This window comes from Homarus americanus, unplaced genomic scaffold (assembly GCF_018991925.1).
Source record: "Homarus americanus isolate GMGI-L3 unplaced genomic scaffold, GMGI_Hamer_2.0 scaffold48354, whole genome shotgun sequence".
NCBI lineage: Eukaryota > Metazoa > Arthropoda > Malacostraca > Decapoda > Nephropidae > Homarus > Homarus americanus.
The window spans coordinates 5,544,007-5,616,095 of NW_024723833.1; the positions used below are offsets into that span (position 1 = coordinate 5,544,007).

Here is a 72,089-nt window from a genome sequence, read left to right on the forward strand (position 1 = left end):
TGTATGGTCATATACCAGCTGCAAATATTTTCAGGTTCTGTCCACTGTGTAAGAATGATGACAGTGAGATTGTTAAGGCTGGTGAGAAGTTGAAGGAGAGTAAGAAGAAAGCAAAAATGGCGTCTTCTAAGAGCAACACGTCACGTGACTGGGGAAAAGGTTTTGCGTGTGCAGGAAGGCAGAAAGTGTGCACCCTCGTTCCACAAAATCATTTTGGCCCTGTGCCTGGTGTTGAAGTGGGTACTTTGTGGAAATTTAGACTACAGGTAATGGCTCTTTAGATTTTCTGTGTCTACTTATAAGAACTTTTATTTTGGCACACACACACACACAGTATCTACAAAACAGTTGGTGGAAAGAGAGTATTATGGGGATTGAGAAATGTATGATGAGAGAGGACCATGTCAAGGAAGAAATGAGCAAATTAGAATGGCAGAGGTAATAAGGCTAAGAGTGTTATGTAGGTTAAATAGGATGCAGAGAAGAAATACAGACTAATTTACTGGTGGATGGTAATTTATACAAGGACAAATATTTGTTACCTATTCAGTGGGAAAGCTTTTTGTACCTGCATGTAGCTGGTAGGCACTTATGAGTGGTAGCAGTATTGAGACAATATTTAGTTACTGTATACTTTGCCTTACTGTGTGCAAACAAGTAGCAGTTTTTATTCCAGCAAAATAAATTTAGGTTTCAGAAGCTGGTATACATCGCCCACATGTTGCTGGCATCCACGGACGTGAACATGAAGGTGCATACAGCATAGTGCTATCTGGTGGCTACGAGGATGATGAAGATAATGGGGACTCCTTCACATACACTGGCTCAGGGGGTAGGGACCTCTCTGGCAACAAGAGAACAGCTGAACAGTCATGTGACCAGCAACTGACTAGGATGAACAGGTAAATTGGGTTCTTATTAAAAGTTTAGATTTAATTTCTCAGAAAAATGCATGGCAGGTTCACTTTTGATGGTCATAGCTTTTACAATTTTACGGTCACGTCTCAGAGACTTACAAAAACAACACTACTTCTAATTGGTCAGTTTGGTATGTTCAATTATATTATCTTTTTACATGTTGTAGTTTTGTATTTCTTTATTTTTATTCCAGAGCTCTTGCATTAAACTGCAATACTCCAGTAAATAAGAATGGAGCAGAAGCTACAGACTGGAAGGGGGGCAAACCTGTGCGTGTGGTCAGAAATGCCAAGGGCCGAAAACATTCAAAATATGCACCAGAGGAAGGGAACAGGTAAGATATGCAGTGATGTGGGTAGCCACTGTTTGAGTTTAAATGTGAGTAGTGCTTTAGGTCATGAAAATTTTATCCATTAGATTATTTACATCTTGGACTCATTGCATAACCAAAAAAATTAGATCTTGGTACAGTATAGTATTCTTTAAGGTTAATTACCATATACAAGTCCTAAATTTAATGACTTGCAAGATTATGTTGAAATGTGATAATTTAAACATTTTAAGTTTTCCTAATTTTGCAGAATAGGTGTCTCTATTCTTCAGCCCCATATGTGAGCACTGCATACAGATGCACTTAATGCTTATTCATAACTAGTTTTGTCATACTTGGGGAAAGCAGTTGTAACTGATGGAAATTAAGAATGAACCTTTTTTCTTTCCTCTTAGGTATGATGGCATTTACAAAATAGTTAAGTATTGGCAAGACACTGGCAAGAGTGGCTTCAAAGTGTGGAGGTACCTATTACGTCGTGATGACCCCATGCCTGCTCCATGGACAAAGGAAGGCACAAAGAGAATACATGAACTAGAATTAGAAATGCAGGTTAGTTGCTTTCTTTTTAATTATGTTCTCTAGTCATTGTTTAATTTATTCACTTTGTTCTGACTTGGCTCAACTCTATAAAAGATGTACAGTTCTTCCTTACATCAATCCATCTCTCATTCTTGGTGTGGCACAGCTAGGGGTCCTAAGACAAACTCTCCTTATTATTCCTTTCTCCCTCCCTCAAAAGAGAGCTGATTAATTTGAGTTTGCAACGTTGTGCCCTTTGTTCGGATGAAACATTGTGAGTTAGATTTACTTAAGTTTCAGATTTTGAACCTTGTAGCTCATTGGTGTTCTCAACACTTACATATTTAATACTGTATTAATTTCACTGAGATTGACATAAGTCGACATTTTGCTAAATCACAAAAATAACATTAAAATTACATTTTGAGACTCCCATAAATAAGATACAGTGCTTTAAATTAATACCAGATAAAGGGATAAAAAATCTTTCCAATGATAAACCAGGAAAATGTATGACAATGATAATTATGACTAAGCTGTAGATTTGAGTGAAAATCAATAACAGTATTGATTTACAGGCTTATAAGACGCTATACTACAGGAAGTGTTTCTACATTACAGTACCCTGATGGTTACCTAGAAGCACAGAAGGAGAAAGAAGAAAAAGCCAATAAGGAAGACAGTGGGTCAGATGATGAAGGTGATGGTAAAAAAAAGAAAAATAAAACCAACAAGAGGAAAAATAGCCTTGATTTACACACACAGGTAAATATGACCGCCTTTTTCTACACACAAACAGTGATAATGTTGAAGCAAACTGGAAATGAAATATTCTACATACGGTAATACATTTTTTTGGTTTACATATAAATATTTAGGAAGTGTAATTATCTTTGAACTAGGTGAAAGGTACAGTATATTGAACACAGGGTATGAAGTAACCAAAGACACACATCCTATAGTACTGAGATAATCTAATAATTGCAGGAAAATGGCCATTCTGAATCCAAGAAAAGGAAAAGTACTGGTTATGTTCTTGAAAGGGATATTAAACTCTTGATAGGAGAGGATAAAGGGAACACAAAACTCTGGGAAGAATGTAAACCCCTGCTAGAAAAAGGACGATCTGTAAGTAACTGGCCATACTTTTATTTTTTCCTTTAATATACAATGTCTGTCAAATACGTCCATCCAAGTTTCAGGTTGCAATATTTTGTGTAATATATATATATATATAAATAATTCTTTAACACTAAAACTCACCTTTAATCCATACAGCAATTCCTGAGTGGTGTAGAAGGGAGGTTCTTGTGTGTTTGCTGTCAGGAGCTGGTGATAAAGCCAGTCACCACAATGTGTAACCACAATGTATGCCAGACTTGCTTACAACGTTCCTTTAAGGCTGAAGTGTTCACCTGTCCAGCCTGTAGGTATGACTTGGGGAAAGGTTACAAGATGGACATAAATAAGTCCCTGAGTAATTGCCTTATAAAACTTTTCCCAGGGTACGATGTAGCACGCTAAGGCCCCTTCCAGCCCCTAGGTTTAGTGAAGTAATAATGGTGTGATCCTACAGATGTTTATCCCCTCTGTAGTGACTGATTGTCCCACCCATGACAAATGTTCATTATTTGGTAACTGAAAATTTAAAGTTAAATATCTTCATTGCTTTGTACACATACTCTCTCTCTTCAGTTTAGTACCAAAAGCTGTTTAGTTATGCAAAATAAGGATGTACCATTCTCTATATGCAATCATTATTGATTCACGGAATTTATATTTTTAGAAAATTTGAAGATTTTTTATTTATTTTTTATTTTTCCCAGGTTATATGAGTTGTGTTATAGTTGTTGAAAGCCTTATTTTTTATTTTTAACTCCAATGAGCTATGTAATGAAACTTACACCTAAGTTTTTCACTTTAATCACACTAGTTTAGCTTTATGTACCTCTAAGCCTGTATATCCCGTGTTTATCTGCATCTTTGATCTTACTCGACACGATAGCCAGCTTGTTGGTGGCTTTACGATATACATGTTCAGAGCTGTTGTAGATATAGGTTAGCTGCTCCATAACAATGTGCTGTAATTGATTAGCTAATCATTGAAAGCTTAGAACATTATCTTTACCTTTTCCTCTTTTTAAAAGATTCGTTTATGTTATTTCCACATTTAAAAATAACACTGGTCAGGTACACAGTTAGGGGAAAGCATATACAGTTTGAAATTTAGCCTTTTGATATTGTCATAAAGGCCAGTGCAGGGGTAATTGGCACTGTAGATGAACCAAGACAAAGACACACACACACATCATAGTTTTATGGCCATTTTTCTAACTTGCAAGGGTTAGCTGTGATTACCTGATGGCAGCTGTTGAGTAAAACCAAAATGGCATATCTACCCCATCCACTCACCAACACAAACTCAGGGCACCAGCCTAGAAAATATTGCAGAGACCAGGGGATGGGCACAAAAGAGGGTCGTATCTGTGAGGTAATCAAAGACTACCCACCTACCCAACACTTCTAATATAATGGGATTAAACATTGAATGTACTGCATATTTTAACGAATTAAATTGTTTTAAGTAGTCAAGAATATTAATTTTACTTGGTTCACAATGCAGTACCGTAAATATAATAAAAAAAGATAGATACATATACCTCGCAAACAAATAGAGCATTTTCCCACAAATTCCTACTTACTCTGAAATAACTTTACATTCCCAACCCCTCTATAGTCTTACATCCCCAGGTGGCCATACCCCTAAACAACCTTTCAACACAAGTGTCATAAACACCACAAGGCACACACTCCAAACCAAACATTACCATACACATTCTCCCTCCCCACACATACACACACTTGCTCCCCCTATACATATCCTTGCACTCTTCCCTTGAGGTGCATAAGGGCCCTATGCTCTCCTGCAATATAACAACTATCATTCCCCAAAACCCATATGCATTCCACCTTTATACATTCACAGACTTCAATAACACTCCAATAACTTTTACGCACCTGAATCCTGGGTTCCTTACACACATTCCTACACCGGGTCATGCCTAAGATCATCTAGTGGGAGCACCGACCCTGACTGTCTTGTGCAGAAGCTTTTATGACACTTAAAGGAAGTCTCATAGAACACTAGCTGCAAGACTGAAAATGTATGCCAAAGATTTTATATATATATTGGACTAGATAAAATAAATGAAAAACTTGCTATTATCCGAGGTAAAAGCAAATGTACTAGAACAGCAAGGTGACCGTGATAAAATAGGAGTAGTAAGTGTCAGGAGAAGGGAGCAAGACCCCTCCCCCCCTATTTTTTAAGTGCAGTAGATGTAAGAATAGTGCCACAATTAGTTAGTAACACATCATAAAACTATAAATATAAAATACAGTAGTTTTAGGCTGTAGGAAAAATTATGGAAATGTTGATGAGGTCCATATAGATTTTTGTTTAAGAAGGAATGAGATATCTCAAACTTGCTGATTTTCTCTTCTGGTAGTACAGTACTGTACAGTAGTATTACCAATGTGCTTGAGACCAGTAAGTCTATTGACAAACAAAACCGCAGTTGTACTTCATTTACACTAACATTTATCCCTTATTTGAACTAATGTAATCAATGAAAATCCAATTTTAGATTCATCACAATTGCCAAGAAGAAATTGTTTTCTAGGGTAATGGATACGTGTTGTGGAAATTAGGCCCAACTTTAAAGAAATTTTTTTAGTTAAGTTTTAATGTCAATTTCCATCTTTTAGTTTGGGTGTCATTTCTGCAGTTATTACTCATGTTATGAGCGATATTTCTAATAACTGTGCTGTAAAGTTTCACATTACAAAGGAGAATTTCAGTGATCCCATTGGCGAGTGTTATGAATATATTTTTAATGTAATTAAAAATATAAATACTGCATTTGATGTCATGCCTCTATGCATGCCATCTTAAACACTCATACACTTACAAGGGTTTCAAATAGTTGGACCTCTCAAGTTCAGAGTGGAGAAAATCCACTTAATTTTGTCAATGCTTTTACACCTTGTTCTTAATCTAAGTGTAACATGTAATCAATGGTGAGGGATTTTTACCAAGACTCAACCCAAGTTTAGTTGAGTTTGATTTGGATGTGATACTCTGCCAACCCCCAACCCCCATCCTGAGATAAGGCCTGTTTTTTGTTTGTGTTTGGAAATGTTAAATGTCTATATTTGTTCATTATTGTATTATCATAGAAATAAAAGTTATTTCCAATGTGCTTTTCTGTTTTCTATTCAAATACAGTGTATTCAATATTTTATAATGCAGCAAATAGAAAACAAATTATTGAATTGTAATTTGACTTTTATATCAGTGTAACTGAACCCATGAACACATAGTGGAATAACTTAGTAAACACTGGGTATCAGTGTCCATGACAATTTTTGTGCATTCCTTCTCTCCTATTTACCATATGAAGTAATTGGTGTACCACAGTTTGGGTGCTGCCATAATTATTGTTAGCTATAGAGGCACTACTGTCTGCTGTGTATTATGTTGCATAAAGTTTATTGGTATACAATGGAAATGTTGATTCCAGCAGTATTGATTCAGCAATATTTTTAATGTTTTATTTATTAAATTTGTTTGGCAAATAGCTTGGGTGCATTAAGTTTGTTATACTCATAGCTTTTCTTTTGCTAATCTTAGGAGAAATATTAAGGTATGAAGGCACGCCTAATGTTAAGAGAAATATAGTCTATCATCACTGGAAAACCATACTATGGTTGAGCACTGTTTACAATACTGTAATGGTATGCCTCAATTAATCATACTATCTCTTATGATACAGTATTTGGATTAAAAAAAATATGCATATTTTGTTATCTGAATCAAACTACCGTACATTCTAAACAGCAACCAAATCAAATTAAACAAACCCAAAGAACAAGAACCTGAATTCAGGTAATACTGGGGCAAATTATTTAAAATAAGTCGTGAAGAAAATCTGAACTTCTGTATAAACACAGAGCGACAATAACAAGAACAGGCATAGCATAACACAACGCAAAATGCTTGCCCAATCACAACTCGCAAAACTACGAAGATTCAGCAAAATGGACACCAACATTCATCTACACCTATTCAAAGCACTTGTCTGTCCCCACCTGAAGTACCCACCAATACCACTCAGTAGAACCAGTCAACTTAAACTTCAATCAGTACAAAACAAAGCTATCCGTAGAGTATCAAAGCAACTCCCTCCATACACCACCAAAATACAAGAACTTCATGAACTATACAATATCGAACCACTGAACACAGCCAAGCTCAGAGTTTGGAGTAAACTTGATGAGTTGGAGGACCAAGAACCTCCATGCTAACATAGAAGAACAAGACCCACTTTATACATATATGTGAACAAATAACACCATTTAAAAAACAAATTAACACACGTCTAGCTAGCTTTACCCCCGCCCTTTTGAGTGGTCAGGCGCTTACTGTGTACGGCCACCACCCCAACAAATCACCTCAACTCAACTATGGTGGACAGACCACTTGCCATCATTACCTATTAACTTTACTTCCCATTTCTATTCTTTCCTTCTCTCTCTCCTCCCCTCTCCCATGGCAAAGTCATTTGCCACTTTTACTTCATTATCATCATCATTAGACTTTAAATTATATTTTGGGAGGAGGGGAGGAATACATGTATAGGTATGAATTCTCGTACAATGAATAGAACATATACCGTAGGAAAAACAGGGTTCGGTATCCCAATGTCAAGAAAACCCTAGTATCCTACCCCAAAAACATGAAATCAGTTTGCAAAAAAAAAAAAAATTATATATATATATATATATATAGAGTATATACAATACTGTTATTTACTACCAAACACTAATAAAATATCTGTACTATCTAGTTCAAAATATACAGTTAAAACTAGTAAGGAAAAGCTAAATGAAAGTAAAACAGCTGGCATTTGCATCAAAGCTGGCTATGTGGCTTCAAGTTTCACCATAGCAACGCAGCCTTTGCCAACCCTTAGCAACGTTCCTCTTTCATTCTCACGCACAAAGAAATGTTTATATCTATTGTTTTTGACCTGATGATAATTTCTTTTCTTTTTTAAATTCTGTATGTAGTAAGATTGTGTGCATGTAACCGAGTAAATAAAGTGAGGACAGTGAAGTTTATCAAGCCGAAGTTACAAGTTGGGGAAAAAAAATATCAGGCTTTCTGGCAACATTAGCATTAGATAATGTATTGCTGTAATTGACAGATGCATGTCTAACACTCAATTAAATCCATACAAATTTTCCATCACTCAGACTTGTTCTGATCACTTCAGCCACCTTCAACTGCATGCTTGCTTCAACCCCTTGGCTTCAGGGTACAGTACTGTTGGAATTGCCATGAAAGCCTGGTTGGATTTTGTGATGTAGGGATCTCGCCCTTGGACCACACCTGTTTCTATCCTCCAACCCCCAAGCACAAGTATTGTGTAGTAGTGGACTCTTGGTTATCAGCAGATTCATGATCAATTACTCGAGGCAGTAAAAATACAGTAATTGTAAATAGTAATGAGTACAAAGTGTCCTACACCTCATACTGCCTACAAATCAATGTTGTTTACCTTGTACTGTACTGCCAACCTCACCTCACTGCCTCTCACACCACTTCATGTGCATTGTCGACTCCTCCATGCCTCTGTGATGCCAACCTGCGGTAAGGATATGTATTCCTTTACTGTTTATATCATGCATGACCAGTTAAAAAGATTAGATTTGTTTTTTATAATAAAATTTCCAAATACATGAGTGTGTGAGTGCAGGGGGCCGTTGGTTCATATGACTACCATAGCCCGGTGTCAGGGAGTTAAATAAAACTATCAAGGAGTTCCAGCAGCAGTCCTGAGAACATATCTAAAGAAAAGCATTTGCTCATACTTTTCAATATTTATAAGCTCATCTCATGCAACGCATCGTATGTTATAAAAGCAAAACGGAAAAAATATTATAATTCAATATAAGAGCCTTATAAAACTTATATGGAGGTCACAAATCATGTTACATGAACTTATTTTGCAGGGGAAAAAAATGTATAACCCCCACACACTGTACAGTACTGTATATGAAGCATAATTCACCAATTTCAGACGAGAGTTTAGGTCTAACCTTTACGAACCATATTAAAGGCTAAGTAAATTTTGTTGTTCTTTTAAACTATGCAGATACAGTATTCAGTATTCTATCTACACTTTGGTTACAATAAAAAAAAAATCCCAAATGTGTATTGTGAAAAGCTCACTTTCATTACTGAATGTACAAGTGTCTGACACACTTACAAGCCACAATACAGTATGCCATCGCCATACATTAACACACTATTTAACCCAAACTCTTTGCTTCTTTACTCATAACTCCATCACAAACTATACATCCTTTCTTGAACTTTACATTTACAAATCTCCAAAATCAATGTCTTGTCGTTGTTCTCACCATTATTCAAATTCTTTTTAACTTTTGCTATTAATTTGAGTGAAAGTGAGAGGTTTCACATATATCAAGCAAAAAGTAATCATAGCCTTCAATCGTGAACATAAAAATTAAAGGTCACTCAGTTAAGTACTTTATGGGGCCTATCAACCTGGAGGAATGAGCGCAAGCGTAATGACTTTCAGGTTTGGAAGTTTTGTATTTGTCATGTGCAGTACAAAAAATGGCTCTTCCTACATGTTGATCATTAGTGTTCTATCTTTTATCATTTTTAATTGATGGACTAGTGTACGGTAATTACTAATCTTGCTGTGCACAGAAGACCTTAGCTGTAAGCAGTTATAACATAGTCAACAGCATAACAATTGGCACAACATCCCCTTCCACACAATTACATCTTTGGTGAATAATGAAGACATTGCCAGCATTCTAGCCTTTACTTAAAGTTTACGTGGTTTACCAATACAATATAGATGGTCACTAAAGACTTTACATCCCCTTTTGAAATGCTTCAACCCAACAAGCAGCAAATACCCATATTGCTACCCTTTATTTACTTCAAGCTCCAAGAAACATTCACCTCCAAAGTTGGACACTTATGAGTGACAAAATGAAATATTAATAACTTACGATATTCCCTAGAGGGATTATGAAAATACAGTACTTTCTACTCTTATAATACAGTACATTAAAACAAACTGAGAAATGAATCCTTTTCCATTGAACCTTACTACCATGCTTAAATCATAGCACTGCTGCAAATGCCACATTAAAAGTTGATGCACAGTATACACATCAGAGCATGGTATTAAGTGTCTTCACCGATAAAGAGAATTTTTAGGCCCCAAACAAGTCATACTTATACAATATCTGGAGACTGGATGATTAGATGTTGGCTGAACATACCATAATTACTGTACTGTACAACATTCTTTAATTCATGAATTTTTTGAAAATTTATGTCAAGTACTAAATGCATGTGCTGTATTGTCTATCTGCCGACTGGATAGATATGTTAACCCAATTTGTATTACAGGCTAAATACAGTTTTACGTCTATAAAATTTGGGAGTTAAGGGGGTCTAGGTCATTTGTACTAATACTATTAATATCGGTTTACACTTCAGTCAAGTTACTGTTCTTATCTCCACTCTGAGCAGATAACAGACGAGACAATGGTTTACCAGTGTCCTCATCTTGTAATTTGGCACTTGGATATCAACTAAACTTGTGCCACAGATGAAACATATTGCACAAGATCTACACCCTCAAGTTTGGAATCTGATGTGAAAGGTATATTAGAAAACTAATAAATACTGTACAGTATAAGTGTAAATCTGAAGACAAGGTGAATGCAAAGTGACCAATCTTTAACCCTAGACATTACATACATAACTCTACACTGGTTAGTTTCTGGAGAGCAGGGCATTACAGATCACATGTTGTGTGTCCTTATATGTTACTAATTGGTTATTTTATTTGCAATCTTTAACATTCAAACTAGATTTTCAGATTTTCGTTTTCACGATTTTAACTGTTTACAGACTTTGACATTCTTCAGCCAACAAGGGCCATTATGTTTCACCAACACGAGTCTTGTAATGTATGGATATTATAATAACAATGACCCGAGCTAACACTGTGATGTGTAAAATATAGACCAGTTGTGTATTCAGCTTCATTATTTATTTAAAGATTTTAACTATCAGATTTATTCATGAGTACTGATGTCCATTGGCTTGAGTACAATTCAAGAACAGCATGGAAAACAGATGGTAGACACTGTATTGGGGTAGCATGGAGAAAGTTGCTGCCAGTAATTGTCTAATTTTATATGCATACTTTGCATATGACCAAACCTGGTAGTTATAATAAATAATGGACGGAAAAAAGTAATGTGGCTATATTATGACAATCATAAAATAAAAAATAAATAAATCATTTCTGAAAGATGTGTCAAGTCACAGTTGTAGGTTTAGTTTTAGCTTTTTTTTTAAACATTTTAATGACAAAAAAGCAAAACAATGGTAACATACTTGTGTGCAACTTTCCCAATAATACCATTCTGTATATTTGTATTTACACCTTACAGTATATGTAACACGATCACAATTAAACTTATTAACAAATGCCTTTGGTAGTGCACTGTACACCTCCCCAAACTTTGTAAATCTCAAAAACTGTATTTCCTTCACTTCTCCATACCCTGATGAGCTATCACATGTTCCAGTTTGTACTATGGTTTTTGTTTAATAAAAGATTGCACAGCTCTAAATGCACATAACCCTAGTACTCAGCTATACTCCAGCTTCACCTAATCTCTCATGGGCACTTTCAGGAACTTTTTTCCAACTAAATGAGAAAAAGGCAGTCGTTTAACCACTTAAAACTTTAAACATATTCCTTTCTTTCAAGTTTAATTAAACAAAACTTGATAATTTCTGTTTTTATTGGTCTATGTGTTAATCAGTATCAAGTACAAAAAGCGTGGCAAGCCTCCGCTAGGGTAGTGACGGCCATAATACAACACACAAAACCAAAGACAGTATGGGCTTCAGACATATGTACACATTATATAACCATCACTACCCCATCAACCACCTTGAAAGTTAATTGATCAATATGTACAACAAAAGCTTTTGGGAGAATTGACACGAAATACTTTATAATGGAAATAATCTTTTGAGCACTACACTCTTCAGAATATCCATTCGGAATATCCACAACAGGAATAACAATAATGAGAAGCTTCAACAGCTTTCGAGACAAAAAATTGAACTGGTCAATTCTTGTACCAAACGTGAATAAAAAGTCCATGAAGAGATCTAGTCATAATGCTCTGCCTTTCCCCAACAGCGTCCTTGTTGGAGAAAGAAAACTTGCCATGTTTAAGAGAATGATGCTTGATGAGATTGGAACAACGGAGAACTCTTACGCATAGGGATCCCTAACCTTTCGAACTCTGCTGTGGCAAGGGTCCCATAATTTACTGGTGCTACTAGACTAGCAAGAGCAAACCTGATTGGAAGCAGGTTTGTTGACTTCAGAAGCAGCACCAGTAGGTGTAACGCTTTCTACCCTAGCCCAAGCTTGGGAAGTCACGTTCATCATCCATTTTGGGTGCCTCTTGGCGGCTTACTCCTCTTCCCCCACGTGAGCCAGGACCACCCCGCCCTCCACGCTCTCCACGTTCACCACGCCCACGATCCATTCCTCCTCCTCCACCACCACCGCTGCTGCTGCTGCCACCACCGCCGCCGCCGCCACCACCACCACTGCCGCTGCCGTCACCACCACCACCGCCCCTGCCGCCACCACCACCGCCACCCCGCCCTCCACGGTCCATGCGGTCACCACCCCGTCCACGTCCAGGACCTCCACGGCCACGACCTCTTCCACGTCCACGCCCGGGTGAATCAGCAAATTGGATATCAATGTCCAGAAGAACTTTCCTGCGACCATGGTGTACTTCCTCTTCTTCCTCCTCTTCCTCTTCATCAGATTCCTCAGCAATCTTCTTCTTAAGAACATAAGTCTTCTTCCATTGTGCCTGATTCTCACCCTCACCAGCTCGGCGTATATTGAAGGCAGGCTTGTTGCGGGCACCTTGCATGGCCTTCCATTCATCTAATGTCATCTCCTTGGCGTTATCTTCCTCCCTGACAGTCTCCTCATTTTCAGCAACAGCACCTGCATCCTCAGGAGGCTGTGGAATTTTTTAGTTGTCGTAAATAAAATAATAAATATATGTAGCTTAATATTGCTTATTATCAACTAACTTCAACATCTAAAACTAAATTCAATAGGTTAAGCTATTTTTCTACAATGTGAGGCTCAAGATATACAAACCTTTTCAACATTTTCTGCCGATGTGTCTAGTTCTACTGTAGTTGTGGGAGCAGCATTCAACTGCTCATCAATTTGGTCCTTGTCTGAGCCCCAGTTAAAGGATCCTGAGCCTTCTCGCTTGTCCACTGATTTCACTCCAGTTGTAGCCATTCCACTCTGCCGATCAAATTCACGTTTGCCTCTGTTGTCTGGACCCCCGGGAAGACCGCCACGACCTCTACCACGTCCACGTCCCATGCCACGTCCACGTCCTCGTCCCATGCCACCCCGTGCTTCACCGTCAAACCTGAAAACAAAAAAAATAATCATACATCAAACTTCTTATTCAATAACCACTGATGACTAAACCATGCATCCACATTACTAATAATACAATAAAAGAAAGCAGACATTCATTGACAGATATGCAGACATCTATACATTCAAACCTAATACTGTAAAAGTCAATTACATTAAGGGCATTGTACTGCTGCGAATGATCCAAAAATTATATTTTCCCCCAAAAATTATCTGAACTCTGAAAACCTCCAGCTACATCACCACCAAGTATGAATGATGTGCAATAACATCACATACCCCCCCCCCCCCAGAAAAAACCCCATACCCTAGTCATTTTTGGCAATTCTCATTTTCTGTTGTATTGAAAGCATTACAAGCAAATAACATTAGGTTTTATTGTATACTGTATAATTAATTTTTTATTGAAACTAAAAAGATTCATCTGGCAACCAAACCCACTTCATGATGCTAATCATGCAGTTTCCTCAGTCTTTTTGGATCACATATTTTTTTTCCTCCTTTGTGTTTGCTACCACCAGTCCTTATTGTGAACTAGAAATTCAAACGATATGGTACCTAAATTAAGGGACACGGTGCTGAAACTTGAATTGCTAGATAATTACTACCTTCTTCCCATTAATTTTTTCTTCAGTACCCTCCTTTGTTATTCTACCATTACTCTGATGGTTACTTCACTGAAGCAATTCAATTCAATTAAACCCATTACCCTTAAAATCAAGGGGGTTTGCATAAGTCATCATTGAACTGCCACAAACGTTTGATATCAATCACTGTCAACATAATATCTTCCTCGCTCATCTTTTATTTTAAAATTTATTTGGCAATAGGTTATGCCCTTTACAAATCCCTTCCCCATAGTTCTTGACAAGTGATCGCGGGCCCTTTGTGCCCGGGGAAAGTTTGAACGCTTGTGCTTGGCTAGCGTACAGCGAATGAGGGTGCGCCAAGTCCGTAGACTTGCATCGTTTTCCAGCGTAAATAAAATGGTTAATTAGTGCCTTCCTAAAGAAACCATCGACATGGGACCAGGTTTGTTCCACTCCATGAATTTTTTGCGATTTTTCCACCAAGTTTGATGAAAAACGATTGTGCCATTTCGGATGCCCAGAACAGACAGACACACACACGGCTATTCCTATAGTATATTAGATAAGTTAAGCATCAACATTTCCTACCTTCAAAAAATTAATTTTCTACACTAGCTGATGTTGCTTATCCAAGTATCTAGAAACAAGAGGCTGAGCCACCTGTCAAAATTTGGCTTTAAAGTAGCAGAAATGAAACAAATGGTTCCAGAAAAATAAAATGTTACAATATAATATTTTTAACACAGTCAGCTGTAGATAAGGCTAAAGTATAACAGAAAACACAAATGATGCCAGGATAGCACACAATATAGTTTAACAGAATTAATTGGAAACAATGGTCCTGTAAATTCATATGCACTGTTGCACATTAATGCCCAAGAAAGTGTTAAGGATTCAAATGCATATCTAAATACAGTAAAATAAACTAATTTCTTCTTCAGCACGGCATTATAAACTAAATAACTTAGGGTGGGCCAAATTACCCCGCCTACAGCATCTTATAATTAGAGATATATAAAAGTAAAAACAGGAAATAAAGGTCTTGTATGGGTGACCTTAAACTAAGTGAGTGGAGGCATTGCTTACACAAGACATTTGACAACATCATCCCAGGTCCCCATAAGCATATTTTGGCCAAGAAGAGTTGTGGAATATACCGGACCACTTAAATAATTCTTGGTCAATGTTACACGGATGTATATTACACAGACATGGGAAATTCTTTTGCGCAAACAGAAGCTTATTCTGCACCAAAAGGGGTTAAAAGTTACTTGGAAGTGTATGACTGATGAATATACCTGAATTCTCTAACAAGAATTTATGAAGTACTAGACTAAACATGCACTGACGAAATATTAAATTTTATATTAATTATTCAACAAGCTACTCTTTTATCACACTGTACACACTAACACCATTCAAATGGATACTGATAAAAGTTTTGAGTTTGGTTTCTGCATCTTGAACAGTATTGTAACCTTACCTAGGAGGAGGTCCATCTCTGAATTCACCCTCAGGTCGGTTGCGTCTGTTATTTCTCTCTTCACGGTCAGAAAACTTAACACGTCCATCGTTAGTGCGGGGTCCTCTTTGTTGGGTTGCTGAAAACAAAGAAAAAACACGGAGAAAATTTTAAAACATTGCATTTTTATTAAACGAGCAATCACTCATGAACCAACTTCCGAGTTTCATGAAAGTTCCCAAGAATGTTATATCCAGTACTGTAGTTATAAAGAGTTTGTGTATTAAATAAGAAACAAAATGACAAATCTCTGGGTAATCTTATTTATAAAAGTGAATAAATCCTGCTTATATTCCAGGATTAGCTAATTAACCCTTTAAGCAGTTAAGTTCCAAATATCCCCAGATGTCCAAAATAATACAAGTTTTGGAATTACATCCTCACCAACATACTTTTGACTAATGCAAAAGAACCTCCATAATACATAATAACAATGTAAAAGTACCTCTAATAATAATAATAGTACAATTTAAAAACCTTACACAGCTTTTTCTTGTATATAAGCCTATCGCATGTTCACTTGGTAAAAAGAAAAAAAGAAAAAGAAAAAGTATCTTTACAATTTTTGTGCGAAACAAAATGACACATGTAATGAAGGTAGGAAATGTCTCGCAATCATACCTACCAACCCCAGCGACACAAGAGGGTTGCTCACTTCCAAATTCATCAGACCTCTTCTGAAAGATATTTTTTACCGAGTGTACACATGATCAGAAGAGTATTGATGCACATTGGGTTCGATGATTTCCTAAATGACCAATTCACCAATGCCACAACCTAACCACGCTACACCTTCGCGAGATTAATCTATTTTCTTCGGAATGTGCATATAACAATACTCAAGGTACTATGGATAAAACAGGATATGTTGCTAGCAATTGATACTATACGGTATTTTGCAATATCTAACATCTGTGGTTTCAGATTGTTTCGTGCCAAATATGCAGATACAGGTACTTTTTGTGATCAAGTGTACAGTATAATCCAACTCCCGATTTTGTGGCAAAAAGGCATTTTTTTTTCATATATTTAATATATAATCTAACCCCAGCCTTTGAGAAATAGAAGGTATAATTCTAGACATACAGTATTTTGTTAAAAAGATTCTCACCAAAGCATCTTCACCTTGATCACCACAACTGCCAACACTATGAAAAGTTTTACCAATTCTTAAAACTAAATTCCCACGAGTTACCAAACTCATTTTTATAAATTCAACTTCATTCACCCCTAAAAGTAGCATTAACTGTACTGTAACATCAAAACTTTTTACTTTACTAAAGTGTGTACACACTGCATCGCAGTCTCAGGAATGCTGGCCGCCTGGCCTCAACGCTCACCTTAGCAATGCAACCCAGCTGCCTCTACCTACCCCTAGTAATGGTGCTCCCCCTCTCCTGCTCTAGGTATTAACTCAAGCAAATAAAGGTTTATTCAGTAAGTTTTTGAACTTTTCAAAATATATATAATATATAATATATATATATATATATATATATATATATATATATATATATATATATATATATATATATATATATATATATATATATATATATATATATATATATATATATATATATATATATATATATATATATATATATATATATATATATATAATGTTACAATGACACTCGGTTAACGAACTCAATCCGTTCCAGAAGGTCGTTAGGTTAACCGAAAAGTTCATTAACGAGCCATTGTTTCAATGGGTTTTGAGTAGTGGTTCCAGCTCACCGAAAATTTCCTAAATTCAACAAAAATGGTAGAAAAGTTCACTTACTTTGAGGTGTGTATGTACAAGGCTCCTGGATGATGATGATGATGATGATGGGAATTACAATGGGGGTGGAGGAGAAGGAAGAAGAGAAGGCATTGGGGTGGAAGAGAAGTCACCCCATGGCACCATTTCACCCATAAAATTTTAGTTCTCTTGGTGTATTTCAAGATTATTTTCTTTAAATCAACACTGTACTGCATTATATATTGTCAATATGTAAAATATATTTCAAAATGACCAATAATTTGCTTGGAAACACAGAAAAAAGCGTTTAGTTAAAGAGTCTCAAGCAAGATGTTACCTCCAGTGAAAACAGAGAGACTAACGCCTGTTTGCTGTGTTAAGAGGCTGGATGCTGCGCTTTAAACTAGTCACTTTACCTTCAATTATGTTCAATAATTGTTAAAATGACTAAAAAATTGAATATTAAACTTAAAATTATTGAATAGTATAAACTTCTTGATATTTACTAAAATAGTTAGGAATTTAAGCCCTAGAACCGATTAATGTATTGGCGGACTGATACTTAAGCTGGTTGCCCAGCCAGTGCAAGCGAAAACATGTTGAGGTCGGTTCGTAAGAAATTCGTTAACCGAATTTTTGTTCGTTAACCGAATTGAAGATCCTTATGGAAGGCAGTTCGTTAACCCGGCGTTAGTTAGCGAGGGTCACTGTATATATATATATGTATATATATATATATTTTCTAACAACAACAACAACTTCTTCTATATATATATATGTATATATATATATATATACTATATATATATATATATATATATATAAATATATATGTAACATGTATATATATGTATAACAACAACCTTAATAGCAACATATATGTATATATATATATATATATACCATATATATATATATATATGAAATATGTATATATATATATATATATATATATATATACTACTTCCTCATATATATGTATATATGTTTTCCAAACCAGTGTTTACCTGGCTGCGCCTAAATCTAAATTTGTCTAATTTAAAACCATTGTTACGAGTTCGCTCCTGGTTGGATAGTTTGAGTACCTTTGTAATGTCCCCTTTGTTTAGCCCTGCCTTCCACTTATACACCTCTATCAGGTCGCCCCTCGCTCTACGTCTCTCAAGGGAGTGCAAATTAAGATGCTTTAACCTGTCTCTATACTCAAGGTTCCTAATGCCCGGGATTAGTCTTGTCATTCTCCTCTGAATTCTTTCCAAGGATTCTATGTCCATTCTGTAATACGGTGACCAGAACTGAACTGCGTAATCCAGGTGTGGTCTCACAAGAGCAAGATACAGTTTTAGGATGACCTCGCTAGTCTTGTAACTAACACTCCTTTGTATGAACCCAAGTACTTTATTAGCCTTGTTACGAGCAAAAACACATTGTTTACTTGGCTTAAGGTTCCTACTTATCATTACTCCTAAATCTCTCTTGCAGTCGGATTTCTCTATGGCATCGTTGTTCATCTGGTATCTGGTTTCCCTGTTTACATCTCCTATACACACACACACACACACATATATACATACATACATACATATATATACAGTGATCCCTCGGTTAACGATTTACCTTCCATAAGATTCTTAACTTCGGTTAACGAGCAATCCCTCGATTAACTAGTTTTTTACGAGCCGACTTCAACATGTTTTCGCTTGCATTTGGCGGTCCACCAGCTGTAGTATTAGTCCGCCAATACAGTAATCGGTTTTAGGGCTTAAATTCCTTACTATTTTAGTAAATATCAATAAGTTTATACTATTCAAAAATTTTAAAAGTTTAATATTAACTTTTTTAGTCATTTTAACAATTATTGAACATAATTGAAGGTAAAGAAACTAGTTTCTGGCGTGTCATCCAGCCTGTTAACACACCAGACAGGCGTTAGTCTCTCTCTGTTTTCAGTGGAGGTAACATCTTGCTTGAGACTCTCTTCAACTAAACGCTCTTTTTCTGTGTTTCCAAGCAAATTATTGGTCATTTTGAAATTTATTTTACATATTGACAATATATAATGCAGTGCAGTGTTGATTTAAAGAAAATAATCTTGAATTACACCAAGAGAACTAAAATTTTATGGATGAAATGGTGCCATGGGGTGACTTCTCTTCCAACCCAATGCCTTCTCTTCTCCCTTCTCCTCCACCCCCATTCTAATTCCCATCATCATCATCATCATCCAGGAGCCTTGTACATACACACCCCAAAGTAAGTGTACTTTTCTACCTTTTTTGTTGAATTTAGGCAATTTTCGGTGAGCTGGAACCAATTACACAAAAACCCATTGAAACAATGGTTTCGGTTAACGAGCAACCTGCTGGAACAGATTGTGCTCATTAACCGAGGGACCACTGTATACACACACACACACACACACATACATACATACATACATACATACACACAGCCACTTACGACCACCCCAGTCATATCCAAAAATTTTCAAATAATGTATTTTCGAGTCCCAATGTTAGTGATTGCGCTGTGTACTGACAAAATTTTCGTATGTAATTTGTTTAAATGGCTGGCAAGCTTAAAAGTGAGAGTTTTGTGGTGCTGAGAAGAAAAAGAGACACCCATTTTAGATTTTCTATGTATTATTTTTGCATTTTTGACTTACGACCTGGATTTGCGTCCCTAAGCCCCATTGTAAGTCAAGGAGTGGAGAAATATATATATATATATATATATATATATATATATATATATATATATATATATATATATATATATATATATATTATATATATATATATATATATATATATATATACCACATTTGTTATGTGAGATTGTGCACACAAAAGTTTAAAATTTCTCAGTGGCCAAAAAAATTTAAATCTTCATTTGTATAAGGTGTTTGTATATTTAAAGCTGCATAATATACTATATACTGTTGTAAATATGCTGTATCTAGGGGTACAGAAGACAAGCCCAAAATCACGAGGTAAATTTTGGCATATGGCCAACTTTACAGAATTCATGCAAATCTGCAAAAATTTACCCCCCCCCCCAAGTTGTATAATGTTGGGTGACAATATACAGCACCACACCTACGGTTTACCCAATGTAAATATTACAGGTGTCTTTTGTGAATTTTCCAAGACTACAAACTAATGAAATGAAGAGTATAGGCCTACGGATCAGCCAGACAACTATCTTCCTGTATTTCTCTACACTCAACATAGTCTAAATATTCTCAATCACTGTAGTGTAAATCTTATTATTTTGTGTACTTGGCAGCCAGTTACATTTCTCTTATCATCCCATGTCTATCAATACATTGAGGCGAATGTCAAAATGGATGTGGAAATTCCGGCCAATTTGGCAGATTCACCACTTTAACCAAGCCAGAGCCCCAAGTCTGTCAAATTCTTAACAATAAGTTTTTAGGTAATAGCTGAATGATATGCACAGAAATATACACAGCAGCCAGGTCAATAGCACTAGATATGTCATGGCCTAGAATTAGATATAGTAAACAAGTACCCTGACCATATTAGTGGCTTCAAATGATAAACAAACTATGCCTGACTTCTTCAGAAAGAAACCAGTGTGTTCAAAAAATTTAGCAAAACTCAAGATTAAACAGAGCAGCACTTTGCTTGTTCTTTCCACTAAAATCTGATATAATTCCACAATAGTCAATTTTCAAAAGCAAAAAACCTCACTTTCAGCACACTTGCTGATGTGGTGGATATAAGCAGTACAGTTACTCCTTGACTTTCGACCTACTCAACATACGACTGCCTCAATCGTACCAAAAAATTTTCAAATTATGTACGTATTTTCCAGTACCGAAACGTTTCCGTCCCGTACGAGAGAGTAGCGTGGGCTGGACCGCCTCGTGGTGTAAAGCGTCCACGCCGTAGCGCGCTCAGTTGGTGTTTGGCCATCATTGTTGTCGGTAGTGATTGCGCTGTGTACTGACAATAATTTCGGCTCTAATTCTCTTTAAATGACTGGCAAGCGTAAAAGTGAGAGTTCTGGTGGTGTTCAGAAGAAACAAATGGCAGAAGCATTTGCTACTTTTAATAAGGGGATGCAAATGTTTGACGAAATGGATCAAAATGTTGAGTGTTTTGCAAAAGTTCACAGTGATCCAAGATGCACTTGCTTGCTACAGGGAGATTTACAATGAAAAGAAAAGGCAAACTGTGCAGTCTAAATTGGACGTATATCTGAAGAAGTACCCCACTGCTGTCTCCTCACACCCCACCAGCTCTGCCTCGTCACTCCCGAATGATGATCCAAATCTTCAACAAGCAACATTGATGACCCACCCAGCCTTGTCTCCTCTGCTTCATCCAATTAATGTAGTCTCCATGTTTAATCAAAAAAATTATTGGGGCCCCGTGTGCATTCAGCTGACTACATTAAAGGTAAGTGCACAGTAACACTTTATTCATTTTTCATTATTGATTACTTTTACTGTACTGTATTTCATTTTAGATTTTCTATGTATTATTTGTTGCATTTTCAACTTCCGACCTGGATTTAGGTCCCTAACTCCGTCGTAAGTAAGGGACTGCCAGTATACAGTACTGTAAGTACCCACACAGCAGAAGAAAACAAACCCCACACTTCAGTCAATCCTTCCCCAAGTTTTTGTACAAATCCCTGATCAAGATCTTTTCCTCTAGAAGATGGAATTCTGATGGATAAAGTAGCAATGACCACCTTGAAAAAAATTTTAATACTGTTTAACTGGGGATCTATCTTGTTCAACCCAGGAAAACACTACATCTCATAATAACATTCTGGTATACAATACTTTTATTTCATAATTCTTTTAGGTCATCATTCCACCAAGTTTCTCTTTCCTGATCCATATCACCATCACTGATAGTTTTGCAGCATTTAAACCCAAAGAAAATTAGTTAATTGTTTGACCTTTCATTTACCCAGCCATGGCTATGTAGTCACCATGCCTGAGTGAAACAAGTTATGTTACGGCAGCTCTCTAATTTCTGACTTGTCCTGAAAATGTTGATGTGACCCAATTATTCACTTCTACTACAGTATTGTATGTGGGGGAAAAAATGGAAGCTAATAATCTACACATCTGGTAAGGATCGATACAGCTCATGTTACTCATCTAAACTGATGGTGTACAGTACTCAACTCAGACCAGCACACTAGCCTTTATATAACAATTGTACTTCTCGCTAATTGCCTTAACCCAATGACCTGAATTAGCTCATAATATTGTCTAAGTATTAATATTTCTTGTAATACCTACTATATTTACAGTACCTGCTTTTATTGTACCATCCAAACCGTTTTATTATAAATTATCATGTAAATAGATAAGAAATTACCATTGCAATAAACATATTTGCCAACTAGACATAATCCTGACAGCTCTGTCCTCTTGTTCAACCTTAATACTGTACAACCAATGTTGTACTGCTTCTCCATCCCACTGTAATTTATGTATAATACTTAAAAAAAAAAATAATAATAATACTGTAATAAATAAAATAAATAAATATTGAAGTGATAACCATGGTAACGTTATGAGATGTTCTTATTACCACCATGCTATTGTACTATTCCAGATGTTACTAAATGTTTCATAATACTTCCTTGAGATAAATGTATATTATATATCATGTGCCTAAGAGAGAGCTCAGGTTCTCAACTGGCTCAGCCATGTTAATATTATCCACTCTGTATCTGTGTTTTTCTGGCTAAATAAACTGTTTCAATTCAATTCAATACTTCTCATTAAGTCACGGGAATACAACAAATCCGAATTAAAAATCGGATGCAATCTTCTAGTATCGGGAGAGGGAGGCAAGTATCAAAATTTATCAATACAATATTTCTAAAAAGATGAAATTTAAGACCAGTATCGCAAAATCTCATACAGAGATTCATTATCAAATTCTAAATCAATGAAGTGATGGCAATCAACTTCCATTAAATCAAACCATATGAAAGTGGACAGGACCTTCAAAAAGGCAAAACACAAGTCTAATTATACCAAGCCTCGCACTTGTGAGATGTACACAACTACGTTGAAGATAAAATATTGTACGTCAAAACACAAGCAAAACATTTAATAATAGTGTAGATCATAACATGCATAAGTGTTTGTGGACAAGCACTCCCCATTTAACGGTCCGAGTGAGAGGATACCCATCTCCAGTCACTATTTTCACTATTTGTGCAAAGTGCTATTCAACCTCATAGATATGGCTTCTGCACCATCACCACAGATGAGTAGGAGGGAATGAAGTTGAAATCTCTAAGTTTCCAAGAAACGATGAAAGTCTTGGAGAGGATAGTGTTGAAGTGAATAATATTAAAAGGAATATATAACCAAGTTAGTCTTCAGTTGGTGCTGTAAGTGCTTACAATACTGTACTGTATACAGTATACTGTAGTGCAGTGAGCCGCTCCACCACCTACCACATGGCATCACATGCTTGAATTATCCTCATCCTTCACCTGCAGTGCTGGTAAGTGACAATTTTGTGAAAGTTTTCAGATCATTGTAGGTTATTTTAGCCAAAAAGTTGAGTATTGGGGTGAAAGGCAACAGGTTGTTATAAAAACTGAAAGAGAGGAAGCGAAACACCAGGAGGAAAGTGCCTTTATACCTCGGGATGGTTAGAGCCCCATATATTCCAAGTTATCGAGGGTTTACCATGTAGAGATGCAAATGAACACATGCATAAAGTAAAATGCAGTGGGCCTGTTAGCCCATATTAGGCACCGCTGACTAGACCAAACCAACATCGCCCATTTAGTCGTCCCATCTATATTTGAAGCTTCCCCCCAAAAGGTCAAAGTTAATGATGGTATTTTGACAAATTGTTCTACTCGTCCACAAATTTATTCCTAACCAATGTATACCTACTTCCATGAAATCTAAACTTCTCACCATTGTTGTGTTCACGCCTGATTTAGTTGTTTAAATACCTCAAATGATCCCCAGGGCCGGATGAAATTTTCCGAGTCTTGAAAGAGTGTAGGGAAAAGATTAGCGGACCCCTCGTAAACTTATTTACAAAATCATTAGACACTGGAGTTGTGCCAGACTTGTGGAAACAGGCAAATGTAGTACCCATATTCAAAAAGGGAGACAGAGCATCAGCGTCAAATTACCGGCCGATCAGTTTGACGTCAGTAGTGAGGAAATTTCTTGAATCAATTATAGCAGATAGCATCCGATCGCATCTAGAGAAAAGCAAATTAATCTATGACTCTCAACATGGGTTTACAAAGGTAAAATCTTATCTAACAAATCTGCTAACGTTTTTTAGGAAAGTCTTCGAGGTAGTAGATAATGACGAAAATTACGATGTTATTTACTTAGACTTTAGCAAAGCATTTGACAGAGTACAGCATCAGAGGCTTCTGAGAAAAATTAAGGCTCATGGTATCGAGGGGAGTTTTAAATTGGATAAAATCATGGCTCACCGATAGAACGCAGAGGGTCAGCGTAGATGGTGTTAAATCTGAGTGGGGCCGTGTAACCAGTGGGGTTCCCCAGGGGTCAGTACTAGGCCCACTCTTGTTCATAATCTACATTAACGATCTAGATACTGGGATCAGCAGTGACATAAGCAAGTTTGCGGATGACACCAAAGTAGGGCGGCAAATTAATTCAGGGCAGGATGCAAATGCATTACAGGAGGATCTAAATAAACTGCAGGGGTGGTCTGAAAAATGGCAAATGAAATTCAACACCAGCAAGTGCAGCGTACTTAATATTGGAAGAACAAATACTTATAATGTATACAGCCTTAACAACATCAACCTAGAGAAGTCGCCTTGTGAAAGAGACCTAGGGGTACTTGTAAGCCCGGACCTACGGCCTAGAAAACTGTGCGTTAATGTTCGAAATAAGGCAAACAGAGTATTGGGTTTTATATCTAGAAGTGTAAGTAACAAGAGTGCAGAGGCCTTATTGCAACTATATCTTGTGCTAGTCAGGCCGCACCTCGATTATGCGGTTCAGTTCTGGTGCCCCTATTGTAGAATGGATATAAATTCACTAGAGTCGGTGCAGCGAAGAATGACAAAAATGATTCCGGGACTTAGAAACCTTCCATATCAGGATAGGTTAAAGAAACTTAACTTGCATTCCCTAGAAAGACGAAGAGTGCGGGGAGATATGATAGAAGTATTTAAGTGGGTGAAAGGAATCAATAAAGGGGATATAGATAAAGTTCTTATAATATCCGAGCAGGATAGGACTCGGAGTAACGGATTCAAGTTGGATAAGTTTAGGTTTAGGAGGGAGATAGGAAGAAACTGGTTCATAAATAGGGTGGTGGACGAGTGGAACAAGCTTAGCAACTTTGTAGTAAGTGCGGGAACTCTGGAAAGTTTCAAAAGGAGGCTAGATAGATTCATGGATGATAGAGAGTGGTAGTAACTCTCGACAGGAGCTGCCATGCGCAGGCCAACCGGCCTACTGCAGACTCCTTATTTTCTTATGTTCTTATTTAACGCCATCTTTCACTTACCCCGTATTCATTTCAATCATATTGCTCCTCACTTTACTTCTCTCAAAAGATTTTTCTTAATCTGTCTCAATATAGCAGGTGCCTTATGCCCAGGACTTCTTCATCTTTTTCTGAAGCTATTCGAGAGAATCAGTGTCCACTCTATAGTATCTATAGTGACCAATACTGAACCACATAACATTATGTGCTGTTGACATTTTACGAGACCATGAACTTTCTCAAGCATCAGTTATTGCTAAACTGTAGAATTTATGGTATGGAGTATTTAACTTCTTGGTCGTCCAGGGAATAAGTTAGGTTACATTAGGTTGGTTAGCTTAGTTTAGTTTGGATATCTAAATACAAGGATTACTAAAACTAAAATTTTACCAAATTTTATGTTCATAATATGAACCAAACTAACCTACCTAATCATTATTATATTTAGGTTGGGTAGATTAGTTTGGATCATTTTTATGGACAATAAATTATTTAATGTAGCGAAATCTGATTCTTCAGAAAGTTCCCAGTCTCGTCACAAAACCATGTTCTTGATTTTACGCCCATTATATACAATACCAGATATTAAATTACCCTTTATACACAATATTTCCCCCCAAGGAATATTTAACTAAAACTAAGGTTATTAAATGTCAAAGATATATGGGATTTATGTCATTTACACCAATATTTCTCAACATCAACAACTGTACAGCAAAGTACATTGAAGCCAAGTTTCACCAAATATGTCCTGACAAGTACACAACCTTCTACAATTTCAACAATACAATACGTATGTAAAACTATAAGTTCTGTGTATCCCTCATACAGAACTAAAACAACATACTTATACAGTTTGGAAGAATTAACAAAACTTACAGAAACTTGAGTCACCTACCAACTTTAGAACCATACCCATACTTAAGTTTCAACAGACAATGTGAAGTAAGACAAACAAAATAATGTAATCACACATTTAACTGGTTTACAATTAAGCCCATGTTGATTTTTAGTACATACTGTAGATATGTACTGTACAGTAGATAATGCTCAAGTATATGTAGGATAGATTGGGTAGGTTAGTTTGGTTCATTTTATGATTGATAAATTAATGTCTATGAAATTTACTAAGACTCATCGAATGTCAACAACGGTGCCCATTAATGGCAGTCAAGGCTGAACAAAGGGGACATTACAAAGGTACTATCCAACCAAGAGCGAATTCGTAACAATGGTTTTAAATTAGACAAATTTAGATTTAGGCGCGAAATAGGTAAACATTGGTTTGGAAATAGATTAGTGGATGAGTGGAACAAGTTACCAAACATAATCATTAACTCGAATACACTGGATAGCTTCAAACATACTGTAGGTTGGATGGATATATGAGCAATGGGGGTTGGGTGTAAATGGCACTGCCCAGTATAGGCCAATAGGCCCACTGCTGTTTCCTCCATTCTTATGTTATGTTTTTTTTTTATGTGTAAGGTCACCTATAATAATTATTTACCCAGAAATATGTTTAGTGCTATTTAATACCACATATTTTCCTTACATATATATTAAAAACGGGTTATACATATTAGAATGCATCGGCAGGTTAATGTACTTAAGCCTAGCAATAATACAAGAATCAACACTTCATTACAAGCAGCTCTGCATATTACATTATACCTGAGCTTGAGAAATATGTACAGTACATACCGTGATAAACGGGCAATTAGCTTTTCTACGAGTCTTTATGGCACAAGAAAACTATTTTAAGTACTTAAAGGTCGTTAGTGTTGATTAAAAGGAAGCTATAAAAATTCCTTCACCTGGCTGTCAATAATATTGATCTTGCCTTCACTAACCACATTGTCACAGGTGTTTGGGTGCCATAGACAGTGATACAGCTTAGTAAATACGTGAAAAAAGTTTCTGTAAACACGGAACTTATATAGTGGTAGTTAAGGTCAGTGTTCTGCCTCAAAGGTGACCACACACCCTAACTGCGCTATTAATAGCCCACTTCACCCATGTCTCGTGGCACCTTTCCCCACCTATATAAAACAATTTAATGATCATATTACAAGTACCAATGACGGGAACTTGTCATGCACCGGCTCCTCATGACACTAACAGTGCGTGTCAGGTGAGCACGGCCCCAGTGAGGAACAACAAAGCACCACTGCTGCGCACGTGCCGACTCTTCTGAGACCATTGCAGTCTGCCATGCACACTGTGAGGCACATTGACCACCACGAGATTAATGTTGAAATGTTGCAGGCACTCACCAGAGACACTAGTTTTGTCAGCGATCTTTGGAGCAGTTTCCGTCTTCACACCCTTCTTCACTACAGGAGCCTTCGCCTTGGCGGTCTTTCCCTTGTTTTCCTTCTCAGAAGCCTTATCCTTTATCTTTTCACTCTGTTTTAAAAGATCCATTGGGTCAATATCTTCATCGTAAAAGAGTTCGTAACGGTTACGAACCCCTATGCCGTAAGAGTTCTCCATGTTCAGCAAAATCCTCCGATGGTGAGGATATTATACGATTTGCTGGCTGCTTTTCAGCCTTCTCCTCTCCCGATCATCCAAAATGGCGTGAGACGTCTGGACCACAAACTCTGGGTTACAGACCAAGTGGGCGGCTCAGGAGTTGATATTTAAATGGAATAATATTTTATTGAAAATTTATTGAAACCTAATATTACTTATATTGCTCGAATAATAATCTTTAATTACATTTTTCTGAAACAAATATTCAAAACGTTTTTTATTAAACGAAATAATTTGAGTAAAATCATAAAAAGATTGCAGCTCGTCAGGTACTAATGTGGCGGGAACCACTTGGCCTTTAATGAAACTTTATATGTAAGTAACAATAAGACGTCATACTTGTTTATGAATGCGCACTAATTATATATGCAATTCTGAATACATTGAAAATATTTATTTGTCATGAATATCATTGAAGCATCAAAATATATCAATGTTTATCGCGCATCCAATACAAAGCGGCTGACCAATCAACACACGAGAAAAACCCCGCGAACAATTCGATTTGTTTTGGCGCTAAAACATCCCGTAGAGCGCGGTAAATCTATGGTCCCGTAGTGTGCAGACATGTCGGAAAAGTGTCGTGAAGATTCTCAGTTTTCAACGCCTAAACGGCATCCCAATGGTGTGATCAGTGGGATGTCATTTCCTGGGAGTCCCCCAATGACGGATAATACTCTGTACCCTTGGAATTGGGGAGAGAATCTGTGTAAAGTGGAATTAGGGAGCCCTTGCTGCAGCAGTGGAAGTAACTCTTGTGAGAGCCCAGACCCCAGAAGCTGTGAATCTAAAAGAGGACGTCCTCGGGCTGATGCTATCAATTCCCTTATTATTGAAGGTGCTCAGTCCCCAAGCAGCATCAAATGCCAAATCTGCAACAGAGTTTTCCCCAGAGAAAAGTCACTTCAAGCCCATCTCCGTACCCACACTGGTAAGATATTTGGCATTTAACTCGCCATTTTTAAACACTGCACCTGTACTATCTTATTATTGAGCAATACAGATTTAATAAGAGTTCGTTTTAGTGTCAGTGTATTCTAAAATCATCAATTAGCAGGTAATATACTGAAACTGGTGCATCTGACTTTTACTTTACGGAAGAATGACGTCAGTAATCCGGTAACGCTTTTAAACGAACTAAACGTTAAAACGGTCGCTATCTGAATATTCGGAGAGAGTTTGTTTTGCTCTACATATAATATATGCATAATTTATTTGATCATCTTTCAAATTACAAGCATTAAGTTCTCATTCTTAAGGTTTGTCAGTTGTAGATTGCGCAATACACATGCAGGGGCCCCTCTCGGGCTTGGTCACATGGCGGGAAAGAGTAAAAGGCTCACTGAAAAATATTCTTTATAAAATTATTTAATGTACATTTTTATTCTATTTATGTTTATTAATGATATATGATATACAGGTACCGTGACGATTTACATTCGAAATTTTTACCAGTAAGAATGTCGTGAATCCTGGGAATATATTTTGAAATTAATTTAAATTTGCACTGTTAATAACAGCCAACATGTTCCACTGTAAGGCTTTCCACTTAATAGGCCTTTGTTTGCAAAGCTTTTAATACAACCGTTGTTACCCAACAGACATTTGTTTTTAACCAATCTACCATTATATTATTCATTATTGTTATCCTTGTTGGCTTTAATTGTTATGATGTAAACATTCCATTGATGCTGTAATTTAAAAAAAAGAATACACATGGCCTAGGGGGTGTTAAATGGAGGTTCCGCTCAGGAGTTGGGACAAGAAAACGCGCGGGCTGTCTTGCCCGCCAAAATTTATTGATGCTTATGTTCATATTTGTTAAATTTGCTTAGTTATGAACATAAGTTATTCTTGAAGTGGCAATGCTATTTTGTTTCTTGATTATTTCGTGTTGGTGAGATCTCAAAAGTGTTGACGGAGTGTTGTGAATGACATGTGGTTGAGAATTAAAAGGCGGGAGGAATGCGCGGGAGAACAACGCCGCCTCCCTGACGTAGGGAGAGGGTGGGGGGTGGGGTGTTTGTTGTTATCTGCACATTCATGATCCACACATTCCCAAAGTATATGATGCCTTTCCCAATTTCCTTTCTGCTCATTATATATGTGCAGCATGAACATTAAATTTCGAAGAGAGGAAATTCTATGGAGTATCGTGTTTCCGAGTTAACCGCGCCGTTTTGTGGGAATGGACCACGTGCATTTAAAAAATCACGCCCCACTTGACTCATTTATTTGTTGTCGAAGATGGTTCTGATTTACTGCAGTGTTCCTTATTGTCTGAAAACCTGTCATTCCCATATATATATATATATATATATATATATATATATATATATATATATATATATATATATATATATATATATATATATATATATATATTATAAGGTCATTGTCTATGACTTGAAGGTTTCAACTATAAAATTTATTTCAATAGATTATACGATAAAAACTTACTAGAAAATCTTGAACCAAATGTAGATTGAGAATCTGGTGAATATTTCACTTGGTGTTCTAAATGCAGTAACCTTCAGTAGACTGGTGGCCTACGGATTGTACGAAACGGTAATATGCAGTTTGATTTTTTTTTGTGTGTGTGTGTATGTGTGTTGCCTGGGCGGAATAGAAATGTTGTGATTTACAAATAGTAAACAAGGGTGCTGTCTAAATTTAGGTAACGCAGCTGGGAACGTGTTGTGTAAATGTTTTAATACTTGTGGTTTTGTAAACAATCTCAAATGTGTATTTTTTAGTCGCATCGTTATATTCTAAGGTCAGTGGATAAAGAATACATAAAGGTACTGTATACATTTGGGAGTTGTGAACCACCACCTGTCATCCTGATGGAGTATCTATTAAAACCTCCAACTTGTGCCAGCACAGTAAAGTTGACAATACAAGACTTGCCGGGACACGAACAGATATTAAGATGAAGTACAATTACTGAGTTACCTCCAGGTAAAACTGTCCAAGTCAGCTAGAACACCAAGACTTTTTTTAACTGCATTATGTTATGCAATAACACGTTTAAATTTACAGTCTACGTATAGGACAGGACAAGTTTTTTAGATATAGACATTTTGTCCAGTAAAAGCTGGTATTATGGAATTACCCTGTACATATATATATTCGAGAAGTGCATCCTCAAAGTAGATGCTAAGCAGGTACTGTACTGTATTAATTTTCTTTTCTTGGAGTCTTCTGGTTATCTCCAGACGAGCTTTAACTGCATTCGTGTATATAGCAATGGGTAATTATTTGTAAGGCAATATTTCGATACAGCAGTCTATGCCTCATACTCTGCATAACCGGTATCATGTACAGTACAATAAAATACCTGCATCTGAAAAACAACTTCAAAATCTTGTCGTTTGTGTGTTCCACAAGCATTCTTTAAGGAATCACCGTTATTGTTGAACTTTATAATTATCGTGAATACCAAATAAAAAAGTCTCGGTCCATTCTGTCTCATATGGGTCACTCGTACAGGTGCAGTGCTTGGTGAGTGTTCTTGGTGACCTCGGTGATGCACTTGTATCAAACATTTCAGTTTATTATAAGATAAGATAGTGTTTACACATTATCATTGCTTGCTGGGGAGGGGGGTATAATGGGACCTTCATCTGATAAAACAAAACAAAACAACAGGAGCAGCATTTAAAAATCCTTACATTATAGTCAGGCGTGTTCACTGCCATCGGTGTAATACAGTATTATCTAATATCCCACAAGACACCTATATAGTATGTACATAGTGTATAATTATATTAATTCCATAAAAACGTGATAGAAAAGTAAACAGTATTATGATATACAGGTACATAATTTTATAAAGTACATTATATCGTACAATTTATATACAGTTTAAGTTGCTCCACTTTATGGAAGATACCCGTTTTCAAGAGTCGGGAAAATTAATAAATTTTTAAGGCCCCACAAGGCCCATCATGATATGGTTGTGGGGATGGGTATCGATTTGCTGTGTGTGAGGCTTCATGTTTAATTGTTAGGCCAGTCAAAGTAGGTTGACAGGATTAAAGAAAAGGTATATTGTACCCGGTAATTGTAGATCAGTGAAAATTTATAAGCCTTGTGTGTATTTTTTGATTACAGGTATACAGTACTTAAATAGCTCATCAAACTTTGATTTTGGCACCAGTGGAAGCATATGTGTTTTCAAATAATACTATAGTTTCATGATTTGAGTAACATTGTTATTTACTTAATAAATGATTGTTAACATGCAACTTCTTCATATTCATAGGTGAACGACCATATCAGTGTGATTACCCTGGGTGTACCAAGGCCTTCACACAGAGTGGACAACTGAAGACCCACCAGCGGCTACATACAGGCGAGAAACCCTTCATCTGCTCTGCTCCAGGTAATAGCTCAATACTTGCATCCTCCTTGTATTACATCTTCTGTTCATCATCAAGGTCATTGTCTCTATCTCACGAAATACATAACAAGTTCAATTCGTATATGGTAATGCCCAATATTGTGAATAATATTCTTGGTATAATAAATATTCTGAAAAATGTCATGTGTAATCATATGCATTGAAATGCTATAAACAGAAGACTTACTAGCCATAGAAAGCTTAATTCAGGGACAAGCTGTATACTGTAGATACAGAATTTGAAGTGATTACAGTATATACATTAAAAATTGATTGATTAACTATAGAAGCTTAGAAGAAATTACATTATACTGTATACATTTAACAATGATGATTACCATAAGCAGGCTTGAACTAGTTAAAAACAGTGTATAATCTGAAGCAGATTATATCCATTTAAGAGTAGTGGTTGAATCAAGATTTTTCCCTCAGGCTGCACATCACGGTTCACCCACGCCAATCGCCACTGTGCTGAACATCCTTATGCCACTCTGCAGCGGACGTCAGATTTAAACATCAACCCACAACTTTCTCCTGCTGAATGTACTGAAGATGTAAGTTAATGTCTTGTTGTGTTTTAGGGAACCAAGAATTAGAAAGAATATGTAAGGTTCTCTCCAAGTAGCTATAATATTTTGCATTAGTAATTTGGATAGAAAAATATTTTGGTATTGTTGTACCTGTATATAATTAAGATTGTGCAGGTGCCAGAGAGGGTACCGGACACTACTGGTAATAATTTTTATTGAGTTGGAGTATTGTTATACATGTACAGTACAGTGTTTCTGTTTGGAGGTGTTGCGGATCTTGGTAGTAAGGGGGGAAGAAATTTAATTAACAGAAAATGGTGCAAGTTTGGATGGTAAAAATGATGAGTTTACATTGGCAGAATTTATAGCAGATGTGCTCCCAAATTACAAATAATAATGAAAGAGTTCAGAAGATAAACCTAACTTTTAAATTAAGTTAAAAGTTCCATGTTTTAAGAATCTTATAATTCACACAAGAAATTCATATAAAAATATTATTTAGTTGTTTATGTATTAGATGTTCTGCAAATTGTTCAAAACACATTGATCTGACTATAATGATTTTGACAAGACTAGTTTACATTGCAAGTGTTAGACTAACGAAATCAATTTGTCCACATAAGTATGCATACCGGTAGTATAGAAAACTATTACAGGTATCATGTTTTCAGTATTACTTAGGGGGGGAAAATTAAAAGAAATGTAGCTTCAAATTTTGTAAATCAAGTTCTGCCAGTACTGTACCTCTAAACTAATTCACTAATATTTATGTGAAGTTATTGCAAATTTTTTGGGAGTACTGAAAGGAAAATGGTTTTTTAAGACTAATGCAACATGATACTGTGAGTAGGCTAAATGTAAATGTGTTGTGAAAATGATGTTTAGTCAAGCAAGGAGTTTTCTGCAGTAGTGTGAGAGTAGATGCTATAAAAAAGTATTTGAGTAAGTCAGAAGGCAAAGTGCATTAAGTTGATGTCATTTGCATAAAGGGAGAGTAAGGAGTGAGGGTGGGGTCCAACGAATTACCCAAATGTACCCAAAAGTATATTAAATCAGGGTAAAATGTTAACGAATATGTTATACATACATAAAACATATCTAATAATATTTTTAGTGGAATTTTGTAAAAATAATTTGTAAGATGAAATAATAAACAGCGAAAAACTTTCAGTGTTGGCGAACGCTAAATTCCAAAGAGTTCGTGAACAAGGGAGATAACTCAGATCCATCGTGATGCACTTCGCTAAACTAACCTAACCTAACGAAAAGTAAATCCTACGGCTATGTTAAATACCCCAAAGTAACAGAAACATCGGTAATTATATCTCCATTTTGGATAGGTGACTCTTTGGAATTTAGCGTTTTTTGCTGTTTATTATTTCATTATTTTTGACTTCATTTCAATGAAAACATTATTAATCAGTTATTATTGATGTAAAACATATATTCGTTAAGATTTTACCCTGATTTAATATACTTTTGGGTAATTCGTTGGACCGGTGATGGTGTATGAATTGACAGTTAATTGAAGACTGTATTCTGCACTCTTTGTTGGATTAGTTACTGTTAGATAGATGGTTGATACAAATATATTTTGTTTCACCACTTTTTTTTTCCTTTTACTTAGGTTTTGCGGTGGTTGGAGAAGTATCGACATGAGAGAATGGAACGTACACCAGCTAAAGCCCGTAAGAACAAACGCGAATTAGATGGCACTCCTGATACTCCACAAACTCCTCATTCACCTACATCAGACTCTGACATAATGTCTCCACCACCAGTTAAGCGCACAAAGTCTCGTCGTGGCCTCGGTCCATTAATGGAACAGCAGCAAAATCTCCCCGATAACCGTCCTGCCACAACTTACCAGACACACACAGATGAGAATGTGTTTGTGTCTCCGGCCATTTATGGTGGAGATGAAAACAAGTATGGGGACTACCATCGTCCACAGCGTACTTTGCCAGCATCCTCTCTTCATGCCCGTGTCTTGAGGAATACAGAAAATTTGCAGAGTCCTGCAAAGACACACAATTATCGTGGCTTTGATATGGATGGAATAAAGCCATTGGTTGAAAATGAAGACAATGTATACACATCACATGATCCGGTGAATGGTGCTCATGTTCCACATGAGCCACCTCACCTTGCATTGCAAGAGCCAGACATTGTACTTGGAATGAATTTCCCAAACTCACTGGAAATGACCACAGATCCTTTAGGTATTCTTCCAGAACACTTTTTGGAAAATAATCTCGTGGTGGATGAATTACCTTGGCAAATATCAAGGCCAGTAACAGAAGTTCATACAGACCTACGAGTTGAGCCATTAGATAAGAAGTCTTTCCCTGAAACTTATCAACAAGAACAGTTGCCACAAGTAGTTTTGTCACTGCCAGAAGCACAACATCTTTCATCCAGTATTGCAACAGAAACCCAAGAAAATGTTGCAGATGATAAATCCCCACATTCCGAAAAATCCACACAGTCAGAGGAGACTTGGCGTATGAGGCAGCCTAAAAAGAGGTGGTTGCGAGAAGCTCGTCTTGAACAAGGGGAACTGGATCAACCCAGACACCCTGCAGATCCTGAAAATCCAACTAGACCTTCAGTTGTTGTGAAAGCTTCTTCTGCACTTGTTACTCCAGTCATGGGACCACCTCATGCTGGAGAAACTAAGGAAAAGTGGATGGGTGCTATGGCTCTCATACAACTAGCAGAGTTTCCTGAAGATGGATCACAGCCACTCAACCTTTCTACTGCACGATATACTACACTTTAATATTCTTCCATTAAATTTTTCCGGTCAGAAGAATTTTTTTCTATTGTGTGGAATTATTAAGGCAGGTTATCAGCAGAAATAACCGTGTCCTGAGCTTGTCAACTTTGGGTTGTAAGTTGCTATGCGTCTCCTACTGCTAGTCGTCTGCGCAATCAGTAACAAAAAATGTCAAAATGCTTTTGTGCTTTATTATAGTTATTATATATTGTACTTGTTACTTTTCAGTTATAATTGACTGAATTAATTACCACATTTATAGATACATGAATCTCCTAACTCAATACTTGTACTTGTGGGCAAGTGGAGATTATTTTTTTTTATCAGTTTTAATTAACCTTGTACCTGGAACATGCCTTTATTCGGATTTAGCTTATTTTATATTTTATTTGATTTGTCTGTTTAAAGGCCACTTATAGTTACTACTAAAGGACTTTATATTATGTATATAACTGAATTATGTTGTAGCTTTATATTGATTTATAAGTATTGATACCAGTCACATAATGTACATGAATAAATTTATACATTAATTTGTGTTGTTCCAATGACCTCAGACATTGACTGGAAATCTAATTCATTTTGCAGTGACTCACTCAAGACGTTTGTTGTATGGAGATAAAACATTATTGTCAAGTAATATCTGGAGACTGAAGAATTTAATGCAACGGAGTTCTGAGAAGCAGTATTAACCCCTTATGTACGAATGGTCTCTGTTAATGCGAAGGCTGTGTACTTGGATGATATTAGACTGATACATGGAAGGTTCAAAACTTAAGGCAAAAAAATGCACTAAATGGAAAGCTTTAACTGATGTTTTTTCCTATGCGAACTTTCAATGAAAATAATATGGAGTAATATGGCCCACTTTGTATTTTAAATTTAAATTTAAAATTTTCAGCAATTGAGTAAAATTTAAGTGTTCAGCAAATACAGGAAGACTTCCAAAAGTATTTGTTTTGGCAGAAAGTTATGAGAGAGTGGCAGTGATAGTATTTTATGAGATTCATGAAAACGGCAGTTTTAAGGTGAGGGGTACAATACTAAAGGAAGAGACTAGTGAGAGCAAGATGAGATGTTTGCTTCAGCTTGTTTACTCAGTTTTGAATTTGGAGGAAATTAGGTATAGTTGTACATGTAAATGCTTATTCTGGAGGCGATTGCGTTTCCTACAGACGACACCGCCGATAGATTGATTACATGTAAACAGCATCGTGTGATGATCATGACGTCACAAGGTACTACACAGGAAGCATGCGAGCACTTGCTCGGTTTTGGGTGTTTATCTCAAATTAAAAGCAGAGGTGCTATAACTTCCCGTCATTTTCCGAAGGATAAAGAACTAAGAAGAAGGTGAATTCACTTGTGCAAGAGGAAGGACTATAAATGCTGAAAATGCCCAAATAAGCAACTTGCATTTTGAGGAGAACTTGAAATATAAAATGCTTGGACTACCAGTACCAAGAATGGAACAATACCAATATTACAAATGCCATGCTCAAAAGGTAAGCCTTATATTATTTCAGCTACAACATAAGAATAGAAGTGTTATAATTTAAATGGTATATCGTAGCTTGGAAGTACTATACTCTTTATGCAACCTGGAAATATACTCGCTATGTCGGGGTTTATTACGTTACATTTTTGGTGTTTCGGGGAGAATCAGAAAAATTGGGATAAATTACTTGACATACATTGGCTAATGGTGTTATTTTATACTAATTTCTCAAATTAACAAAGTATATGGAGAACCATTAAAATTTTTAATTACCACGGTGAAAGGGTTAACTGGGAATATTGTAAATACTTTTGAGTATCCTGTGGGGTACGAGTTATTCGGGTTCACGCTCAGGATGGGATGGAGAAAGGATACTCACAATGTGCTCTCTGTATACATGTTGTATTGGATGTACAATGCAGCTTGGTGTTGGGAAGTGGCAGCGTGGTTAAAAGCGTGATGTAGAGAGCTGGTTGGTGAGGATGCTCAGAGGAGGACAGCTTGTGGGTCGCCATGCTCGCCGGCGGAAGCGAGGACCACCAGGCAGGAGTGAAGGAGGTGGTGTTGCTTGCTGGTTGGTGTAGGTAGAAAGAGAGCGGTCACCACGAGGTCAGGTCTTCTATAGCGGAGGTAGGCGTGGCTTAATAGTTGACCTCCGTCATGTAAGGCAGCGCTGGTTGACCTAGACCACGAGGCACACACTGGGGAATTCGCGGGGTTGGCTACTCAGCGACAAACAGCGTTTGTAGGGGAGGGATCCACTACAATACTCCCTCCTTCCCTCCAGGCGGTGTAGGAGACTTGTTGTCTGCAGGGTTGCATGGCACATGTGAGGCAGAACGGCGAGGGCGTGGATGAGCCGGCCGCTAGAGGAGACAACTGTCTAGATACACAATATCTGTGGGAGTAGAGAGGGAGAAAAAGGGTGTGTGGAGGCGATGAATGTTTGCTTCCCTCATGGCAGGTACAGAGTCGTCAGATGCGCCTGCTGGGGTGTGTGGGCCTGGGTCAGGAGCAGCGGCTGTGTTAGCAGAAGCGGATGAGGGCTCGTGACAGCAGCTGGGTCCACGACAGCAGCAGGGTGCAGGACAGTAGCAGGGAGTACCTGAGGGAGAAAAGAGGGGTGTGTAGGTCCGCACTCAGGCGCATGGGCCGCGTCGGGAGCAGGGGCTGCATCAGGAGGAGCGGCAGGGGTTACTACTGGGCCGGGGGCAGCGTCTGAGGCAGGACGGGTGTGTTGGGGCCGTAGGACTTGGTGCTTGGGGCAGGAAGAGGAGCGGCTGTCTGCTTAGAGTAGCAGAGTTGCTCTAGGGTGTCTAACCTGCGGTGTAGAGACAGTAGCTGGATAGCCGATGAGAGCTGCCTCTGCGTGGGTAAGCCAGTCTTCCATGTTGCTTGAAGACTGGGAGAGTGATCGGTTTCTCCTCCATCCTGTGTGAGTGGTCACTCCAGGGGTCACCATTTGTGGGGTACGTGGTTTGGTTCTCTCTCAGGATGGGATGGAGAAGTGAAACTCACAATGTGCTCTCTGTATACATGTTGTATTGGATGTACAATGCAGCTTGGTGCTGGGAAGTGGCAGCATGGTTACAAGCGTGATGTAGAGCTGGTTGGTGAGGATGCTCAGAGGATGATAGCTTGTGGGTCGCCATGCTCGCCGGCGGGAGCAAGGACCGCCAGGCAGGAGTGGAGGAGGTGGTGTTGCTTGCTGGTTGGTGTAGGTAGAAAGAGAGCGGTCACCACGAAGTCAGGTCTTCTATAGCGGAGGTAGGCGTGGCTTAATAGTTGACCTCCGTCATGTAAGGCGACGCTGGTTGAGCTAGACCACGAGGCACACACTGGGGAATTCGCGGGGTCGGCTACTCAGCGACAAACAGCGTTTGTAGGGGAGGGATCCACTACAATCCTACCTAGTTGGCGGGAAGCTGTTGTGACGGTGTACATCTGGTCATATGTTCTGGGATTTACGTTATTATGGTTAACTATTTAGTGCTTCAGTTGTTATGAGTGCAGTTGTAATCTTAGTGTAAATCTGGAGTGTAATACAGTAGGTAAGTAATAACACTAATTTAGTATGTCAAAGCAATAGGATTGTCCAGCGTGTGTATAAATCCCGTTATCCCCTCACCAGAACTTAATAAATGATAACAAAGAATAAAAAGAATTGTAAAACGGAGACTATAAACATACGAGTGTTCTTATTGTATCAGTTGCAGTATAAACTTATGTCAGTCAAGTAAACATCATTACTACACGTTCTTAACCTGGTTTATTTATATTAATACAAATCCAGTGGCGAGGAATAACCGATTGAACAGGACAGATGAGAACATAGTTTGAAAAGCAGACCGAATGAATCACCTCAACGGAACATTTTTCCACTAATTCCATCCGTCCTTGGTTAGTGTTGGTTAGGTTAGGTTACATTAGTTCATTATGGTTTGCTTCATCAATGGTTTTCACACTTGGTTTTGTAGACAGTCTCCATAAGATTCTTTTCCTTAGATAAACATTGATAAAGATCCCATAACAAAGTGATGTAGCTACACTTAACATTTAACTAACAAACAAAATCAAACGAAACCAAAATAGAAAAAAAAATATATTAACTGTGTGACGGAAGAAGTAGGTGGCCACAAATGTAGAGTGAGGTCAATGTGTTACTGTAAATACGAAACATGTTAACCCGAAGAAACTCCAAATTTATTGATGGTTAACAGTTGTGTCAAGGCGTATGATGTAGATACTGTATTTCTCCAGTATGTATATATCGCGTTACAGTAATTGGATTATAGTACTACTGCATATATTCTCAGCGTTTGTTAAATAATTATTATATTGTGTTCCTAAAGACGATAATTATAATTTGATGATCGGTACAGTACAGCAGTGATTCTCAAACTGGGGTCCGCGAAAAGTTTTTGAGAAATAGTGCGTTTAAACGTTTGTGAGAGATTTGGCGATTCCAATTTGCAGGATATTTTGGATTTGGGTTGAAATGAACAAATGCATTGGACTATGATTTATTCTTTGATTATTGACAATATTTTTATGCGTCATGGTATATAAGGGGTCCTTGGGTGAAAAAAGTTTGAGAACCCCTGCAGTACAGTACTGAACTTTATTATGTAATTACAAATAGTGATGAAGGGTAAGAGCAGTATACAGTGTTATCTCCAAGGGAGATCTATATGTAAAATAATCAGTAATTATAATTATTCACCGCCAGTGGCTGTCCTTTCACTCCTCATTACTGCCGTTTGGACGACGGCTCACAGCAGGCAGGTATTGGACATGCACAGGATTGTGAATGCACCGCGACTGTATCAATACTACTGGTCAAACCTGGATTTATAAGAGCTCTCTTGGTTCCGTCAAAACATTAACGGAACCAAGAATTATTCCTAAGTTTTAAATACGTCTAAGTGCGGGTTAGAAGACGGCTTGTACCACCACTACCAAGAATTATTCCTAAGTTTTAAACATGTCTAAGTGCGGGTTAGAAGATGGCTTGTACCACCACTAAAATATTAACAATGATATTGGAGTACATATTAATAACAGCTTTCAAATTTATTATCCACTCTTACCCGGAGCTTCATGAATACTGTACTAGTGTAGTACAGTATGATGTAGGATTTTGGCTCAATCTCACGCACCAGACACATTGTGTGTGTTTCTCTGTCTGTTGTTAAATATTTTATCTTCACTTGAACAATACAATAGTTAATGTACAAAATAAGTGAATTATGCGATTCATTGTGACGTATGTGGCCGTGTCCCCCACAAACATCAGGATATAACTTGGCATCTGGCCTAACTAACACTTTACCTTGAGTTATTCTAAAACACATTAATCCATGTTTCGCGTTTTACGCAAATACAGCATTAATAAACATTCATAGTGTTGTTAATTATCGTACGTTCTGGTAAAATTTTTCATCATTACTGCTGCTCGCGATGGAGTGCAGACATTCTATTCTCGACGTTGACAAACAAAGCGCCGCTTCAGGTGGCAGGGGAGGCTGGAGGCGTAAAAGTTCTTGTAGCCGTCAAGGAACATGCAGGAGCCGAGGGGAGCATGAAGGCGGCTGTAGTGTCGAGGCTGACCTTCATTCCACAAGAACTGTGGTACCAAAGACCCGTCAGCCCACTTCCACACTTTATTTCCACCCTCCACTATCTCTTTACCGCCTACCCATATAGGCCAACGCACACCTGAAACACAAGAACACATCTAGTGTAATATAGAGATAAAATAAACAAGTACGCGGTATATGCCTGTCGTAGAAAATTAACAAGAGACCGTGCAATGTAAAGTAACTAAGTTAACCAGTTAAATACATTGTCTCTTGTCTCTTGAAAGGCGAGGGAGAGGGGGGAGGAAGTCTCATCGGATAGTATTAAGGCCAACGAGACCTGCTGTACAGCAATGCAGTATGTGGGTGGAATACTATATAAATAAAGATGGATAATTACATGGGACGAGATATGGTCATGAACAAACAGGATTTATGGATTTTTTTTACGTTAATTGGGTGCCGGGCAGTTTTGGAAAATATAAAATTATTTGCCGATCATACACTGTAGGCTATTGAGAAAAATCTATCATAACATGGAATTTTAGATAGATGAGAAAATAGACAAATGAGAAGTCTGCAGCAGTGGAGTGATACAGGCTGATGGTAAAGGCGCCCACACACTCTCAAATTGTATGATCAAAGTTCAAACACCATGTTTGACAAACATATTTGATAGTGTGTGGACGCCTTAATGATATTAGTGATGAATGAAGGATGCTGTAGTGGACACAACTGCAGCAGGACGTACGTGAGCCGGACTCCCCGTATAGTTGGTCGAGGTGCCTCCTGGTCTTGACCACCACGGGATCCTGCACCAGCACCGCCCCACGACTCCTGCAGTATGAAACAAAAGCTTATAATTATGAAGGATTACTCTGTTATGAAATTGAAGATATTTGTATATTATCCCCATTGTTGTGTTTGTAACTTTTACTCACTACTCTAAGGAATATAACTGATTTACGTTAGTACTGTGTATAGGGTTGTTTCTGCATCCCAGCGACGTGCTTTTAAGTCTTATATTCTTTATTGTAAGAAGACTTATGACCCGGTAATTTGTATCGGGTGTGATGAAGATGACTGGTAATGTTACGCACTCCCCTTTTTACCGGTCACTCTAACGCCTTTTCACTCACTCTGTCACTCTCCTTCCTCGCCATTCACACTCAACCTCGCTGCCCGCAACCCTCTCCCCATGTGACCCACTTCCCCACTCGGGGCCCAACCTGTCACCGCCCGCCACACACGCTTCATCCGTGTATACCAGTATAGAGTATGGCCGTCCGTCCGTCCGTGTGTGTGTGTGTGTGTGTGTTTCTCTCTCTCCTGCATTCTCTCTTTCCCCGTTGTCTCTTTCTTTATCTTTCACTCTCCGTCCCTTCGTCCGTCATAAGCTGGTAGTACTTGTAGTGGTAGGTGATAGTCGTGTTTCTAGTTGTAGTGGTGGCATGTGTTAGAAGTGGCAGTTAGTGGTAGAGGATTGTCAAAATAATGCTTAACAGTGTTGATGATGGTGATAATAACATTAGTTGTAGTAATGCTGGTGGTATTAATTAGTAGAGATGGTGGTATCGGTTGTTGTAGTAGTAGATAGTGTGAGGTGGAGTTGTAGTGTTTTATATATACAGTAGTGATGGTATGTGGTGGTGTGGGGAGTTGCGCGTGGAATTTGAGGTATAAATACTTTGCAATGGTGGTAGTAGTAGTGATAGTGATTGAGGCGGTGGTAGTGGTGACCCACGAGGTATACATCTGGTAGACGGCCCCCCACTACACACACACACACACACACACACCCACATACATTGTTAGTAGCAACACATCCTCATCAGTTTGTAAAATCCAGTGTTAGTTGGTTTCAGTAATGTTATATAACAAAAAGTAAATCACAGGCTTTTCGAAATAACCCAATAAGCTCACACTCTTCCAGAAATTTCAAGGAAATGTTCCCATTTTATCCTGTGGTGGATGATGGAGTGTGTGTGTGTGTGTGTGTGGTGCGTGTGATGGAGTGTGTGTGTGTGTGTGTGTGGTGCGTGATGATGGAGTGTGTGTGTGTGTGTGTGGTGCGTGATGAGGAGTGTGTGTGTGTGTGTGATGATGGATGTGTGTGTGTGTGTGTGTGTATGGTGCGTGATGATGGAGTGTGTGTGTGTGTGTGTGTGTGTGTGTGTGTGTGTGATGTGTGTGTGTGTGTGGTGCGTGATGATGGGTGTGTGTGTGTGCGTGATGTGGGTGTGTGTGTGTGCGTGATGAGGGTGTGTGTGTGGCGCGTGATGATGGGTGTGTGTGTGTGGTGCGTGATGATGGGTGTGTGTGTGTGTGTGTGTGCGTGATGGGTGTGTGTGTGGTGCGTGATGATGGAGTGTGTGTGTGTGTGTGCGTGATGATGGGTGTGTGTGTGTGTGTGGTGCGTGATGATGGAGTGTGTGTGTGGTGCATGATGATGGGCGTGTGTGTGGTGCGCAATGATGGAGTGTGTGTGGTGCGCGATGGGTGTGTGTGTGTGTGCGTGATGATGGGTGTGTGGTGTGTGATGGTGTGTGCGTGATGATGGGTGTGTGTGTGTGCGTGATGATGGGTGTGTGTGTGTGTGTGTGTGGTGCGTGATGATGGGTGTGTGGTGCGTGATGATGGAGTGTGTGTGTGTGTGTGTGTGGTGCGTGATGATGGGTGTGTGTGGTGCGCGATGATGGAGTGGTGTGTGTGTGTGTGTGTGTGAGACTCACCAGCAGTATTCCCAGGCGGCGGGCCACGACAGCTTTTTGTCTGTTATCTGCAGGATACACATACGGTAGGCGATTTCCTCGTAGGGCTCCTCGCACGGCAGGTAGTTTCCAGGCTCTGTGGGAGTGATAACCTTTGTTAGTGGGTGAGGGTAACACGCTCTCTAGGTCGAGGGGGGGGGGGTACAAGACAAGGACTTTGGTAAGAGGAATATCAACATGAAAACGTTTGTTACAGATTGAGACTGGAACGTTTGTTAGCTTTGTGAACGAGAAACGTTTGGTAAAGGTGTGACAATGGAGTGTTTTTAAGGTGGTGTCAGGAGAAGAGCTTTTGTGAGTGAGGAAACGTATAGTACTGTATAGGGTGTTTAAGTTCCCCCTTGTCATAGGGTGAGACGCTGTACCAAACACAACACGAGTCTGGGAGTACAAGTGAGGGGTTGTAAGTAACATGGGTGGTTGGGTCCCGATCCTAAAAAGCTTTAACCTCACTTGACCACTACGAATAGGCAGGCCCCACTAGGCTAGGCTAGGTTAGGTGAGTAGACCCATTTGACTAATCGTCCAGACAAGAGAGGAAGTTGTTTTAAAGACACAGCCAGCTCCAAAAACAGAATTATGTCAAATATGGACCCTTAATGCACCACTTCTTCTATATACTGCACACCAAAATCTGTATACATGTGAACTTAATTTCTGAATAAAGTTGTGTCCAGTTATCTAATTCTGGTGTGCGTGTGTGATAGCGTTGTGGTGGACCTTGGAACAATACTAGGGTGACTGTGTACGACCCTAAATGTTAAAAAAAAGTCTTGGGAGTTAAATCGACTTACTGTTTTACAATTGTCTGTGTATACTTGCTCTGTGTAAACTTCTATGACGATTGTACAGAATATGTATCTATCTAATTATGTATTTTCTAAATGTGTTTATCTTTCTACCTGTCTATCTGTATAATCTGTCTGTCTTTCTATATAATCTGTCTGTCTGTCTGAGTTACGATGATCTGTGCCCGGTACTTCACAAGACTCCTCGTGTTTCCCATACCCAAGGAGCCTTCATTGCACATGCAGGTGTTGTGGTGGTGGGCAGGTGTTGTGGTGGGCAGGTGTGGTGGTGGGCAGGTGTTGTGGTGGTGGTGGGCAGGTGTTGTGGTGATGGTAGACAGGTGTTGTGGTGATGGTGGGCAGGTGTTGTGGGTGATGGTGGGCAGGTGTTGTGGTGATGGGCAGGTGCTGTGGTGATGTTGGACAGGTGTTGTGGTGATGGTGGACAGGTGTTGTGGGTGGTGGGAGGTGTTGTGGTGATGGGTGGGCAGGTGTTGTGGTAATGGTGGGCAGGTGTTGTGGTGGTGGTGAACAGGTGTTTTGGTGATGGTGGGCAGGTGTTGTGGGTGGTGGTGGGCAAGTGTTGTGGTGGTGGTGGGCAAGTGTTGTGGTGGTGGGCAGGTGTTTTGGTGATAGTGGACAGGTGTTGTGGTGGTGGTGGGCAGGTGTTTTGGTGATGGTGGGCAGGTGTTGTGGTGATGGTGGGCAGGTGTTGTTGTGGTGATGGTGGGCAGGTGTTGTGGTGATGGTGGGCAGGTGTTGTGATGGTGGGCAGGTGTTGTGGTTGTGGTGATGGTGGGCAGGTGTTGTGGTTGTGGTGATGGTGGGCAGGTGGTGTGGTGATGGTGGGCAGGTGTTTTGGTGGTGGTGGTGGGCAGGTGTTGTGGTGATGGTGGGCGGGAGTGACGGTGGCTGGTACACACCCTAGATAAGATAGTGTGGAGGTACTTGATCTGGCCCCTCTCTCATGACCTTATTTCTTCACCCCTCCCACGTAAACACGCCACCTGACACTGTCCTGGTCACTCAGGCAACTATTATTTAGGGTCTTTTACGTGTTGCCGGTGGTTTGTTTAATGCTCATTGTTCCTGGCGGTGTTTGTCCTTCACGGGGCAAGTGTTAGTACAACAGAGCAGTAGAGTGCTGTACTCTACCCAGAGAAATCCTACGGCTGGTCACACTGGGCAACGCCCATCTCACACACGACCCTGATCGAACCCGAGCAGCAATAGTGAGGGGCAACACGCTACTCATGCACCACCGGCCTTGCGTTACAACTGTTTAAAGTTGATTAGTTTCTGTGTGGCGCCGCCACATCGGCGAATTCATTGCAAATATTTTTTTCAGTGTAAACACTGATGGCACAGGATTTTTTTTATTAGATATTGAAAGGACAATGATGATAATGTAGTGAACTTGGCGGTGGCACTCAGCGGCAACCATCCGGGAATTGTAACCGCTGCTAGTGATGCCAAAATAGACAGGGTTAACTTTACACGTGAAAATATTGAACGTGTTGAATAGTATTAACAACTCTACTGTAATTACTGGCCGTCAACACCTGGTGATAACGTTATAAAATACACAGTTGTGATAATGATTTGGATCATTCCCTACCGGTGTTCTGTGTCGATGTTGACCATAGAGACGCGTTCAACTGTCGTAAAGCATCCAAAACTTCGTGGATGTTGTGGTACTGTGGCAGGCTGTCATCAGGAGCCTCAATAGTGGAGGTGTTGCGGATCACTCGCTGTGCCAGAGCGTCTATAGCTGCCAGGACCTCCGCCATGTTACGTGGTGTGTCTGGGGCGGGTGTGGTGACACGTTCATCATATTGGTGGAAACTCCTGGCCAGAGACTCCAGCCCCTCCAAGACCCCCATCATGCCCCCTGCTGGGCCAGCCGAGGCGAGAAGTTCCTGGGGAGGTGTGGTGGTGCGGTAGCTGGAATGCTTAACAGGGCGGCGTCGTGCCTCAGCCAAAGCCTCTAGTGCCGTCAACGCCTTCGTCATCTCCTCACCGCCGCTACCGAGGTCCAACTCTTCACTTGTGTCTTCACCTTGAGGAAGTAGTCCTTGGAAGGAGTCACTTGTGTCATTGTTTATGTTTATATGTTTCGTGGTGGCGTTTGTGTTGCTGGATGGCCGTGATGCCTCGCCTGTGTCGTCTGCTGCAGATATTATTGTTATACCTTGGTCATGATTTATATCCTTCACCGCAGGTTGTGTGTTACCTGAGCCAGATACAGACCCCGAGAGGCTAGTGTGCGGAGAATGTAGACAGGTGGGAGTGTGCACGCGAGAAGCGTCGTGAAGGGAAAAACTTGGCTTGGTCTCATCTGATCTTTCAATAATTTCCTCAAGTTCGTCGGCCAGCTTGACGAGGCGATGCTTGTTGAGCTCCACGTGACTGCGAATGTTGTTCAGGATTTCCCGGTGACTGCCAAAAGCCCTTTGTATCTCCTTCAAAAATTCTTCCTCAGCATTGTGGTGTGTTGTAGCCGTCTGGACGTGGCCAAGACACAAGAAGCCCCATGCTATACTAAGCATCCACATGTGTGTCATGTTAACGTCCAGGTAAAGTTGCAATAACACTGAGGACTGAAGCTTGTAGTTGACTGACGCGTCACCACCACCTCGCTGGCCTTCCTCCTTCACACTAATCATTTTATCAACCAGTGTAACGCATTCATTTATAATTTAATGTGGGTTACAAGGACGGAGCAGAGGTCAACCTTTAGGTGTTCCTTGGGTGAACCTCTGTGGAGAGAGGAAGGGAGGAATGAGGGGATACGAGGTGGGAGAGAGAGATCTGGGTAGGGGGAGGTCAGCTAATTTAGGAAGGACTAAGTTACATTTAAAGGGCGTAGGTAAGGGGGGGGGGCAAAAAGGCCAGGTCCAGGGAGGTGACAAGTTAAGGTATATCTTGCGACTCACTATCGACCGGATTGCGATTAAATTTAACAGGTAGATGTACCACAACAGGATCCCAGTCGATTTATAATGCACACATTGTCCTTCAATATATCTAAAGTTGTGGTCCATGGACTGTGATATGACGTGGCGGGAGATTGAGCACCTTCACTGACAAAAAAATTATCTTGAAACTTATCTGCTGTCTCGGTAGCATCACAAGAGCCACTTACCAGCAGCGCCATCAACAAAAATCACACTAACACCCACCATGTATGTGTATGACAGGACGAGACAAGTTGAGGTGTGGAGACAACACCCAGTATCACACCACACACGCCTCAACACTTGTACACACGACACTTGTCAGTTTACTCAAAAGTTCATTTGTTGACATAAAGTTCCTTTTTTAATCTGAAACCGAAAACCCAATCAGTATGGTTCACGTGTACAACTTAAACTCTTCTTCCTGCCCACCATCACAAGAGTAGATAATTAAATAGAATAAGTAGATTACATAACATTTCTGGACTGCAGTGACCCAGTGACTGGGAGACATTTTGACGAGAGACGAGAGGACCTAAAACTATAGATTTAATCTATGTTAACATATGTAAGCAATATGTTATTCACATGCCTTTGGGAATAAAGTCAAGTGGAAAATTAACAATGCTGATGGTAGTAGTAGTAGTAGTAGTAGTAGTAGTAGTAGTAGTAGTAGTAGCAGCAGCAGCAGTAGTAGTTGTAGTAGTAGCAGCAGTAGTTGTAGTAGTAGCAGCAGCAGTAGGTGGTGGTGGTGTGAGAGTGACTGGTGGCTCGCCGTCTTCTGAATGCTCCACCAACTTTTTTAATTCTTCAACGATTTGAAGGAGACGAGCATGAGTGTCTTGTGGGTTTAGATAATTTGGCTCAGCAACGAGGAGGTGGCCATGGAAGGTGGCGTGTGCCTCAGCCAGAGTCTCCAGGGTATGTATGAGTGCCAGTAAGCCGTCGCTGGACCTGTCACTTACTGTGCTGTCCATAGACTCCTCGCGTGACTTATTGAAGTATTGGTTATAAACCCTCGAAAGTTCCTCCATGGCTCCCGTGAATGTTGACAAGTCGTTCTGGGACTTTACTGTCATACTGTTAGCCGTGAGGATGAGGGAGCCTTCAGCAGCCTCCTCCTGGCCCCCGTCTTCGCCCGTAACATCTGACAGGAGGTTGTCATTTTCCTGCTTAAGTTCTTGAGTCGGGAGTCGTTCGTTTGAATCACCTTCCGGGTTTGGTTTATTTTCTCTGAAACCGAGGAATTTTTCACTCCAGCGTTTCATTGTGCCGACAAATGCGAACAAGCCTTGTATACCAGAGTCATACTCATCGTCCTCTACGTGTAGGGCAGGTGAGGAAGAGGGCAGTGTCAAAATGGGAATGTCTGTGTCCCAGTCATAGTCGGGGTCATTAAGAGCAGACAGCAGGTCACTTAGGTCCTCAATATATTTGTCAAAGGCATTTGAAGGTTCCCCCGCTTCAATAACTGCGGAGTTATGTGATATATTGCTGTTAACTTGGTGGTCCTCGACGGTGTGGTTGACGAGGATAACACTTAGCGAGAGTGTTTCCTCCGTGCTGTCATCACTTACGTATGTTTCATTCAGAACCTTGGGAGTGCTGTCCGCTGGAGGGAGTGCCTCGCCTCCCAGCAGGACACAGGTCAAAACTGTACACAATAAACTCCGTAACTTCATGTTGACCGCAATGTGTAACGGATAGGAGGTGAGGCAGCAAGGGCCGCGAGCAGACTGTTGCGCCACTAGCTATCTGCTTAACACAACACCAACCACCTCATAGTTATTGTACATAATTCTAGTGTTTTCTAGTCGTAGATGTCACGGCATTGACGTCTGATTTACAGGATGGAGTTTGCTATTACCATACAAAATGTTAGACAGAATACGTTATTTAAATGAACTCAACAAAGTATTTCACAATCAGTTGTAGGTGAGGCCAAAGCTCACTCGGAATTATCTTCACTATCTGGAGGTTATCGGTCATCTGACACTCCCCTACACACTGCAATGCTTCCCTATTAAGCACTGCTGTAATCGCCTTTGCGGTTCGCCTTGCACGGGATGCAGGGAAGGGGGTTGCCAAATAAACTAGCCCCCTCGCTGGGCAACTTGAAAAATAAAGTCCAAGGTCCAGGGGATCCACGCCACCACCACCCACCACACTATCATGTCACACTTCCTTCTACACACTACTCCACCACCACCACCACACTATCATGTCACACTTCCTTCTACACACTACTCCGCCACCGTCACCCACCACACTATCATGTCACACTTCCTTCTACACACTACTCCGCCACCGTCACCCACCACACTATCATGTCACACTTCCTTCTACACACTACTCCACCACCGTCACCCACCACTATCATGTCACACTTCTACACTGTCACCGTCACCCACCACACTAACATGTCACACTTCCTTCCACTACACTCTACTCCGCCATCGTCACCCACCACACTAACATGTCACACTTCCTTCTACACACTACTCCGCCACCGTCACCCACCACACTATCATGTCACACTTCTACACTGTCACCGTCACCCACACTAACATGTCACACTTCCTTCCACTACACTCTACTCCGCCATCGTCACCCACCACACTATCATGTCACACTTCTACACTCACGTCACCCACCACACTAACATGTCACACTTCCTTCGCCACGCCACCGTCACCCACCACACTAACATGTCACACTTCCTTCCTCTACACTCTACTCCGCCACCGTCACCCACCACACTATCATGTCACACTTCTACACTGTCACCCACCACACTAACATGTCACACTTCCTTCCACTACACACTACTCCGCCACCGTCACCCACCACACTATCATGTCACACTTCTACACTGTCACCGTCACCCACCACACTAACATGTCACACTTCCTTCCACTACACTCTACTCCGCCACCTTCACCCACCCACTCTTGTTACACTTGCCTCACAGCACTTTACTCTTTCTCTTGATAAAGGTATTATTTAATGTGGTTCAGATATCAAGACAGGATGTGTAAAACTCATATAATCTTTGGTGTTAATGGGGACTCATTTATCAGTAATTTAAAGTTGAACTTTATTACAGCGGATGTAAGGAGTGACAGCTGAATATAACTAATAGAGATGATTCTCGTAGTATAATGAAGCCCCCTTCTCCCCTCCCCGTATATGTTGGAGAAAGACTTGTTGTTTATCGTGGTGGTGGTTGCGCGGGTCACCACACTCGTGGGAATACCCGCTACACCTCTCCCAGTTCGTTCAAGTTTAGAAGTCCCTCCCGCCTCCCCGTCTTTACGTTCACAACGCGGGGCCTCAGTCAGTACAGCTTCTTGGTGATGTTCTTTAATTAAACGTTCAGTAAACAGACTTTAGCTGTGGATGAATTTTGGTGACTTTGGAAGTCTCTCAGTATTCAGTATCTGATATAGCTCTAGTGATGTGTTACACGCGAAACTGGAATGTGCTTTGCAAGATTTACGATACCCACAATCTCTTAATCCACCCACTGAACTGTACACTTCTCCTTACTGACTTAAACGTTAAATATTATTATTATTTATTCTGATCAAATTAAGTTTGTTATTATCTCTCATGCAAATTAATTCGACATAACTCACATTTATCTTAATACAGTATATCATATATATGTCATCTTGATGTCCGTGTGGCCTCTGTATACAACCTTATGTTCTGAAAAGGTTAAGATAGTGAGTGAGTTATATCGACTGCCTGACGGCGAGTAAGCCCACCAGTGACCAGGAGGATAAAAGTAAATGTAAAGATTACCTGTGGTAGTTATAGGGGCTGGCGGGGTTGTTGTTGTTGTTGCACTATGTAGTTGTAGGCCGTGTGAGTCAAGTGTGTTGTTCAACTGCAAAGCTTCACCCAGTAGCTGCAGCCTCCCCAACAGGTCCACCAGGCCCTGATGTACACCTGCAGCGTTGATGGGGGGGTTATCATCAGGACCATTCACTGGCAGTACGGGAATGTGTTCAGTGGTGGCTCCTTGTTGTAAAGCGCCGCCAAGCTGTTGCATGCTCGTGATCAAGTCCACCAGGCCGGCCTTCACTCCACCACCTCCACTTGCCTCGCTCACCAAGGGAGGGTCCCGGGTGGATGATGACTCCAGTTCCCCCTCGCCAAACTCCACCTCCCTCCTGTGCAGTGGGTTTTGATGGTCGTGGTGGGAGTTCACGTTGACATGCACCTCCCCTTCCACAATCCCACCCAAGAACACAATACCCCACAAGAGGAAAGTAACTGCTGTAAACTTCATGTTGTGGGAAGGTGGGGGTAAACTTGCGTGTTGGTAGAGGTGAGGCGGGAGACTGGGGGAGGGACGTGAGGGTGTGTGGAATGTGAGGCTCCCGACTTAAACATCCCGCGGATATAAACACAGCCACTGTCAACACTAGGTGCTGCGGGCACTCACATAGATACATACACAGTTGATATACAGTATACTGTAGATAGATAGATAGATATCGTCATTCACAATCACGTTGGTTCAACTTGTCCCATAGAGACAGTACAAGTTATCAAACAAGGGTAAACACTGAGGCGATTTAACAAAAGATTATTCCAAGAAAGTTGTTAAAAGCCGAGTTAACGTTGGTTATTTTACTTCCTGTAATTCTTCACTGTATTCTTGACAAAGGTGTCGTGTACAGTGTGTGTGTGTGTAAAAACAGCGTGAACGTTTACTGGTTTCTCCACAAAACACACACACGCACGCACGCACACACGCGTCTTTGCCTACATCTGCAACTTAAAATAATTTAAATTTAGACTATATAAGGATAAACAACTCTAATTTGTGAGTACTGTGTTGTTCCTGGGTGATGGGGGACGAGGAGTCGTGAGCGTCACAGGACGAGGCCTCTTAAATGGCCACATAACTATTGCAGGAGGCCGTGGACGACCCATCACCAAGTGTATACATAACTCACAACCAATTGGTACACAGGACACAGGTCAGGCGCCACGCCCATCACCACCACACAAAAAATAGACGCGGTTATTATTGTGGCTGATGGTGTGTGTGACCTGTACTCACGCACACACGCACTCCCTCACTCCGTCTGTCTATCTATCTATCAGCCAGTCTATCTTTATATCTGTTTGTCCGTCCGCCTGTCTATTTATATTTATCTAACCATCCATCTATATCTATGTCTTTCTATCTATCTGTATGTATGTACAGTATGTATGTATCCATATATATATGTCTTTATGTCTGCCTATCTATCCGTCCATCCTTGCATCTCTCTATCCATCTATATATCTATTTATCCATTCGTCCATCCATATATCTATCTGTCTATCTACCTCTGTTTACATTTTGTCCACCAAGAGAGAAAGACTGTCAGATATATACCGAGAAGCGACCACTATTAGTATTAGTATCCTGTTTACTTTATCTTGTCTACGGCGGTGGCTTACGATGTGTAGAGGGGTTGACAGGTGTGGAGGGTTGGTTGACAGGTGTGGAAGGATGGTTGATGGGTGTGGGGGTGGTTGGCAGGTGTGGAAGGATGGTTGACAGGTGTGGAGGGTTGGTTGACAGGTGTGGAAGGATGGTTGATGGGTGTGGGGGTGGTTGGCAGGTGTGGAAGGATGGTTGACAGGTGTGGAGGGTTGGTTGACAGGTGTGGAAGGATGGTTGACAGGTGTGGAGGGTTGGTTGACAGGTGTGGAAGGATGGTTGATGGGTGTGGGGGTGGTTGACAGGTGTGAAGGATGGTTGAAGGGTGTGGGGTGGGATGATGGATGTGGGGGTTGGTTGATGGGTGTGGAGGGTTGGTTGACAGGTGTGGAGGTGTTTGATGGGTGTGGAGGGTTGGTTGATGGGTGTGGAGGTGGTTGATGGATGTGGAGGGTTGGTTGATAGGTGTGGAGAGTTGGTTGACAGGTGTGGAGGGTTGGTTGACAGGTGTGGAGGTGGTTGGCGGGGTGTGGAGGGTTGGTTGATGGGTGGAGGGTTGGGTGATGGGTGTGGTGGTTGACAGGTGTGGGGGTGGTTGATGGGTTTGAAGGGTTGGTTGATGGGTGTGAAGGTTGACAGGTTTGGAGGGTTGGTTGATGGGTTTGGAGGGTTGGTTGATGGGTTTGGAGGGTTGGTTGATGGGTTTGGAGGGTTGGTTGGGTCATTGTGCCAGGTATAGTATAGCTGATCCTAACCACCAGACACCAAATTGGAAAAATCATTTATACATCAACTCTATCTTTGAGGTCCAGTGTGTGACGAAGAAAGACGGAGACAGTAAATAAAATATATCATCAATCTCCAAACTCACGGTGACGGAGGTGATGGGTGTGTGAGGGAGTGAACAGTGTCGGGGAGAACGTGGTGGAGACAACATGGTGGTGATGGTGAGGACGTCGCGGTTGCGGCCGGCGGCGATGGTGGTAATGGTGGTGTTGGGTGTGGTCGTTAAGCCCCTCTTCGCTCAAGATCCTTCAGGTTCAACTCACTTCTCTCTCTCTTACGAGCACGTTTACTTCAGTATGCCACACAGTGTGTGTGTGTGTGTGGTACACTGTACTTTAGCATCTCATTATGACCAGGAATACACAGTCATCATTTTTACACATGATTGTCTTTACTATTATCCCTCAACTCATATAACTTCCATTTCTTGCATGATTTCCCCTCACCCCGTCTCTAGATTGATCACCTCCGACCTGCGGTGCTCAGAACTTTTCATTATTTTTCCTCTCCTGCCACTGAAAACCCTGCAGTATATAAAGAACTATTTTCTCACGGGAACAGCTGTTGGACGAGTCATACAGGCATTTAAGGTATTGTTATCCCTCCAGAAGCAGCGGATATGGAAGCAGTCGTGCAGGCTGTGTCAACATCGTCCACTCCAACAGACCAGCCGGGGACCGACCAGGTGCGTGTGCTGGTTCTACAAGAGTCGGGCAAGCCAAGCTCCACCAGCTACGCCCGCCTCCTCACACCCTTCCCAGAACTCCGATCTTTCACAGTCTGCTACAGGATCCGCTTGAACAGGTTCAGGGAGGAGTCCACCCTCATGTCCTACGCTGTGTCCAATGACAAGGACAACGAGCTCAGGATGGGTGAGTGTCAACATCATCATTGGTTTTACTTACATTTTACATAACAAGAAATTTATTTATACAGTTCTTCAAAAACACAGCAAATATTTGTACACAACCTCCAAGAACAATGATTTACTTCAATTCCATTGTTATTCTCACTTCAAGAACATTAATGATTTTTTTTTTTACAGTTTAACTCCATTATTTTTTTTTTTTAAGTGTATATAGTACAATATTGCAGAATGTTACTGTTTTTATTTACTTATTTACTGTACAGTAAATGCTTATAAAGGCCCCACATGCAAAGAAAACAAATTTTTTCTTGTCTATTTTTGCTTTTTTAATTTGCTTAAATTTTACCAAAGACTGACAAGGTTTTGGAATCGATGAATCAAGATCTTTTAATTTGTCTTCAAAACTGTAAGTAATAAGTGTTCTTAATATACAGACCATCAGGTGGCGAGCTTCAAGGTGTCACTGCACAGCAAGTGGACCCAGACCAATCTACAGACACCTCTGCGCTCCTGGGCACACTTCTGTTTTACCTACAGCTACCTCACCAGTGGTTGGAATATCTTTATGGATGGGGAGCTGCGCGCACATGGCACCCTCCCTCTGATCCCCAGCCCACTTCTTGGTAACGGCGCTTACGTCATAGGTAAGGCTTCTTGTATCTTAAACAAAACTGAAAAACATATACTGTATAATATACAGTATATTAGATATCAAGTATGGAGCTGTCTTGACTGTTTTAGCCAAAAATGTGGCTCTGTTGCCTATGATGTAAATTTAATTTATTGCCACTATCAAAGTTGTTTTCAAACACTTAACATAGTGAGTCCTAATCCTAATGGATTTCAGTCTTAAAAGTCACATAGCCCAATACAGTAGTTTGGTTAAGTTAGTTTTTGGGGTGTTGGTGGTGCACGTATCTCATTTTGCGTCCTGGGTTCAATCTCTGACCTGGGACAGATGTAAGAAGGGTGTTATCCAGTGTGACCCTACCAGACATGGTAGGTTTTCTCCAGGTACTTTGGTTTTTCCTGTACTAACACTGGATAATAATGGTATTAAAGTGGCAAAGAAGAGACCAACTGCCCCACACTACCTGAATAGCTAGAAAGCTGGTAAGTGGTGTAAATGATATTTTAATAAAAGAATAAAACAAATAAATACCCTTGTACTGAGGTTAATTCGACCTGCAACCTGTGTTATGACAGGCCAGGAGCAGGATTCCTTCGGTGGGGGGTTCCAACGTGACCAGAGCTACAGCGGGGAGATCACCCAACTGAACTTCTGGTCCACTGCGTTGTCTAACCTCACCATCAAGAGGGTAAGTTTTACCGCGCCTTGTATGCCCGACACAAGACTATCAAGTCAATCTGTGTACAGTATTTAGAAGTCATATATGGAACTGGCAAATACACCTAAATTATTTGCTAGTAATAGTTGGCAATAGTGTGAGGGCTGTGAGTAATTAAGTAGAAGTTCATATAGCTAATGAGAAATGTGAATTAGTGTCCATTTCTGGCTGGATGATTTTCAACCAATCTTGCCAGAAGTGGACACATGACAACCCACACTAAAGTTTCATTAGATAGAACAAAGAGTGTCTTTCTACAACCCAGGACACTAGTACTATACTGTACCTCACTTAAAAGTTTCATTCAATGAGACCAAAAGTGTCTACAAGGGAAACAGATGCAAAATTAAAGAAAGATGACGGAGTTCTCAAGTGAAGGCTACAATGATCTCTGACAGAACACTACAGTATATACAACCTGCTAAGATGAATCACATTTGTTTGTTTAATTGGTGGGTAAACAGTCCAAGATATGAATTTTAGCTCAGAGATTACCAAAACTATGATAGTTGTGGGGATTACTCAATATGAATTTTTAATATTGCATTATTAATTTTATGTATAAGAGTATGGTACAGTAATATAATTCTCTATACTATACTAGATATCTCACTGCGAGGCAAATGTGGAGGGATTAGCACTTGGGTGGTCAAAACAGGAGTGGCAGCTGGAGGGTGAAGTTTACTCCCTAATACGGCCTGTGAAGGACTTTTGCAAGACAAGCAATAGCCGCCACTTCACCTTCTTTCCCAACCGCTTCACTCTTCATCAGGCCCTCCATCACTGCAAGGTGGGACACTGATGATGTAATAGTGTTTGTATTTTGTATCCCTGTAAACTGAGAGTTCAGCTCTTCTTATCTGGAACAATATACACTGTTAATACAAGTGACACCAATCATACAGGTTTAAGTTGTGTTGTGTTTAGGTTCCTTATTTGCTATAACACGCTAGGTACTGTTTTATATTTAGTAAACTAGTGAAGGTACAACACTTGTAAACTAGCAAGGGTACAACACCAGTGTAAACTCATAAGGGTACAACACCAGTGTAAACTCATAAGGGTACAACACCAGTGTAAACTCATAAGGGTACAACACCAGTGTAAACTCATAAGGGTACAACACCAGTGTAAACTCATAAGGGTACAACACCAGTGTAAACTCATAAGGGTACAACACCAGTGTAAACTCATAAGGGTACAACACCAGTGTAAACTCATAAGGGTACAACACCAGTGTAAACTCATAAGGGTACAACACCAGTGTAAACTCATAAGGGTACAACACCAGTGTAAACTATCTTGTAACATCACTGTTTCTACTACTTGTCTGATAAATTTCTTCTCACACAGCTGTCTGCCTACATACTTTATGGTTAGTCTCAGTATAGGATAGATATATGACTGAACTGACATATGTTTGACTCTGAGTTCTTCCTGGTAACTAGTTTGTCAGGTGATAAAATCCAGACCCCCTTAGATGATTGTGAATACATAAAAGTGTATCTTCTTTAATGATTGTAAGTAGGTTTTTCTAGCTATCAAAGGTCTTCTTGAATATTGTGTACTGTATATTTTAAGTACAGTACAGGTATGTGTATTATTACACTGTAACACATGTACTGCACCTGCCATGTGAATTTTTTTTTATTATTTGCTGAATGTCTGAAAACCTTCTCTTATAACTCTTTTGCATAGGTTCTGGGAGGGATCTTGGCAGTGCCTCAAACAGAGGAGGAGAACTCACTTGTGTTTCAGTCATCCCGGAGCCAAGCAGAATTTTGCTCAGGGAATGTGGGAGCATCTTACCTGTGGCTGGGAGCCAATGACCATGAGACAGAGCAACAGTGGGTATACTGGGGCTCAGGAGAACCCATCCCCCAAGAGGGAACCTGGCGTGGCACTGGGCCCAATGGTGGCATTGTTGAGAACTGCTTGGTAATGCTGTATGGCACCTTTCCTGGACAGTGGTCTGACATTGCCTGTCTAAACACTTATGCTTTCTGTGTGTCATGTGAGTTTGAGAACCAATCAGTTATTCACCTGAAAGGTTTGGCTGTATGCGAAGAATCACCTTTTAACCTGCATTACTTTCTCGGGGAGGAAAAGGGAGGCCTCCCCTCTTTTTCTGGGTTTTTTCACTCCAACATTGAATGGAATGTCACTAAAGGTGCCTGGGTCCTTCATTCACTGAAGGTAAGTACAGTACGTATATAAACTTGTTTTAGTGATTTTAATCAGTATTATATTTGTTTATAAACTTGCAGAAAAATTTAACAAGTAAGGAATAAATGTGTGTACAGGTAGTCCTCTTTTTATGTCCAAGAGAATAAGAACACAGCCCAGTCAGTTATCCACTTGAGAGTCACCTCTTAAGTCTGCATTTAGAATTTGGCAGTACTCTAGATTGTTAACAGTAAGCCAGTTATTCAACCAAGCCTCTAAAAAATTTAGTTCAAATTAGGATGGAGACAGTGTTAGTAGGAGCTACAAAGCAATGGAATTTGAAAATAAAACCTTCACTCAAACTATTTAATCTCCTCAGTGACTGTCAGGGATTTTTAATAGATTTCATCAGTCTACTGGCAACTGAAAAGTGATGAAGGGGGGGACATCAGAACCTTCACTTTACTTTGTCCTCTTAACCACTGGTCACTCACTAGCCAGTTGGTCATAATCTCTGTTATGCACCATTGGCAAGTACAGTATACAGTAAGGTTTATCATATTACAGTACCTGTATATACTTTACTTAATCCTCTTCACTACTGATCAATCTGTTGGCCACTCGGGTGGCCAGTCATGGCTCTATTATGTAAATACTGGGGCAAACTTTTTCAGAGTGAGAATTGTGAACTCTTGGAGAGTGTTGTGACAGCACTGAGTGTGAGCTCTTTCAAGACCAGACTTAACCAACACTGGGGCAGGTTCAGATACATTCAGGAGCCAGGCCATGCCTAGTACTTGCCAATGAGCTAATCAGTGGCAAAGAGGATAAAAGTAAAAAGTAAAAGTAAATACTGGCTCTTGAATGTATCTGAACTTGCACCAGTGTTTGGTACAGTATTTTATTTATCAAAGGTGCTAGTTTAGGTAATAGAAAAAAATCATTAGTGCTCAACATATAGAAATGTTAAAGAGATTAAAAAAGAATGCAGGTTTGTTAAGGCTTGCAACTATTGTAAAACAAGTCCAGACTTAATCAACACTGACAAGTCTTCTGGTACACCAAAGAGACCATAATTGTCTAGTACAGTGGTCCCTCGGTTAACGAGCACAATCCGTTCTAGAAAGTTGCTCATTAACCGAAACCATTGTTTCAATGGGTTTTTGGGTAATTGGTTCAAGCTCACCGAAAATTGACTAAATTAAACAAAAAACGTAGAAAAGTACACTTACTTTGAGGTATGTATGTAGAAGGCTCCTGGATGATGATGATGGGAATTAGAATGGGGGTGGAGAAGGGAGAAGAGAAGGCATTGGGGTGGAAGAGAAGTCACCCCATGGCGCCATTTCACCCATAAAATTTTAGTTCTCTTGGTGCAATTCAAGATTATTTTCTTTAAATCAACACTGCACTGCATTATATATTGTCAATATGTAAAACAAATTTCAAAATGACCAATAATTTGCTTGCAAAAACAGAAAAAAAGCATTTAGTTGAAGAGTCTCAAGCAAGATGTTACCTCCACTGAAAAGATACAAAGACTGACGCCTGTATAGTGTGTTGAGAGGCTGGATGGCACGCATAAAACTAGTTTCATTACCTTCAATTATGTTCAATAATTGTTAAAATGAGTAAAAAATTTTATATTAAACTTTTAAAATTATTGAATAGTATAAACTTCTTGATATTTGCTAAAATGGTAAGGAATTTAAGCCCTAAAACTGATTACTGTATTGGCGGACTAATACTACAGCTGGTGGACCGCCAAATGCAAGTGAAATCATGTTCAGGTTGGTTCGTAAGAAACTCGTTAATCGAGGGATTGCTCGTTAACCGAAGTTAAGAATCTTATGGAAGGTAACTCGTTAACCGAGGGACCACTGTACTCTATACTGTACTTAGCAACAGTACAGTACATGCAAAAAAACAGACCAACTGCCTGACTGGCTAATAAGCAACAGCTACTGTATTTTCAAAAATTTTTGTCACTACATAGTCTTCAATGTTCGTTTACATGATCAAAAGGGTTGTTTTAGAAGTCTCTCCATTGAATCTAACTGCTTCTTGGAGATAGGTAACTGTCTGTATAATCGAGGCACTATTTAGGAAAAAGATCTTGATGGTAGTGAATATCAGCAGTCAATGACTCAATCCATTAGGGCTGGTCAATCATCTCATGATGACCCCTATTGCATGTTCTTATATTATTTTAAAATGTTACCACCATTCAAGATTATTACTATGGTTCATTACTATTAGGATATTATAAAATTATGAGTATTAATACAGTATTATTATTATAAGTTATAACTTCTTAAAATACTTAAAACTACAGTACAATATTCGAAATTCAGTGCACGAACAACCAAAATATATCCTGCGTTTTGAGTTTATGTGAAATTGTGTTTTTGCAGGAAGAGGATGCTATGGCATGGTGGATTCCACCACGCTCTGGGATGTATCCATTTGGCACCAACTTATGGACACTGGGTTCTGAGATATGTGACTTACATCCTGGTGAACATGTCAACCTGACATTCTCAATATGTGGCACAGACAAATACACCTGTGATGATGGTTCCTGTATTAATATAGAACAACGGTGTGACTTGAAGGTAGACTGCCCAGACAAAAGTGATGAGGCCAAGTGCTCCGTGGTGAGCATACCACAAGATTATCGCAATGATATCCCACCCCCACCCCCTTCTCACGATGAACATCTGCCTATTTATGTGTCCATCGGTATCTCATCCTTCCCCTCTATTGCCACAGAAGACCTTACCTTTGTCACCGCACTGGAGCTAAAACTGCGCTGGATGGACACAAGACTCAATTACCTAAATCTCAAGGGGGACCGAACACTAAATGTTCTCTCCCAGGAATCACAATTGGAGATTTGGACCCCTAGAGTGTACTTCAGTAATGCACGAGGCAATGTATTTTCCAACTTAGATCAAGGCTCTCGTATTGAGTGTATCATGGAAGGTACATCTGTGGTGGGTGGCCCTCACCTCTCAGAAGAAAGTAAGTTATTCAGGCCTGTTGTTGGCTCAGTCAATCTGATACACAACCAAGTGAAGTGATAGAAGGATGCATTTGTGAATTTTTTTTTATATACAGTACAGTACAATACAATACACTTAAATATACTGTATATGCACATTTACCATTGTCATAAATTAGTTATTTTTCCTGTTACCTAACTTTTGCATTTAGGCTCTTTGTATGATTTGAATTTTATTATCGTACACTTACAATACTGTACATATTAATATTACTTAAATTTACAGTGAACATCTTCAGTGGCTCTGAGAACAGCCTGGAGATGGGGCAGCTGTACAGTGTCACTCACAGCTGTGACTTTGACCTTCTTATGTTCCCATTTGATGCTCAGGTAAGTACGGTAACTATGTACAGTCAGCCAATGATACACCGACCCTACCCTGGGTCTCGTGCTCGCAATTTTACCTGGCAATACTTGGTAAAGGAAGGCTGTATGTAAACGTTATTGTGGTTGGTGGATCTGTTTTCGGCTGTATGACTGTCAGGATAATTATTAAAGAAACCAAAGGTAGAATTTTTATAATAATAAACTATTCATGTTATTTAAGGTCACGAGACGTTTCCAAATGTTCGTATATTTGTTTAAATAATGAAGAAAATTTGATGTGAGAATCTTGTGGCAGCACCTGTAGTCAAGTTGCCAATTCATTAATATAATTATTTAAGTAACTACACATACAAAAAAATTAAAATTTCTTATGACCTTAAAGAACAATGAATAGTTTATTATTATAAAAATTCTACCTTTGGTTTGTTTAATAATTATCCTGACAGTCATACAGCCGAAAACAGATACACCAATCACAATCACCTTTACATACAGCCTTCCTTTACCAAGTATTGCCAGGTAAAATTGCGAGCACGAGACCCAGGGTGGGGTCGGTGCATCTTCGGCTGACTGTACCTTCTTGTCTCGTTAACTTCAACCAATATACAGTATAAGTCTTTTCTTAACTTGTAATTTTATGGAATAGCTTAACTCATTTAGAACTTTCAGATTTCTTAAGCATTTTTTTTATGAAATCCTTTTAAAAGATCCACAAACATCATCATAGATTTATGGGTTAGCCACGATGGCAGCTGCTGGGTAGGTAAAACCAGATTGGCACCCCCCCCACAATGCTTACCACTGAAGACCCAGAAAATACAGCAGAAACCAGGAGATGGGCACAGCTCTGGTGACTTGGTTGCCATCAGACATGTTACGACAAAGTTTAATGGTTGGCTGCCCTTCCTAAAACTAACCCACGGGATGAGAACAGCTGGTAAGGTAGGGTCATAACTCCCCGAGGTGAACAAAGACTACCCACTTTATAGTACAGTATTGTTGATGCTATATTTCATTATCTTATTACAGTGTATTTAATTATTTTTTTATGATTCTTCAGTCCAGATCTGCTAGAGACTGTCAGTTGATTGAGAACATTCAAAAGAGGGCTACCTAACTGGTGCCCGCACTCTGATACCTCAGCTACTTAAGAGATTAGAACACTTGTAGTTGCCTAGCTTATACTATAGATGGCCAATGGGTAATTTAATAGGAGATTTTAAGCACCTCGGAAGACATTACTCAGTTGAGTGTTCACACCTGGAATTAGCAGATGTCTGTCCCAATAGAGGCCATAGCTTCAGGTTGAAGAAGTGACAAGATAAGAAAATTGTCAGCACAAAGTTTTTTAGAATGAGAGGTTTGAACTCTTGTAATAAATTGCCAGAGAGTTGTGATGACAATGAGTGTGAACTCATTTAAAACCAGATTTAACCATCTCTGGCACAGTTACAGATATATTCTGGAGCAAGTACATGCCCTGCACTTGCCAACAATGCAAAACAGAGATGTGACTCAATGGCCAATTGGCTAACAGGCCAATTGGTGGCAAAGACAATATAGTCTCTCCTCGTCTTACGACAGGGTTCCGTCCCGACGACCAGGTCGTAAGTCGAAAATAATACCCTGTACGTACATAGAAATTCTAAAATGGGTGTCTCTTTTTCTTCTCAGCACCACGAGAACTCTCATTTTTACGCTTACCAGCCATTTTAAAGGGAAGTACAAAAAAAAATTTTGTCAGTACAGTACACAGCGCGATCACTAACGTCAGGACTCGAAAATACGTAATGTGAAAAATATTTTATATGACCATGGCCGTCGTATGTTCGGGTTGTCGTAAGTCGAATATGTCGTAAGTTGAGGAGAGACTGTAAGGTAAAGTACCGGTACTGTACAGGTATTCTGTTTTCCTATTTGTAGTGTTTGATTAGTATAAGTTTATTTGCGGTGTTCTTGTAGTGTAGCTGACAATGATACAGGTCATGGTATACTGTACATTACTCATAGTATATTAGTGGTTCATGTTTTTCTCGTGTTATATTTGTTGGGTCACAGGTGTGCACAATGCTCTTCACGCTGGTATCAGCTTCCTCCACTTATATGAACCTCATCCCTCTCACGGCTAACTACACTGGCCGTATGAAACTCATCGAGTATGCTATTGGTGAGTAATGACCTTACCTGCTGCATCACACACTTTTGTCACTTGGTGTTTTTGTAATCTAAAAATTATGTGAGTTTTGGAAATTACGCCAAACAGTGCCCACATCTTTTTGTAACTGGAAAATATTTTTTTGTGAGAATCAACATTATAGAATTGTGATATGCATAGACTGTAGTGTTTGACCATTACAAAATAAGAAGAGCTTGTGTACAGTGCCCCACTTTCACAAGATTAAAGTTATACTTATGATATTTATGTTAAATTGGTTGTTTTATGTATAGTTTTGGGTTACAGATACTGTACAATGTAGCAATACAAAAAATAACTGATGCCTCCATTAATACTTAATGAAATATAACTTTCAAGGAAACTATACCTAACTCCCACTTGGAGCCATGTTCTTATCAGTTGTCATTTTGCACACCACCATTTCCTACAGGTCACGTGTCTATTGCTTCATTAAACAATCAAGATTTCTCAACTGTGGCTGTAAAAGTGAGATTTGCCCGTCGCTATGGATTCTACCTCCTTACTCTATACAGCCCCACCACCCTTCTTATCTGTATTGCCTATGCAACTCTCTACTTCAACCCTGATGACTTTAACTCCCGCATTGTTGTTTGTCTCACCTCACTTCTTGTACTCTCATCACTCTACACACAGGTGGGTCTTGTCTCCATTTACTTTTCACACATTTAAGTACAGTATAGTTCTGTCTCATTTATAATACTGATTATTCTAGTACTGTACTGTATTTCCTCATTCATCACACAAGTCAGGATAGGGATTGGACAAGTTTGTATGAATCTTAAGGAGCTTTCTGAGACACTGACCAAAAAACATAAGGGTTTGCATTAAATTTGTTAATACATGTATAGTACTAGATTTTATCGCCTGCCTCCTGTTCTACTTCCATCCTATGAATATCACATGTATTAAAGCCTTCTCCAGTTTCAAAATTCATAACCCTGGAAGGAAGTTTGTTCCACGGATCCAAAGCAAAGTGTGTGAACGAATGCATTGTTTAACCCCAGTCAAGACTCATAGAGGCTGTGAGGATGTACAGGTACCTTGGTGATGTGATTTTTTTTTTTTGGCTGTATAAAGCTTCTAGATTATTTTAAAATCTTAAATGTCTCAGTCTGTTACCGTGAGGATGCTTTGTGGACGGATATATTTTGCTTCAAGTACAGACCCTGAGTGATGACCAACCTTGTGTCTTGCCTCTGAATATTCTCAAGAACCTACTTGTCTCTTTCTAAGTATGGTGATCTCATCTGGACCCAGTACTGTACTGTACGTACTCAATATATATTTAAAAAAATGCTATAACAAATCCATTGGAACTTTTCCTTCTTTTAGTATCATAGTTTGGAAGAGAGTGATAAAATTATAGTTAAAATTACTGTACTGTAGACTGGGCTGAATGCAAATTCTCCTATTTTCACTGATACTAACTAATCAAAAAAAAAAAAAAAAGTAAGAAAGATTAAAGAACTGTGTCCAAGATTACGATCACAGTTGAAGGAAATATACATCTTTGGGAAGCAGTTGTTGAGTGCAGGTCAAGTTAAAATAAATATTTATCTTAAGCAAGGACAAAAAGTTATCAAAAGTCATGATTAAAATAATGCAGTTGTCCAATTTTTATGCAAACAAATATTTTATGTAAATACTATTCTTATTTGGTCCCCCAGGTACAAATGGGTACAGTATATAAAATTAAATGCTTGCATGTAAAACACACAAGCATGTGTACAAAGATGTCAGTAATCTGTAGTTTGTAACAGATCCTTTAGGCCCGAATTCAGAACAGTAGTTGGAGCCTGGGATTTGAACCTGGCTCAGGCATGCGAATCAGGATTCCTCGAGCTGAGAATTCCTGCAGTGGATTACCCATATTCAGAACATCGGCTTGAACCCCAGATCGGGTAATCTGTTACAATTTCTTCAATTATGAGCAAGGATTCAAACACTGAAATTCCAACCAATCACATTTAATCTACACCATTACGACAGCCATTCATCATCGAGAGTAATGTTTACAAGGTTATGGTGGCAACTATGACTTGATGAATGTTTATGAAGGAGAAGAAATCTCTCCTTGCACATCAAAAGTTACTGTTATTACGATAATTACAATCAAATTATAAGGATTTATGGAACTGTGTTACAACGTGGCTGTGTTGTTATATGATAACAAAGAAATTCATAGAGGAAGAACAATTACATACAAATTGTAAATGTACAGTATAGTCTGCATTTACGCGGTCAATTGAACCCGTGGAGGTCCGCGTAAAACGAGAAACACGTAAACGAAATAACAGAACATATGGGATTTATTGAAATAGAGACTGGGCCGACTCCATAACTCCACTTTTTCCGACACAATACGTACCTTGTAGTAAATATAACATAATAATTTTATGATGGTATTGCTACACACATAATATCTAAATAAAAAACTACAAATCTAAAGGTGTTTAACACTTACGTTAGTATAAGAGTTGGGTCGGCACACGTGGATGGCGGCTGGTTCCGAGGCAGAGGGCAGAATAGTTGCCCTCCGGTGAATCACTTTCACTACTCGCAGAGGTTTGCAGGACCTCCCTGACAAACCCCTCAAAGTCCATATCCTCACTGTCACTATCACTGACTTGGGCTGGCTGTGGTTGTGGTGGGTTGCGGGCAAAGAAGTCCTTAATACTACGTTGACGACTAGCATTGATGTTATCGTGATAGATCTGGACATACGGCTCCATAATTTTTGACAGGTTATTAGACACTTCATACCGATGATTGACTGGGTCTTTGTCAAGGACGAGCTTGATTTTCTCCCCCACCTCGATGATTTCCTTCACATAACCATGGCTTGGCCCAGGTAATTCAAGGTTTTTCTGGGGTGGTGGGGGTCCAGCGGAAACCATTGTGGGGGTAATACCAGTGGGTACAAGAGAGAACTGTATACGCGGACTGAGAACAATGAGACTGGCCCGGCTAGGTCAGCGACTTCTGGTGGCAAGGCATGTCATGTTACATTAGACCAATCACTGCTAGCGGCGGAGGGAATGCGTGGGTGGTAAGGATGCGTGGCCCAATCACAGTCCGATACGTCATATGACGTCAGCGATAAAGTAAGAGCGACCCAATGCGCACAATGCCCGCGCCGCTTCCCGCGTAAATGATGAAATTCACCGCGTAATTAAAACATTTCATTCTGGCAAGGCACCGCGTAAATGACCAAATGCGTAAACAAAATCCGCGTAAATCCAGACTATACTGTAATCCAGGACAGATGTCAATATTCATAAGCAAAGCAAGATGAATCAATGCAAGGCATAGTAACCTTGTTAGGTTTGGTTAGGTTTCTTTCTGTTCGTTTAACCCCACATTTCCCCCGATAGTAATGTTAAGAAAAGACTTTCTTTTATTAATACATTAATATCAAAATGCACTCAGCATTGATTCAATTACTGTATATTGAAAATACATCAAAATAGTTTTCCTGAAGAAAAACACTCAAAATAAAGAATTTTTCTTACCCGGAAACTATTTGTTGTGAAGAATCTCAAAGTAATCATCAGCTGATGAATGGGAGGTAGATGCTTCATATCACGGAAAATATCAAGGAAATCTCCCTTGCTGAACCTATATTGTTATTTAAATTGCGTGTCATCATAAAAATTGATAGGATTCTGCCTATTTACCATCAGTCTTTTTTCTACAAAATTTCCATTTTGATGACATCGCCAAAAACTCGCTGTCAAAATTCATGTTGACTTGCTTGAGGGATGGACCGCCAAACTTGCCTCCAGGCTGGATTAACGAGAGGATCGACAATTCTGATCTCAAACCCAGTTTGAATCTTTGTGTTGGCTCAAGCCAGCGTTCTGAATACCAACAATCTTCAATCTTCGCTCGATACTTGGTTTAAACCTTAATGTGGTTTCAAGTCACTATTCTGATTCGGGCCTTAATGACTGTAAAATATGATGATGATGATGACTTTCTCATTACAGACTTCCAATTCTTTACCCAAGACATCATACTTTAAGCTCGTGGATGTGTGGCTCTTCTTCTCCATTGTGATGATTTTCATCATTGTCATGTTACAGACTCTGATAGATTTCTCCCATCAGAAAATGTTTGATGACAACAGCAAAGTAGTTAAGTTGTTTGTAAGTTTCATTGTATTATTAAAATTTATTTAAGTCATTCTCCACTCAAGTTATTGTTATTAGAGAAGATTTTGGTGATCCAAAGCTATCCAAATGCAAGGAATTCTGCCTGTGCATGTGAAATTTTTATTTAGTAAAATATGATTGTATGGTTGTTGAAAACATTTAGCTTTTGATGAAAACCATACTGTACAGTCCCTATATGTATGTTATCAGAGTACAGTGAGTTCTGCTATAACGCGTGTTTTGATAACGCGAATTTGCTCTAACGCGATTTATGAATTCGGAACAATATTTGTATAACGCGAACGCTTGTTTGCTATAACGCGATTTTTGCTTACTATTTCTCCAATTTTGTGGTATTAACTGTGAATATGGTAAAGAAGAATATCTCCAAAAAGCGTTCTGATGATAGAATTCCCGGTGATTATCGTAAAAGAAAGGATATAACACTTGAAGAGAAGCTCGATGTTATCAACCTCAAAATCACCCTTCTCCCCCATCAAGTTACATTCATATTTTTTCAAGGTAAAGTGTTAATTTACTGTATGATTTCATTATTAGATATGAATGTAACATTTATTTAGACTGTGCTATCCTTTGTGTTAGGCTAACTACTAAATTTTTTCGATTTCGAGTAATCTGCACCTAACCCTATTTTCTCCATAAGCTCTGTTATTTCTATTACGCGATTTTCTATAACACGATATTTTACAAGAACACAATTATCGCGTTATAGCAGAACTACCTGTATACCTAAATTTTCCACTTCTTGACTATGGTTATCTGCTTCATTAACTTTTGCATTAATTCCTCTCATTTAGACAGTACTGTACCTGTGCATTTAGTGTACAGTACAAAGTGGACATGTGTATTTGCGATTGTTCTATGTACTGTACCTTCAGCAGTTTAGAAATGGGGATCATTCCATCAGCATCAATGAGGTTGACTTCACTGTCACAATGCTTTAATAGTGTACAGCAGGCACGGGCAACCAATGCAAACCATGTCTGGCCCGCAGAGTAATTGAGAAATTCTATTAAATGTGGCCCACGGTTCAGGTAGATACACCCAGTTTATGGTGAGGAAAGCAATATTTATTAAAAGAATAATCTTCACACATAATTCATTACTGTTTCATCACCCAAGAGTAAGTTACTGCGAAAATGTAACAGTGAAATACTGTAGTCAACAATATAAAATTTTAACTTGTGTGAGTTTACCAGGGGCAGATCCAGGAATATCAAAAAAGTTGTGGGTGGGGGAACATGGCAGGTACAGCAAGTCCACCCAGCTGGAGGTTTTGAAATCAGACCAATATCATAGGCATTTTGAAGCCATTTTGAAGCCATGTGCACTTGATATTAGGAGATATTCTTATGTCAATACTATTTTCTTTTAACTATACAAAAATGCCTGAGTACAATACTACATTAAAGAAAAGGTATTGGAATGTTCTGATGAAAATGGGGGTCCTGACAACCTCCCCTCCCCCCTGGATCCACCACAATTTACGGGCCAAGTTCAGCGCAGTCTGTTTGATGGACTAGTTTCTATGTACAGTAGCAGTGGGTCACTTGAGAATTAGCTGAGGTTGGTTAAGTCCAAGGGCAGTTGTTTCATTGTAGTTCCTCATGAACCAAGCTTAACATTGACATTATTCTGGTGGATGTGTCTCATAAGTAAGAAAAATGCTGTAACTGTAGGAAAAATCAACATATTCAAAGACTGCTTCACTCATCTTGTTAAATGCCAAGAAATTTTAACAAACTACTTAAGCAATTATTATGATGGATTTGTTTCATAAATGGGGAAAAAGACTGTGATGGGAACTGAAAATATTGTAAGGTGGATGTGACGATAAACTTCTTCACTGTCCTCGCTAATACAATACAGTGGTCCCTCGGTTAACGAACGGTTCGATTAACGAAATTTCGGTTAACGAATTGCCTCCCATAAGGCTCTGTTAGTGAACAAAACTTGGATTTACGAAAATCCTTATGACAAACACGTTTTGTTGTGAGCATCAGCTGATGGGCTTGTCTGTCTATTCAGTAATCTGTTCTATGTTTATATTCGTTTCCAGTGGAGTAAATATCAAGAAAGTTGTGCTCTTTAATATTTTTGCATTTTTTATATTAAAATTATTAGTCATTTTAAAATTTAGTTAACATATTGATAATGTATGCAGTACAGGGAACTAGTTTTTTGTGCACCCATCAGTCGCTTGACTCACCCACCAGGCGTCAGTTTGGCTTTGTTTACAGTGGATTGAACATCGATTTTGTTGGTGTCTTGAATATTTTTGCATTTTTACATTAAAATTATTGGTCATTCTGAAATTTAGTTAACATATTGATAATATATAGTGCAGTGCAGTGCAGGAACCTTCTACATACACACCTCAAAGTAAGTGTACTTTACTGCATTATTTTTTTTACTTTGTATGTACCTTTCTGTGAGCTGGAACCACTTACCCAATATCCCATTGAAACAATGGATTCAGTTAACGAACGACTCTGTGGAACAAATTGTGTTTGTTAACTGAGGGACCACTGTATTAACATTACTTTTGGGTTAGGTAGGATATCAATTTTGGTGGGTTGGCCTGCAGAAAAAACACCTTAGTCATAATGTGGCCCATGACTAAGGAAAGGTTGCCCATGCCTGGTGTACAGTACAGTACAGTATGGGTGTTACTTAACAAAGTGACTCATAATCACATTGGTTAAATCTTTAGCCCAATCAGTCTATTATTTGTTACATCATTTATTTATATATATACAGTATATATTTTTGGTGAGGGGGAGGGGTGCATTTGCAAGTTTTCAGTTATAAGAAAACCATAAAATTATTAAATCACAGTGAAGTACAAACATGAGAGTTTTGTTTTACAGTACTGTACAGTACAGTACTCTGAACACATTGTTACAGGTCTATTTTTTATAAATTAAATTTTTTAAATGTTGTCCTTAACTACTGATGCACTCCCTGCAGTGAACCAAAACACTATTCATCGCTACTTGCAGTGTGATATGTTGCAGAACTTTCTTATTCCAGAATTGCAACATAAAAACATAGTGCTTGGAAACACACGGTTTCAACAAGATGAGGCAACATGTTATACTGCCAGAATTGTTATGTGGGGATTCTTAAAGAGTCAGGTGTACAAGACACACCCTAAAACTAGAGATGACCTAAAAATCAGGATCACAGACGTCATTGCTACTATCCAACATGAAACACTGCAAGTAGTGATGTACAGTGTTCTGGTTATCTGCAGGGAGTGCATCATTTGTAATGAAAAACATTTAACAATTTTAATTTATAAAAAGTAGACCTGTAATAATGAGTTCAGAAGTAAAATAAAACTCCCATGTTTGTACATCACAGTGATTTAATAAAATTATGGTTTTCTTTAGCAACCTCTGTTTTATTACACACATATTTATACAAGGTTATCAATATTTGTAATAATACCTTACTCATTTTCAGAGGAGTATACACATGCTTTATTATAAAGTTACAAGAAAGTCAATTGATAAAATAAATTCAGCATATCTTAGGGATCATCACCTAAAAACAAATGTAAATGTTATCAAAATTGATGTAAGCAGTTGCCAACG

The 72,089-nt window shown here is 39.3% G+C and overlaps 5 protein-coding genes across 8 annotated transcripts in view; 3 read left to right on the forward strand and 2 right to left on the reverse strand.

Moving 5' to 3' along the window:
• Positions 1 to 6,033, forward strand: part of LOC121863776 (E3 ubiquitin-protein ligase UHRF1-like) — a 12,938-nt gene extending 6,905 nt beyond the window's left edge. The window contains exons 7-13 of the mRNA XM_042362573.1: positions 35 to 266; positions 691 to 902; positions 1,112 to 1,252; positions 1,645 to 1,801; positions 2,393 to 2,536; positions 2,759 to 2,899; positions 3,050 to 6,033. Of these exons, the coding sequence (XP_042218507.1) occupies positions 35 to 266; positions 691 to 902; positions 1,112 to 1,252; positions 1,645 to 1,801; positions 2,393 to 2,536; positions 2,759 to 2,899; positions 3,050 to 3,295 (1,273 nt within the window). The 3' untranslated portion in view covers positions 3,296 to 6,033. The remainder of the gene's footprint in view (positions 1 to 34; positions 267 to 690; positions 903 to 1,111; positions 1,253 to 1,644; positions 1,802 to 2,392; positions 2,537 to 2,758; positions 2,900 to 3,049) is intronic.
• Positions 6,034 to 11,686: 5,653 nt separating this feature from the next.
• On the reverse strand, positions 11,687 to 28,375 carry LOC121863777 (probable H/ACA ribonucleoprotein complex subunit 1). The gene is made up of 4 exons (XM_042362574.1): positions 28,044 to 28,375; positions 15,475 to 15,592; positions 13,105 to 13,390; positions 11,687 to 12,961 (listed from the first exon to the last, which is right to left on the reverse strand). Exons 1-4 carry the CDS (start codon positions 28,261 to 28,263, stop codon positions 12,335 to 12,337), a joined length of 1,251 nt encoding a protein of 416 aa, XP_042218508.1. The 5' UTR covers positions 28,264 to 28,375; the 3' UTR covers positions 11,687 to 12,334.
• A 461-nt stretch (positions 28,376 to 28,836) lies between these two features.
• Positions 28,837 to 36,540, forward strand: LOC121863778. Its single transcript, XM_042362575.1, has 4 exons — positions 28,837 to 29,236; positions 32,573 to 32,692; positions 33,143 to 33,264; positions 34,868 to 36,540. Exons 1-4 carry the CDS (start codon positions 28,873 to 28,875, stop codon positions 36,020 to 36,022), a joined length of 1,761 nt encoding a protein of 586 aa, XP_042218509.1. The 5' UTR covers positions 28,837 to 28,872; the 3' UTR covers positions 36,023 to 36,540.
• Positions 36,541 to 39,767: 3,227 nt separating this feature from the next.
• Positions 39,768 to 50,052, reverse strand: LOC121863779. Of its 2 annotated transcripts, none has more exons than XM_042362576.1 (4): positions 48,705 to 50,052; positions 44,329 to 44,443; positions 42,348 to 42,433; positions 39,768 to 41,735 (listed from the first exon to the last, which is right to left on the reverse strand). In XM_042362576.1, the coding sequence occupies exons 1-4, from the start codon at positions 49,792 to 49,794 to the stop codon at positions 41,494 to 41,496; spliced, it is 1,533 nt and encodes a 510-aa protein (XP_042218510.1). In that variant the 5' UTR covers positions 49,795 to 50,052; the 3' UTR covers positions 39,768 to 41,493. The 2 variants fall into 2 exon arrangements, with proteins under 2 accessions (XP_042218510.1, XP_042218511.1); XM_042362577.1 differs by lacking the exon at positions 48,705 to 50,052 and adding an exon at positions 46,774 to 48,644.
• A 4,235-nt stretch (positions 50,053 to 54,287) lies between these two features.
• Positions 54,288 to 72,089, forward strand: part of LOC121863781 — a 22,771-nt gene continuing 4,969 nt past the window's right edge. The window contains exons 1-12 of one of the 3 annotated variants that reach the window (XM_042362579.1): positions 54,288 to 54,596; positions 54,953 to 55,216; positions 55,647 to 55,856; positions 56,419 to 56,531; positions 57,166 to 57,351; positions 58,260 to 58,757; positions 61,142 to 61,751; positions 62,018 to 62,121; positions 64,177 to 64,285; positions 64,725 to 64,780; positions 68,305 to 68,463; positions 71,959 to 72,089. The exon at positions 71,959 to 72,089 is cut by the window's right edge and continues 246 nt beyond it. In XM_042362579.1, the coding sequence (XP_042218513.1) occupies positions 54,494 to 54,596; positions 54,953 to 55,216; positions 55,647 to 55,856; positions 56,419 to 56,531; positions 57,166 to 57,351; positions 58,260 to 58,757; positions 61,142 to 61,751; positions 62,018 to 62,121; positions 64,177 to 64,285; positions 64,725 to 64,780; positions 68,305 to 68,463; positions 71,959 to 72,089 (2,543 nt within the window). In that variant the 5' untranslated portion in view covers positions 54,288 to 54,493. Of the gene's footprint in view, positions 54,597 to 54,952; positions 55,217 to 55,646; positions 55,857 to 56,418; positions 56,532 to 57,165; positions 57,352 to 58,259; positions 58,758 to 61,141; positions 61,752 to 62,017; positions 62,122 to 64,176; positions 64,286 to 64,724; positions 64,949 to 68,304; positions 68,464 to 71,958 lie in introns of all 3 variants that reach the window. The other 2 variants (XM_042362578.1, XM_042362580.1) reach the window with 2 other exon arrangements.

What these genes read in the sequence shown, in the direction of transcription:
- LOC121863779 (XM_042362576.1), bottom strand. Translation starts at nt 49,794, where the DNA reads ATGAAGTTACGGAGTTTATTGTGTACAGTTTTGACCTGTGTCCTGCTG. An exon ending in ACTTGACTTTATTCCCAAAG is followed by an intron (nt 44,444 to 48,704) that starts GCATGTGAATAA and finishes TCACTCCCACAG; the next exon opens with AGCCTGGAAACTACCTGCCG. An exon ending in ATACGGGGAGTCCGGCTCAC is followed by an intron (nt 41,736 to 42,347) that starts GTACGTCCTGCT and finishes CTTGTGTTTCAG; the next exon opens with GTGTGCGTTGGCCTATATGG.
- LOC121863778 (XM_042362575.1), top strand. Translation starts at nt 28,873, where the DNA reads ATGTCGGAAAAGTGTCGTGAAGATTCTCAGTTTTCAACGCCTAAACGG. An exon ending in CTTCATCTGCTCTGCTCCAG is followed by an intron (nt 32,693 to 33,142) that starts GTAATAGCTCAA and finishes TTTTTCCCTCAG; the next exon opens with GCTGCACATCACGGTTCACC. An exon ending in CTGCTGAATGTACTGAAGAT is followed by an intron (nt 33,265 to 34,867) that starts GTAAGTTAATGT and finishes CCTTTTACTTAG; the next exon opens with GTTTTGCGGTGGTTGGAGAA.
- LOC121863777 (XM_042362574.1), bottom strand. Translation starts at nt 28,263, where the DNA reads ATGGAGAACTCTTACGGCATAGGGGTTCGTAACCGTTACGAACTCTTT. An exon ending in TGACAAAACTAGTGTCTCTG is followed by an intron (nt 15,593 to 28,043) that starts GTGAGTGCCTGC and finishes CTTTGTTTTCAG; the next exon opens with CAACCCAACAAAGAGGACCC. An exon ending in CGGCAGAAAATGTTGAAAAG is followed by an intron (nt 12,962 to 13,104) that starts GTTTGTATATCT and finishes AAAATTCCACAG; the next exon opens with CCTCCTGAGGATGCAGGTGC.